Source organism: Pecten maximus, chromosome 4, assembly GCF_902652985.1.
Source record: "Pecten maximus chromosome 4, xPecMax1.1, whole genome shotgun sequence".
Taxonomy (NCBI): Eukaryota; Metazoa; Mollusca; class Bivalvia; order Pectinida; family Pectinidae; genus Pecten; species Pecten maximus.
In genome coordinates this window covers 43,798,049-43,870,137 of record NC_047018.1, presented here as the reverse complement: position 1 = coordinate 43,870,137, position 72,089 = coordinate 43,798,049, and the positions used below count along the sequence as shown (strand labels likewise).

Below are 72,089 nucleotides of genomic sequence, written 5' to 3'. Positions count from 1 at the left end.
TTTGTTTTAGTGAGAGGAATTTTAAATGTTACCACAGCAGTTGACAAAGCAAAGCTTTCTTTCAGAAAAATAACCTTAAACTTCGCGTTTGATCAACAACAATGAATTATAATAATACTGACATTACACACTGCATATATTTATCATGTTATACTCCTCTTTAATTTGTTCAGTATCTTCAGGAATGCTGGTTTCTTTACCTCCCTACATCAACTCAATCTTGATGTTGTTTTCTGTGAATTCTTCTTTTCCGAACGACACGATAATCCGTATTTCCTCCTGTACATTGTGTACTCCTTTCTAACATATCCCTACAATGTCGTCTGTGTGATACTAAATCAAAACGATTCCCTAGATATATGGTCAGAGACTGTTAGCTCAGTATCGATAATACATGCTGTATAACTTTGCACACCGATCCTCCTAGACTCCAAAACTAACAACACAAGACTTGGAAAGTTACACTAAATTAAATTCCATCTTCATGACAAGGATAAATGATTATCTCAACACTGAAAATATAGTATTACTGTAAAATACCTCATTAAAATTTCTGTTCGCGTTAGTATGAACAATTAGCAAAACGAACAAAGAAAGAAGACAGAAACCGGAAGTGTTATTTACAACAGGAAATGGGCAGTGGGACGCATGCCGGGTACTTACTGTGATCTTCTCACCATCTTCAAGCTCTTTGTCTTGTGGAAATTTCGCGCGCTGATTAAGACAACATACACACGGATTTTGGTAAATATCTATTTTATTAATGAATGTAAAACCGTACAGTAAAGGACAGGTGATAATCGTACAGGTGTTTATAAAAGTCGGTCATACTTACACATACATACCTTTCAGCTCTCTTCTCTTTGTATTTCATCCATCAAAACGAAATATTATTTCAAATGTTGAAGTGAAGTAAAGGTTTGAAATAGATAGACAACAATAACGAAATATGTACATGTGTTCTTTACAACTAATCAAACATCTTCAGGTCCGAGAGAAGAAATCATAACTTGGGAGATATACTTACCAGAATCATCAGTCATATATTCATCATTTATAATAAAAAAAAATACAAAGTTGTGCTCAAGGTTCGTATTTGCAAAATCAATTTTCCCAAAATATTGAGCATCTGGCGCTTTCTAAATTGAAACTCGTGCATCTTCAAACGTCATTGCGATAACATTGTCGTATACGAAAATAAGTAATAGATGAAAGATACAATAATGAAGTTTTCTGTCTGAAGGTGTAACTAACAGATGTACATATTTCGTTGGGCAGTGGAGACATGCAGGGAGACTCACGTAATCTTTCTTCCGTCCTGATTTCAGTATTTTCATACAGATCTGTAAATGTTAGGATATTCATTTTCGGCTAAAAATTCTCCCCTCTGCTTTGTCAATTTTTTTAAAGTAAACTACAAAATTCACTCAATTGTCTGTGTTTTTTTCTACACACAATTACACGAACCTCACATTGATAAGATGATAGCATAGAATCACCCTGTATAAGTTACAAAAGTGTAAAAAAAAAAAATATCGATGGATTTCAAAAGGAAAAGGAAATACGGGTTCCCCGATCGTACCCAAAATTCCATGACACATGACAATTTGGTTCAGTCTACCATTCACTGCCTATAGCGACAGATCATTTTATGACACTTCCTAAGATATATACCTGTTTAAAAATCGGTTTTCGTCAATTCCAAGAGACTGGTGTTGTAATAATTCGTTGAAATCCCTTTCAGTCTATACTCTTGTCTCCGAAAACAAAGATCCCATGTGAAGTCGTATCTTACTTTCTCTAACAAATTATGGGACGGTGACAGCAGGTACAAATCTTATCCCTACAATGCAAAACAAAAAACTATGTTACATTATTTTACTCTGATCCAACCATTTAACGTTAAGGACCGTGTGAGTTGTAAGTGTGGATTGTTAACCAAATCCTCCGATATCTTCATTCATTTTACTTGAGAGTCCAGATTATCCAGCTTCAACCACCGAATCAAATGTATCAGTGTTAACTTCTAAAGAAAGGATATTTTGTTTTAGTGAGAGGAATTTCAAAAGTTACCACAGCTATTGACAAAGCAAAGCTTTCTTTCAGAAAAATAACCTTAAACTTCGCGTTTGATCAACAACAATGAATTATAATAATACTGACATTGCACACTGCATATATTTTATCATGTTATACTCCTCTTTAATTTGTTCAGTATCTTCAGGAATGCTGGTTTCTTTACCTCCCTATATCAACTCAATCTTGTTGTTGTTTTCTGTGAATTCTTCTTTTCCGTATGACACGATAATCCGAATCTCCTCCTGTACATTGTGTACTTCTTTCTTACAAATCATTAGAATTTCTTCTGTGTGATACTAAATCAAAACGATTCCCTAGCCATATGGTTAGAGACTGTTAGCTCAGCATCGATAATACATGCTGTATAACTTTGCACACCGATCCTCCTAGATTCCAAAACTAACAACACAAGACTTGGAAAGTTACACTAAATCAAATTCAATCCTCATGACAAGGATAAATGATTATCTCAACACTGAAAATATAGTATGGCTGTAAAATACCTCATTAAAATTTCTGTTCGCGTTAGTATGAACACTTAGCAAAACGAACAAAGAAAGAAGACAGAAACCGGAAGTGTTATTTACAACAGGAAATGGGCAGTGGGACGCATGCCGGGTACTTACTGTGATCTTCTCACCATCTTCAAGCTCTTTGTCTTGTGGAAATTTCGCGCGCTGATTAAGACAACATACACACGGATTTTGGTAAATATTTATTTTATTAATGAATGTAAAACCGTACAGTAAAGGACAGGTGATAATCGTACAGGTGTTTATAAAAGTCGGTCATACTTACACATACATACCTTTCAGCTCTCTTCTCTTTGTATTTCATCCATCAAAACGAAATATTATTTCAAATGTTGAAGTGAAGTAAAGGTTTGAAATAGATAGACAACAATAACGAAATATGTACACGTGTTCTTTACAACTAATCAAACATCTTCAGGTCCGAGAGAAGAAATCATAACTTGGGAGATATACTTACCAGAATCATCAGTCATATATTCATCATTTATAATAAAAAAAATACAAAGTTGTGCTCAAGGTTCGTATTTGCAAAATCAATTTTCCCAAAACATTGAGCATCTGGCGCTTTCTAAATTGAAACTCGTGCATCTTCAAACGTCATTGCGATAACATTGTCGTATACGAAAATAAGTAATAGATGAAAGATACAATAATGAAATTTTCTGTCTGAAGGTGTAACTAACAGATGTACATGTTTCGTTGGGCAGTGGAGACATGCAGGGAGACTCACGTAATCTTTCTTCCGTCCTGGTTTCAGTATTTTCATACAGATCTGTAAATGTTAGGATATTCATTTTCGGCTAAAAATTCTCCCTTCTGCTTTGTCAATTTTTTTAAAGTAAACTACAAAATTCACTCAATTTTCTGTGTTTTTTTTCTACACACAATTACACGAACCTCACATTGATAAGGTGATAACATAGAATCACCCTGTATAAGTTACAAAAGTGTAAAAAAAAAATATCGATGGATTTCAAAAGGAAAAGGAAATACGGGTTCTCCGACCGTACCCAAAATACCATGACACATGACAATTTGGTTCAGTCTACCATTCACTGCCTATAGCGACAGATCATTTTATGACACTTCCTAAGATATATACCTGTTTAAAAATCGGTTTTCTTCAATTCCAAGAGACTGGTGTTGTAATAATTCGTTGAAATCCCTTTCAGTCTATACTCTTGTCTCCGGAAACAAAGATCCCATGTGAAGTCGTATCTTACTTTCTCTTACAAATTGATGGGATGGTGACAGCAGGTACAAATCTTATCCCTACAATGCAAAGCAAAGACTATGTTACCTTTACTTACTCTGATCCAACCATTTAACAGCAAGGAGCGTGTGAGTTGTAAGAGTGGATTGTTAACCAAATCCTCCGATATCTTCATTCATTTTACCTGAGAGTCCAGATTATCCATGTTCAACCACCAAATCAAATATATCAGTTTTAACTTCTAAAGAAAGGATATTTTGTTTTAGTGAGAGGAATTTCAAAAATTACCACAGCTATTGACAAATCAAAGCTTTCTTTCAGAAAAATAAACTTAAGCTTCGCGTTTGATCAACAACAATGAATTATAATAATACTGACATTACACACTGCATATATTTCATAATGTTATACTCCTCTTTAATTTGTTCAGTATCTTCAGGAATGCTGGTTTCTTTACCTCCCTACATCAACTCAATCTTGATGTTGTTTTCTGTGAATTCTTCTTTTCCGAACGACACGATAATCCGTATTTCCTCCTGTACATTGTGTACTCCTTTCTAACATATCCCTAGAATGTCGTCTGTGTGATACTAAATCAAAACGATTCCCTAGCCATATGGTTAGAGACTGTTAGCTTAGTATTGATACCACATGCGGTATAACTTTGCACACCGATTCTCCTAGATTCCAAATCTAACAACGCAAGACTTGAAAAATTACACTAAATTAAATTCCATCTTCATGACAAGGATAAATGATTATCTCGACCCTGAAAAAATAGCATGGCTGTAAAATACATCATATTAAAATTTCTGTTCGCGTTAGTATGAACAATTAACAAAACGAACAAAGGAAGAAGACAGAAACCGGAAGTGTTATTTACAACAGGAAATGGGCAGTGGGACGCATGCCGGGTACTTACTGTGATCTTCTCACCATCTTCAAGCTCTTTGTCTTGTGAAAATTTCGCGCTCCGATTAAGACACCATACACACGGATTTTGGTAAATATTTATTTCATTAATAAACGTAGAACAGTACAATGAAGGACAGGTGATAATCATACATAGGTTAATATAAATCGGCCATACTTACACATACATACCTTTCAGCTCTCTTCTCTTTGTATGTCGTCCATCAAAATGAACTATTATTTCAAAAATTGAAGAAAAGGAAAGGTTTGAAGTAGATAGACAACATTTACGAAATATGTACATGTGTTCGTTACACGTAATCAAACAAAAAAACTTGAGGTCCGAGCGAAGACGTCTTAATCTAGGACATAACAGAACCACCAGTCACATATTCTTCATAATACAAATTACAAACCTATGATCGTGGTTCGTATTCACAAAGTCGTTAACACCAAAACATTAAACATCTCGCACTTTCTAAATTGAGACTCGTGCATCTTCAAACGTCATTGGTATAAAATAAAATTGTCATATGCGAAAATAGGTAAAAGTTGAAAACTACCATAATGAAATTTTCTGTTTGAACGTGTAACTAACAGATGTAAATTTTTCGTGGGACAGTGGGGACATGCAGGGAGACTCACGTTATGTGTTCTGTCTTGATTTCAGTATCTTCATACAGATCTGTAAATGTAAGGAGATTTTTCTTTTCACGCTATAGAATACCTGACAAGAATTCTGAGCCCCTGCATGTATACACGATAAACGTTTGTAAACATATGTAAATTGCAAAATAGAAAATACCGTAAAACATTTTATTCTCAGAATTCGCCATTTTTTTTTCAAATAAAAGTACAGTACGACAGGGTGATTCTCTGTCTCCATATCTTTGTATTATTGGTATTGAATAATAAAGTGCAGCAATAAGATATGACCTTAATGTCAAGGGGATAATTTTAAATAATTTTGAATATCTTATAAGCCAGTACGCAGATGACTCAACATTTATGCTTAATGATGATGCAAAATCTTTATATCTGATCGACATCTATGGAGAATGTTCTGGTCCAAAAACAAATTTTGATAAGTCACATGCTGCATTGACTGGAGTAAAACGAGTCTGTGGAGAAGGGATTGAAACGGAGTATAATTTAGCCTGGAATCATCACGGGAAATCTAAGCTATTAGGGGTAAGATATGATTTATATAAAGATGATTGTATGAGGATAATTTTTGTAGAAAAAATAAAATCAATGGAGTCACTTCTTTCAGATTGGCCTCTTAGGCATCTGTCTATCATTAGGAAAGCGAAGATGGGGGTTTGAAAGTTTCGGATATCTTTTCTAGAGGAAAAAATGATAAGATCCAAGTTATCATGGAGATTGAAAAGAAGTTGAAAACTGATGATATAGAACATGTTGGAGGAATCTACATATGGAGTTGACCAAAACATGGACTAGAGGAAGAAGGTAACAGGTTAATTTTTGGAAAGTTTGTATGTTAAGTATGTCTTTTTGCGTGCTAAGGGTTGTTTTATATTAGGACAGGTACATGTGTACATTAAGATTTGGAGTGTAACAGGGTGGTCTGTTATGTCCACTATCGTTCAACAAGTCTTTTGGAGGTGACACACATCAAAGCCATCAATCTTGGGCAGGATTGGTAATAAAGCTCTTTATACACTTAATAATTTTAAATGGACTGAATATGGAATACATTCAAAATGCCATTTGTTCACAAAAATTAGGCTTTTTTTTTTTTACAAAAAAGCTTCAAAAATGTATTATATCGGCGGTATATTGATTGTTTTAGTGTTTTTATGCTTAGTTAATGGTTAAAACTTTCCTATTTCGTTAAAAAAAATATGGATCTGTTTGTGACAATCTGCGTTCTTAGTTTGGTAATTTAGTTGCGTAATTGGTTAATTAGACAAGTGGATCATCAATTAATTATGGTTAAATGTATAACCAACTTTGGTGGCACAAAGCAATGTATCGGTGAGTGGTCTCTAAGTGTAAAACAATCTTTAGACTGACCCCTTTAGGAAATTAATATTGCTGGAAACCTCACCTTTAGTCACTCCATTATTACGGGATAGGACAGCGGACACAAATGTATCTCTACAATGTAGAGGAACTTACTCTGATTCCAAACACTTATCAGCGAAGACTGTGTGTGTTGTTAGAGACACTTAACAACGAGATCCACCAATATCTTCGTCTTATCCAGATAATCCGCCATCTTCGATTTTGTTTTCTTTTACCGGATTATCCATGTTCCACTGCCATATAAAGAGCGAGTGTCATTGATTGCTTTAAAAAATGTGTTTATACGGTTAACCCCGCTATTGACTTTTTGAAGATTTTTTTCAGAAAAATTTAGATTTAAATATAGTGTTTGATAAACAACATTGTTTCAATTACATACCATAATAGATGCTGGTTACTGAAGACAAACATCCTTTATGTCACCTCAATCTTTATTTTCCGTAAATTCTTCTTTTCCGGATGACACGATAATCCGTATTTCTTCATGTATATTATGTACCCGTTTCTAACGAATCACAAAAATGACTCCTCTGTGATACTAAGTCGGGACTTAACATTGATAAAAAGTGTGGTTCGGTATTACTTCGCACACCGATCCTCCCGGATTTCGAAATTCTCAAACGAACGACACCAGACTTACAAGTCGAGTACTTTTCCATAAAAAATAAATTTCAAAACTTGACCACAAACGTATGCGAATGAAAAAAAGCATTATTTAAGATCATTCATTCAAACTTCAAACATTAGTAATTACAGGATTACAGGTGCAAAAAGACGGGAATTCCCCGAGGTGGGGGTTCCCCCGTCCACTGTAAATATCAGAGCCGCTGTTTTTTAAGTACTGGTGTGCACTTATATGCCATTAAATCTATCCAAGGATATGAAAACGTTAAACTTTGATTTGATAAAAAAAAATCACAACATTTAAGCTTCATATGAGCGATTGAGGGATGGAGTCACTGGAAATAACATAATACAAAATAATTAGTTGTGTGAGACCTAAGAATCAAAATAACGAACTAAGAAAGATGACAGGAACCGGAAGTGTTATTTACAACAGGAAATGGGCAGTTGGACGCATGCTGGGTACTTACTGTGATCTTCTCGGCGTCTTCATACTCTATCTCTCGTAAAAAATATCGCGCATCAATTGAAACACAACACAAACATTTCCATATATTTATTCCGTGTAATTGATACCAAACCGTACACTAAAGGACAGGTGATAATTGTACAGTATATAAATCGGCCATACTTACACATACATACCTTTCAGCAGAGACGCCATAACGTGATATATACGTATCTGCTTTCATCTATCTTCTTTTCGTCGATAAAAAATATTGTAGAAAATTAAGTAGAGGAAAGATGTGAAATTGATAGACTACAATAAAGATATGTGTACATGTGTTCGTTTCATATAATCAAACGTATTCATTTCCGGGTTGAATCATAGCTAGGAAAAAATGTTATCATAATTATCTGTCTCCTACTTAGGCCTAATACAGTATAAATTATGGTTCATAATTTTCAAATTCGTCAATGCCAAATGATGCGGTGATGAATAGTTGCTTAATTCTTAAACTCATTACAAATGATTAATTTGATGTGACTTCAAATAGGAAGCAACAGTTGAAAATATACCACAAGGTTGTTTTCAGTTAAAATTTGAACATGTAACGAAAATATGTACACAAGCCGTGGGGCAGTGGGGACATGCCGGGAGACTCACGTTGTTCCTTTTGTCTTGATTTCTGTATTTTCATATCCGTCTTTAAAAAAAAGTAAGGGAATTCTTGTTTATTTATTTTACTTTACTGCTGAGAATCAACTACAGCATTGGAAATCTTCACAAAGTATAGTGTAGAAGCCCGAAACTATTAAACTGTTGAAAATTTTAAAACTTATATATGACCTATATCCAAATAAGTACACTGTTTGTAAATTAGACTTGATATAGACACATAATGTGACCCCATTCCCCTACCCCACACTTTATACACTGACACACACACGGTAGCTTATAGGTCATCTTGACATCCCAAACAATAAGACATTATACAGTATTTAGATAGAATGCGTTTTATAACAATTTCTAAAATATTTACCTGTTCAAAAATAAATTCCTTGAAATCCGGGACATGGTTATTGTAAGAAATGTTCGCTGAGGTCTTCCTCCGTCGAGGTACGTGAACAACACGAGCAGGTGCACGTGGTGATCATGTCAGGTCGCGTGTTTGTCGACACACCTGTATACAATGTACCTGTTTACCTGACCGGCGCAAGTCGATACTCGCCCAACCGTGAACGAAATATACATTGACCAGAGCTCCAATTACGACCTTTTATGAAATGATAAATACAACATTAGGAAATTAAATAAAGGAATGTTAGTAATGATCAAATAATTCTTTAGCTTGTTGTATCTCATACACTTAACAAAATTAATGGAAACGAGGTTGATATATACACGTCTAGTTCTACCTTTGACACCCTTATATTCCGAATGCCCTTTAGTCCGAAGGGCCAATAGTCCGAAGGTCCGGTATTCCGAAAATGGGTAAATATCAATACATGTTGTGTAGTAATGTTGATAAATAGTTTCATAACAGCTGTTGAGTATGTATAGTTTTTATCCAGTTTAAAGATGACATAATTGTGTGGTCTAAGGGAGGTAACCAAACTCAAAATGCGTATGAGTTATTCCCAACCTCTCATTCAATACGCAGCATTACTCGAAATTGTTACTTAAATAATTTTTAAAGTAATCATAATATATTAATTTATTACAGATTCGATGTCAAATGGTTCAAAGCAAACTTTCTTAGATAAAGACATGGCTGGAAAAACTCAATCTTTTCCGGCATTTTATGAATGTCCAGTCTGATTAAAATACAGATGATCCTTGCTTTATAATACATCTGAAAGAACGTCAATTTTAACAGCACTGAAATATTATTGTTTCCTTGTGAGATATGACGTCAGACGTGTCCGATATTTGTTGATATGCCCAGAGTCCAGCTGTCACCATCGGTTCTCATTCTGAGGAAGTCACTTAACCCCGAACAGTGGCTTAGGAAGTCGTCAAAAAGTGGGGGGGCAAAATTTTTTTTAACCTTAGATTTTACGCACTAAACAAATCGTATGCCATCTCCGCAAAATTAGCCAATAATTATCATTTCAACATCCCATGACAATTTTGATAATTTATGTAGAACAAAATAAGTTATTTACGCAAATCAGGATATTTTATTTATGGCAAAACATGAATCACCAGGCCCGGCCAGGATTTTCGAAAGGGCGGGGGTTCCAGTAATTTAGTAATAAATTAATGCGAGCGCCCTAGGCGCGAGACGATTTTTTTTTTTTTTGCCTTTTTCTTTTTAACGAGGGGTGTGAGGGGCCGCCCAGTGGGTCCAGGGCAGCGCCCTGATAGGGGGTTCAAGGGGGTCTAAGCCTTTTTTGTATATCCTCGTACCTGTTGGTAATTAGTATCACTCGATTCACGTTAAAACCGCGCATTCTTATTCATGTTGTGTTTCTGTCTTGTTCTCATTATGAACTCAATTAACTACGCAAATTATCATCAACTTATTGAATCTATGTGATGAAGTTAAGCAAAATTTCGTATTAAGATATAAATATTGACTTACCAGGCTAGTGCAGACGACCGACACACAGGTCTGAGGATCAATCGGAACACCTCGTCTGCGAAGGGAGAAAATGACGAGGGGTTCCGATTGGTCTGAGGATTGATATACTAGTATAAAAGTCGGAATGTTCCGGATGTACAAGATAAAGTTTTTATCGTTGCCTTCAAGAAAACATAATCGGTTCGAAAATATACAGATATTTATCGAAATGAATATATAAATTCGTGTTTTTTCCCATTTTTTAGATTTTGGATGTCAAAAAGTGGGGGGGGGGGGGGGGGGCCAAAAGATAAGTTTGCCCACTATAAAAAGTGGGGGGGGGGCATTGCCCCCCCCCCCCCCCCCCCCCCCCCCCCCCCCCCCCCCGTTTCCTACGCCACTGCGGATTTGAATGACGGGTGTCGTCAATGAACAGAAGACGCTTACTCTTCCATACCACCTGGTCTTACTATCCAGCTACTTTTCAATGGTCTCCGTGCAAATCTATATTTTAGAATTTGTTGGATTTTTTGTATTTTGTGTTATTATCGATTCGCCATTTTTACACATCTGTATTGAAACTGGTGGACCATGTACATGTATACGTTATTATTATACAGTAGCTATACTGAGTTCGTTGCCATCGCCTCATTAAAATAGCACATATACATGTGCATAGTCAAAAATAAACTGAAGTCAGTACCTTATGGTACTTTCGAGCACCATATCACACGCTTGTACACTCCAGATCACACGTTTGTACACTCCAGATCACACGTTTGTACACTCTAGATCACACGTCTGTATACTCTAGATCACACGTTTGTACACTACAGTTAACAAGTAAGTACACTCCAGATCATAAGTTTGTACACTCCAGACCACATACGTGTACACTCCAGATCACACGCTTGTACACTCCAGATCACACGCCTGTACACTCCAGATCACACACCTGTACACTCAAGATCACACGCTTGTACACTCCAGTTAACACGCCTGTACATTTCAGTTAGCACGCTTGTACATTCCAGTTAACATGCATTGAAAAATTGTTTAGCACATGGCATGTTACGGAAATATTTGAAAAAAAGGCCAATATTTTTTTTATTGCCCTTTAAATTACTTAATGAACTTTTCATCGGGCCTGAAACTCCAGACCACATACGTGTACACTCCAGATCACACGCTTGTACACTCCAGATCACACGCCTGTACACTCCAGATCACACACCTGTACACTCAAGATCACACGCTTGTACACTCCAGTTAACACGCCTGTACATTTCAGTTAACACGCTTGTACATTCCAGTTAACACGTTTGTACACTCCAGTTAACACGCTTGTACATTCCAGTTAACACGTTTGTACACCCCAGTTAACACGTTTGTACACCCCAGTTAACACGTTTGTACACTCCAGTTAACACGCTTGTACATTCCAGTTAACACGCTTGTACACTCCAGTTAACACGCTTGTACATTCCAGTTAACACGTTTGTACACTCCAGTTAACACGTTTGTACACTCCAGTTAACACGTTTGTACACTCCAGTTAACACGCCTGTACATTCCAGTTAACACGCTTGTACACTCCAGTTAACATGCTTGTACATTCCAGTTAACACGTTTGTACACTCCAGTTAACACGCCTGTACATTCCAGTTAACACGCTTGTACATTTCAGTTAACACGTTTGTACACTCAAGATCACACGCTTGTACACTCCAGTTAACAAGCTTGTACACTCCAGATCACACACTTGTACACTCAAGATCACACGCTTGTACACTACAGTTAACACGCTTGTACATTCCAGTTAACACGCTTGTACACTCTAGTTAACACGCTTGTACACTCCAGTCATCACGTTTGTACACTCAAGATCACACGCTTGTACACTCCAGTTAACAAGCTTGTACACTCCAGTCAACACACTTGTACACTCCAGCTATCACTCCTTGTAAGCGTTTGATATGGGCGAGTTTCATCATTTAATTTGTTGGCCATTTTTTTACGTATATGTAAGGAAGCAACAAAAGTATAATGTGAAGCTATGATTTCTTCGTGTGTTAAGCTTGGCACAGTTCAATTACTGGTCCACGGTATTATATGGTATATGTAAATGATTAGCTTCTGTATATATTACAAAGTCAGAGTATGCACAACATCAAAATGTGTATTCAAGTTTGAATTGATTGAAAAGATTATGACATGGTATTTTAAGTTTATTTATCATGTGGCAGTTCTGCCTTTAGGTCCGATCCCTACAAATCTTTACGTAGCATATTCTTTCTTTTTTACACAAAATGCATTCAAACAGAACAGATGACCTTTTTGATGAAAAAATCATATTTATATAGCCGCGTAGTCATTATCACAACGGTAACAATGGCGCTCAGGTGTTGGCAGTTATGCTCTCATAACAGCCTCTGCACTTAGAAGGGATGTACAAGGGCATTGTCACTCCAGATCAAAATATAACAGATTCAAGAGCGACTGATGAGGTCACTTACCGCCCTGGTTGCTAAGGACATCAGGGTAATTCGTCAAACTCATCGAAGACTATTCAGTATTTTGTCTGTGAACTACTGTATAATTTTTAAATTTCACGAGGCTAATATTTCACGGTTGTACCAGTCGGACCTAGATCGAGGTAATTAAATTCCAATCACACTTTGTAAGCATTCTGAAGAAACGTAAACAATTCTATACATTTCTTCATAAATGTATAAATTATAGATAGGTATATATTTTCGTGCTATAGAAGGTTTTTAAAGATCGCGAATACAGCGAAATAAAATCTCCCTCGAATAGCACCAAAGTACCAGCTATATACTATTTAGAGTATATTTAGGCATTTATTTTGATCTTTGAACAATTCACAACAATAGCACTGATGAATCTCCTATGGCGATATGGCCATATCGTGTAGTTTTTGTGCTTTCTTTTTATCAATTTGCGATTTTTTTAAATATATATATATAAATAAATATGCTTTCTATGAGATGGTTGGCTAAAATCCGATACATGTTATAAACGTCAACTATCAAAATACAAGATGGCTGTCTGTCGGCCATTTTGTTCTTTTTCTGATCAGTCTCAAAATTGAATAGGCATAACAGGGGACAAAGGGGAAACTAAAAATGAAGTGCGAGAGAAATCTCTCCTGTAACTTCAACATCAGGGGGTCCAACGTGTTTGGTATGATGAGCGCGTATTTTGGTATGAGAAGATCAATATGGCTGACAAACACCGCTTCAGACCCCGCCGGTGAGTACAAAATCCTTGATATTTCGTTAGCATAGAATATGACAGATTAATGGAGATTGCGTTTCGGTGACAAAATGTTTGCAGTTTCCAATCATGTATGATATATTTGCTGACAGTATATGGTTTAGAAGTTATTGAGCAGTTAACGCGATATTTTGAGACAAAAATCAACACCTCACACCTATTTTCCACTAGATTGATACTTTCAAGTCGAGTTGAATATCATTGTAGCACATATAATCAACTACTATCACTATCGAACCCAAATCAAGCCAAATTTGACTCGCTATAATGCCCTATATTCCCATTACCGATCAGTTTAGTTTGGTGTACGCAATCATTGGTATGTGTCGCCATGCATGTATACGACCAGATTTGGTATGATGCGTTTTTGTATTTCGTGCATGCAATGCCCAATCTGGCTTGTTCAAAATGCTCCTTTTTATTTTCAGGCTCTTTCTGATCAGTCTCAAAATTGAATAGGCCACCTGAATGTTGTTTAGTGAGGTGGTCACCAACTACTACAAGGAGACCGAATCTCAAAATGTCCCTTGCTGTTCACGGGGCGATAAACAAGGCAAACATACAAGCTTTCAATAAATTCCAATGACAAGGATTGTAAATGGATGGACAACTGATGGATCGCATGCAGATGTAGGGTGATTTGATTAATACCAAAATAAACATCTATTATAATAATTGATATAAACTTCTGAAAAGCGACTTTTTAAGAGAGAACCTGGGATGTTTTTATAAGTTTTCATATTGATTTTGGTAAGATGGATTGGTACAAAGTGTCAACCAAAGGTTCGTATATAATTATAGGCATACATAGTATACATACATGTAAAGATATATAACATATACATAGTAACACAACTGACAAAGGAAGACAACTTCATGACTCGATCGTGACCTGACCGGGCCTCGAACTCACGATCTACGGCACCCAATCGCCTAGCTTGAAATACCCGCAGCTTATACCGCTGCGCTGCGCCACATCAGCGCTGTAAAGATAAATATATATGGAGAGTGGGTTTGGCAGTTTGTGTCCCTGTAGAATGTAGTATACATAAATAAACACTTACATTATGTATTTGATATTTAATGATAAAATCTGTACATGATATGTTTAATAGACCAACAAATTGTCTCTCTAAATATAAACAAATTGTCTTCAATACTATTTGATGTAATGGCCCCGACATGAAAGAAGTTCTATAACAATACGTCAATAGCATATATATATACATGTATATAGTAAAATATTGTTTGAATCCTTCGAATAAACACTCTGAAGAACTGCCAAGATGTGACTAAAGTTCTAAAGATGTGTTGTCAAGTTTTTCTTTTTTTTTTCTTTTGCTTTTTGTTTATATAATATAAAGATATACATATAATTATTTTATTACATTTTTACCAATGAAATATCAAAAATTATTCATTCCATAAAAGTTATATTTTTCTCTAGTGAAAATATGTTATACATGTATGACGTCATAATGCAGGATCGAATATATATAACGTCACGATTTAGCCTACATTTGTGAGCTATTGACAAGGACCACAATGAATTCTGGGAGATTTTGAGTTGCCTTGGCATATTTTGCTATAATATGTAATAAACAGAATAACTAATAGTATCTTCAGTAATACCAAATATATTTCACTTGTGTGCCTATATATTTTGATATTTTTCACTTGTGCTACGTACTCGTGAAAAAAATATCAAAATATTAGCCACACTCGTGAAATATATTTGGTATTACTGAAGACACTGTTAGATATCCTCTATATACAAATGTATATAGTTGTTAAGTATAATCTCTCAGAAAAGAAAAAGAAAAAACTTGACAACATGCCTTCAGTACTTTCGTTGCATTTTGGCGATTCTTCAGACTTAATATAAACTGTCAAAACAGGAATTCAATAAACAATAATAATTATGCATAATGTGTATTCTATCAGGTTTCTTAATCCAGATCTGATATTAAGATCAGGATAACAATAAACAAATTTACGTTTCTTTCTTCTTTTTTGTAGAATCAAAAATAAATAGCAAAAAAACATCACCAACATTGAGTTTGTGTCAAACAAAATCTGTTATCACTGTAAAAATGTACACAATTTAAATTAGATATTTGTGCAAATTGAGGCTTGAGCAGAATACATCTCTATATTGTAGTTACACAGTATAAATGATAACAAAAAAAAAAAAAGTTAACATATTTCAATAACAAAAAACATTACTATTGTATATCAAAAACAGTGTAGATACTATTGTCAAAAACCGATTGTAAGTGCATCATAAGCATTTATGCATACATTTATTTCACGAAGTACAGTTTTGGTCTCTGTTTGTTCTTATGGGAATAATTTGTGACAACTGCCTGGTAAAATTAATAGGTTATCAAATATTGTACTGTGAGAAGTGAAATCTTTGCCATCTAGTTTTTGCCCTGTTTGCCCTCATGTGGGCCACAAATGATTAAAACCAAATTAAAGTAAGAAGAGGATTGCCCTGTTAGGGACATACCAGTTAGACATTTACACACTGAGTGGTTTGACAAAGTTTGTAAAATGAAAATGCAAAACTTCACGAATAAAATTATGGTATGGTGTAGCCAAATGACTCCCCACCCCCTCCCTGCAATTTAAAAAAAATATATAATCTGTTCTCATATTGTAATACAAACAGATAGGCAATTATTCCTACAAAAATTTGCAAAATTTTCATAAGATCGAACACTGTCTAAAAAATAATATTAAAGAGCTTCTGTAAATAGAGAAAATATACTAAATCTCAACCAGGTGAAGCTTGCATAAAACTGATGAAGAGCAATAACTACTACAAAAATTGTTGGAATGTGTTCATTTGATAATACCGCAGTATTAATCTCGTCAAAGGGCAGTAACTCACACAAAATTGGCAGACTGGACTCAAAATTTAACTACCATGATTGTGTATGGAAGAACACTCTTAACACCAGAAAGTAAGTATTGCATAAAAATGCCAAAGGGCAATAACTCTCACAAAAATTGTCCAATGTGTCCGAAATCGAACTCAATCTGGAAAATCTAATTACAAGACTAATTTACAAAAACATAAATTGGTCGTCAATCTGACAAAACATACAAACAGAAGGATGTACGCATGCACACATGGTTGGACAGGCGGACAGCCGCCCTTTTCCTTGTTTGAGCAACATTAAAACTTACACAGAATACAAGATCAAACAAATAATGACCTAGGAGATTTTCGAAGTTTTAAATACATGTATTGAAAAATTGTTTAGCACATGGCATGATACGGAAATATTTGAAAAAAAAGGCCAATATTTTTTGTATTGCCCTTTAAATTACTTAATGAACTTTTCATCGGGCCTGAAACTCTTCTGTAAACAAAATGAAATCAAAACACAATGATAACAGTCAAATTGTTTTCTTTAAATTAATAAAAATGTTCATGATTTTTTTCACAACAGTATATATTAAAAAGTCGAATTATTACCATTTAAATACTTATATAAAAAATGTTTATGATTTTTTTCACAATAGTATATAATTTGATAAACATCACAACATTTTGAGATATGGAATTTGTATAATGGGTATAAATATATTTAGTGCAGGTGATGTGAGTTCTAGGCCCTGACTGGACAGAAATCGCCAAATGTTAATTCTCACCTTTTAATTGTATTTTCATGTAATATAGAATTACACCGGATTAGCTTTATACCAGATTAGCTATGTATGAAATAATATTATTCTAGTTTAAATGTTAATCATGATATATAAATACATATATAAATACAGTGAAACCTGACTTAACCGACACACTGTCTTTCCGACCATATCCTTCAGAACGGTGTCCTATATACTCTACTGCCATTGCCAACACTGTCTTTACCGACACACTGTCTTACATGACCATATCCATCGGAAACAGTGACCTGTACTTTACTGTCATTGCCAACACTGTCTTTACCGACACACTGTCTTTTCCGACCATATGCATTGGAACAGTGACCTACATGTATACTCTACTGTCATTGGCAACACTGTCTTAACCGACCCACTGTATTATCTGACAAAATGGCTTTGTCCCACAGTGTGATGGTAATGTCAGGTTTCACTGTATTATAATACTGTGTATTGCAAAATAGTTCAGTTTAGTTGGATTACAGCTTCAGAATTTCTAACAAGTAATTTGCTTTAAATGTTATCTAAAAGTGTTTTTATACATATACAGTGAACATGAGTTGATATATAAATGATCTTCACCAAATAACATCACAGTTGGTTATACATATACTGTATGTACAAAAGTCTTCTTTTTTTTTTAGCATTTTGAAAAATAATGCACTCATATCACCTTGGATATATGTATTGTACATCAACATTATTTTCTTCACAGAAGCCGTAGCCAAGCACGATACATTTGTACTTATCAAATTGATGGCACTAAGATAGTGCAATAATAGAATAATTATTTCAGGCCAGAAAAATTATCAAGTTAACATTGATATTATTAACTTAGCTAGATGGATCATGAAAAATACTAAGTATTTCAATCAAATTTTACTTGAGAGAAAGGGTAAAGAAATGTCTTACAAATACCCTGATCTAGCTATTACATTTTATTACTAACACTATTTAACAAAGGAATAAAAGTAGTAGTTCTGACACATCACCCTGGAGAACAACACCGTTAATGCTGATATACATACAAATATATTACATTTTAGCACATTTTGTTATTTATCACAAGTGCATAATGAGGAGATATCCCAAACATTTTATATAGAAAATGAAAACTAATTTTATTAATTGCTGGGATTTAAATTACCATAAGGGGAAAAAAGATTACAATAATCCCAGCAATGCTTTTTGTTAATTCCAATTGCATGTAAATGTGGACATTTTCATCAATAATTTTTTTTTTTTTTAAATAAATATTAAATAAAAAAAAAGTTCTAGGAATTTAGCAGCAAGAATCATTGATAAATTATACATATTATATTATAATAATATAATATATAATATTGATTAAAAAAAGGAAGCTTCAATCACAACACACCAGCGTCACCAGTGTCACCAGAGAGAAGTGATCTGCCCTCATACCGGGAAGAGACGTCAGCTCTACATAGTTTACGATGTTGATGGTTTAGCAATTTCCAAGTTGGTGGGAGAACGTCAAGGTAAATCATCTTAAACAAATATGGCATTGGAATGGTTTCAATCAAATGCGATTTAATAAAATAAATTTTCTACTTTTCATTACCGATAATTAATAATATTAAAAACTGATATGCATTTATAAACAACTTACAGTGTATAAAAATTATATATTTGTAACATGTTTCCAAATATAGTAAGCATAGCAACAACTAATAATATATAAATGTATGGCTGACAATTTATATATGTACAAGTATAAAAATTACTGTTTTTAATATTTACAAAACACCACACATATTGCACCAAAAAGCATTCTTCAGAGAACTTGTAATAAATGGATCGTACAATCAAACCATGAATTGTAGTATTAAACTTATTTCAAGAAAGAAGAAGTTATAGATGCATTACTTCAAAGTTCAACGATCCCTTTCTTCCTAAAAAATTCTCCGATTTGTCAGCAGGCTTAAAGCGACTATAACTGTAAATTCTAAACTCATGAAACAATGATGCCTTCTTATAAATAGTGAGATAGGTTTAAGATATATAGCGATACACAAGGCTATACTGCATGTTAAATATGATCTGTCAATATATATTTTGGGGTTGTAAAGCACTGTTAACCCCAGTTTTCTTACGGTAATTTTTACAGTTATAGTCGCTTTAAGGTAAGAGCTTACAACGCTTATGTACAATGTAGCCATTACGTATATCTTGCTCATTAACAAAGCAGGAAGCTTTTTTACAAGTCAGGGGAAGCTGATCACATACATGAGCACTGATATTGTAGGAGGATTAAATTTAATCGAAATGATTAATTTATTCATTTATGATTATTACGATTACAGTAAATAACAACAATGTGCAATAACATATTTCTTTAAAAATTATAGGATCTACAATATTCACGGGAAAAATTTTAGGTGAACTTTTCAAGAAAACAACTCTCAAATCAAATAAATAAATTTAAAATACCTTACACTGTTTTGTTTCCACTGTAATAATTGTAATAACGGAGATATTGACAATTTTTTTCTGCCAATTAACTCATTATCATCATACCAAAAATAGTTAACAATCTAATCAAAAACAGATGTTCAATGTCCTTTCTGTAAACTCCGTATGAACATACTGAGTTTACAGAGTGGATAATGAACATCTAATTGTTATCATATATAGTTACCTACCAATTTTCAACATTCAAAAAGATGCATCTCTTGTGAAATATTCAAGAAGTTTCATACATTTTTTCATGACACAATATATAGTTACACCAATTAAAACAGAATTTTTTATCACAAGGAAGTATCATTGATCCTATAACAATCAAATGAAAATAAATAATGAGGAATAGCATAATTCTATCAATATTCTTTACGCTTTAATTTTATTCTCAGAATATAACTTCACTTAATCTGTTTGATCAAATAAAATAATTTAAAAATTGAATGTATAATTGATCATGATCAATGATGTAAAATTATTTCGGAGGGATTTATGTTACAATATACACAACTACAAGCATATATGTATACAATAACGATAAGGCATAAGATCAATTGCATTCAAATTATTGAAATTAATTTTTATATTAAATATCATTTAAAATGTTTGATACAAAGAACAGCTACTTCATAAAAAGTATTGCTAATAGGGCTTAGGGAAGGGTTTTTTTCAAACTGGGATATTTTCAGAAAATTATCTTGGCAAACAATTGCATATTTTTAAAAAGAGCAAGCACAAACAAAAGAGATTAAAAATATTCCATCGTTAAGTGAATCATAAGTTTATAACTGCACATGCTATTCCGATGGAAACTAAGAATTTATAAAAAAATATTTAAGCGAAATGTTTAAACTTCCTTCCATATTTGGGGAATTTCAAGTTAAGAAAGTTATACAAACAAAAGTTAGAAAGCTCTTTTAAGATTTGGATAAAAGTTCAATAAAAATTCTGTGAAAAAGATCTAAACATCAATCAAGCATTGCTGGATAAGGCATATGAGGCATACAATGATTGTGACCTGGAGTTATCCAGTTAGGACACAGCGATGATATTTTGGGAACTGTTGTTTGAAACTGTAGATTCTGAGGAAGTCTGCATACTGAGGCGGTCGTCGTGGCGAGCAGATTTAAAGAGGGGTAAGTCTGTGTCAGGTCTGTCATTAGGACCCCCAGGTTTACAGCACGTTACATCCGTGAATAAGTCACTCACACAAAACACCTGGCAACAGAAAATATTTTCTATTTGAAGACAGATAACTTCTTCGTGATCTTTACTATGAGAAGGTATGTAAATTTCTCTATGAATCGCTGCTTAAAGACAAATATACATTTATTTATCAGTATACTTCCAGTTTTAAATATGAGCCAATAAAATACAAATAAGTGTAATTTCCATATAACACACCATTAAAAGACAAATGAATATAATTTCAATATGACTCACCATTAAAAGACAAATGAGTATACTTTATGCATGAGTCACCATTAAAATTTAAATAAGCACAATTTTAGTATCACTCATCATTAAAAAAACAAATAAGTATCATTTCAGTATGACTTGCCATTAAAAGATAAATGAGTATGATTTCAGTATGAGTCACTATCAAAAGACAAATAAGTATACTTTAGAGTATGACTTACCATTAAAAGACAAATGAGTATATTTTCAGTATGACTCGCCATTAAAAGACAAATAAGTATAATCACAGTATGAATTGCCATTATAAGACAAATAAATATGCTTAGAGTTTCAGTATGTCTTGCCACTAGGAGACACACCAGCAAACTCTCAGTATGACTTGTTTAGAGTAGGCAACAAAAGATCAGTATAATTTCAGCATAACTCACCACCAGAGCACACACAACAAGTCCCACCACAGCTCCCCCTAGAACGTCGCTCCAGTGATGCATGTAATCAGAGATGCGTGACAAAGAAGTGTAATAAGCCATGTAGAACAGCAGGACTTGGATGAATGGTCGGAGTAACCAACACTTTCTCCATTTAAATCTCACTTGGAGGTAAATCTGAAAAATATCAGTGTCTTTATCAATTTACTCCCCAGATATGTCTCCATGTAAAAGTCCCTGTTGTTGAAAGACTCAACTTAATGCTTAAATTAAATTCTATTTTTCTTCCAAGATGTCTTCAAAAGATGTTAAAATGGAATTCTCATAATACAGACTTTTGCTAGTGTAAGTATTTCAACAATTTTGACATCTATAGGTCAAGGTCACATCTGTTCCTCAAACTTTAATTGGTGGGGCTTCGATCATCACATGAACCAACCAGCTCATTGCCTTAATTCCAGGGCTATTGGTTACTGGACCCCTGTGACCTTGAATATAGGTCATGGTCATTTGTTTTTACAAACTTTGTTGGAGTTTATCCAAGGAATGTATCAGCCAGATATTTTCTATCTAGGACTTTTGATTATTATGAAGAATCTGTTTAGGTGATTCAACAAATTTGACACCAATGACCTTGGATATTGGTCAAGGTCATTTCTTTTTCGAATGTATGTTGGGGTGCATGCATCCAAGAAATATATCAACAAAACATCTTGATTCTAGGACTTTTCATTACTTAGAATAAAATGTTAATGTTTTGCAACAAATTTGATCTGTGACATTGAATATGTGTCAAGGTCATTTGTATTCGCAAATGTTATTGAGCTTCATGCCCAAGAACATATCAGCCAAATATCTTGATTTCAACGACTTTTAGTTATTGATCTTAAGAGCTGTTTAAAAAAATTCAACAAGTTTCAAACTTATTTTCATATGGATGATATTCTTATTTAATGATGTTGGGTACCATAAAGATCAATTTAGTACATAATGAAGCAAAAACATTTTGTATTTTTAAAAAAATCAACAGAAGTAAGTAATATTCCAAAAATATCTTACCATCATATACACAAAACAGTACATAGTGATGGATGTATGTCCTGATGGAAAGGAAAGTCTGAAAATAAACAAATCAATAACAAATCATTAAGTATTATTAACGATCATGTATGTAATGGGAAATATCAAAAAATAAGTTTACTGCAGGACATTATATATAGTTAGGCAATAGACAATAGGGTTGGACTGGCAATAGACAAAGATATATAGGGTTGGACTGGCAATAGATAAAGAGATATAGGTTGGACTGGCAATAGACAAAGAGATATAGGGTTGGACTGGCAATAGACAAAGAGATAAAGGGTTGGACTGGCAATAGACAAAGAGATATAGGGTTGGACTGGCAATAGACAAAGATATATAGGGTTGGACTGGCAATAGACAAAGATATATAGGGTTGGACTGGCAATAGACAAAGAGATAAAGGGTTGGACTGGCAATAGACAAAGAGATATAGGGTTGGACTGGCAATAGACAAAGAGATATAGGGTTGGACTGGCAATAGATAAAGAGATATAAGGGTTGGACTGGCAATAGACAAAGATATATAGGGTTGGACTGGCAATAGATAAAGAGATATAGGGTTGGACTGGCAATAGACAAAGAGATATAGGGTTGGACTGGCAATAGACAAAGATATATAGGGTTGGACTGGCAATAGACAAATGATATATAGGGTTGGACTGGCAATAGACAAAGAGATATAGGGTTGGACTCGCAATGGAATATGAGATATAGGGTTGGACTCGCAATGGAATATGAGATATAGGGTTGGACTGACAATAGACAAAGAGATAAAGGGTTGGACTGGCAATAGACAAAGAGATATAGGGTTGGACTGGCAATAGACAAAGATATATAGGGTTGGACTGGCAATAGACAAAGAGATAAAGGGTTGGACTGGCAATAGACAAAGATATATAGGGTTGGACTGGCAATAGACAAAGAGATAAAGGGTTGGACTGGCAATAGACAAAGAGATATAGGGTTGGACTCGCAATGGAATATGAGATATAGGGTTGGACTGGCAATGGAATATGAGATATAGGGTTGGACTGGCAATAGACAAAGATATAAAGGGTTGGACTGGCAATAGACAAAGAGATAAAGGGTTGGACTGGCAATAGACAAAGATATATAGGGTTGGACTGGCAATAGACAAAGAGATATAGGGTTGGACTGGCAATAGACAATGACATAAAGTGTTGGACTGGAAATAGACAAAGAGATAAAGGGTTGGACTGGCAATAGACAAAGAGATAAAGGGTTGGACTGGTAGTAGACAAAGATATATAGGGTTGGACTGGCAATAGACAAAGAGATATAGGGTTGGACTCGCAATGGAATATGAGATATAGGGTTGGACTGACAATAGACGAAGTTTGGTTTGTTTTTGTTTAATGTCCTATTAACAGTGAGGGTCATTTAAGGACGTGCCAGGTTTTGGAGGTGGAGGAAAGCCGGAGTACCCGGAGAAAAACCACCGGCCTACGTCAGTGCCTGGCAACTGGCCCACGTAGGTTTCAAACTCGCAACCCAGTGGTGGAGGGCTAGTGATAAAGTGTCGGTACACCTTAACCACTCGGCCACCGCGGCCCCTCAATAGACGAAGAGATAACCACCACACAATATAACATAAAAACAAACAGAGAAATTCCTCATAATTTTCTTAGTATCTTACAGTCCCAGAATAACTATATTGAATGACAACTAATAAAATATCTTGCTGAGACTTTTCTTTGTCTGTCTTTACTTTACCTGGCCTCCTGGATTGCTGCCAGATCTGTACCAGTGCACACTGATGTCTCAATGTATCCCGTCATCGCTGAGCAGTTTTTTATATCAGGTTTACACACGGTCAGGAAATGAGGCCGAAGTCTTCCGAGGCTATATTTAGCAATGTCTGTGGTCAATTGGGTCACTGCTGCTCCGAATAAAAATGCACCAAGACATTTATAAAGGACCTCAATGTAACGTTTCTGTAGTGCCCCACAATGGCAGCTCCTTTTAAACACAGATATACGCAGGCCTTCAGTTATTGTCATCTGTAAACAAATAAAAAAATTAATGATATTGTGACACAGTAAAACCACAGCAGCTTGCCATGTATGTTCCTATGACCCAGAATGGAAAATTAATCAAGCATGACCCATCCTTCTCAATCACTTAATAAGTGATCTAAGAGGCATGGCTTCTAGGTGATCTAGGGGCCGGCCCCGGTCGGGCCTCTAAGTGATCTAGGGGGTCGGGCCTGCAAGTGATCTAGAGAGTTGGGCCTCTAAGTGATCTAGAGAGTTGAGCCTCTAAGTGATCTGGAGGGTTGGGCCTCTAAGTGATCTAGAAAGTTGGGTCTCTAAGTGATCTGGAGGGTTGGGCCTCTAAGTGATCTAGAAAGTTGGGCCCCTAAGTGATCTAGAATGTTGGGTCTCTAAGTGATCTAGAGATTTGGGTCTCTAAGCGATCTAGAGAGTTGGGCCTCTGAGTGATCAAGAGAGTTGGGCCTCTAAGTTGGGCCTCTAAGTGATCTAGAGAGTTGGGTCTCTAAGTGATCTAGAGAGTTGGGCCTCTAAGTGATCTAGAGAGTTGGGTCTCTAAGTGATCTAGAGAGTTGGGTCTCTAAGTGATCTAGAGAGTTGGGCCTCTAAGTGATCTAGAGAGTTGGGCCTCTAAGTGATCTAGAGAGTTGGGCCTCTAAGTGATCTGGAGGGTTGGGCCTCTAAGTGATCTAGGGGGTTGGGCTTCTTAGTGATCTAGAGAGTTGGGCCTCTAAGTGATCTGGTGGGTTGGGCCTCTAAGTGATCTAGGGGGTCGGGCCTCTAAGTGATCTGGTGGGTTGGGCATCTAAGTGATCTGGAGGGTTGGGCCTCTAAGTGATCTGGTGGGTTGGGCCTCTAAGTGATCTAGAGAATTAGGCCTCTAAGTGATCTAGAAAGTTGGGCCTCTAAGTGATCTAAAGAGTCGGGCCTCTAAGTGATCTGGAGGGTTGGGCCTCTAAGTGATCTAAGGGGTCGGGCCTCTAAATGATCTAGAGAATTGGGCCTCTAAGTAATCTTGAGGGACGCCGGGCCTCTAAGTGATCTAGGGTGTTACTTTTTCATTCTGGGTCATAGAAACGTGTCAAGCTCCTGTGAGTAAAACCAGACAACTTTTCATTCTGGGTCATTGATCATCGGAACGTGTCAAGCCCCTGTGAGTAAAACCCCACTTACTCAAACCCATATCACACAAATACCACCTATTTGTTGAACTGTTTGTTTGGTCCCAACTGTGTCCTTACAGATGTATTCTTGAATTTAGCATATAATACATAACTTGTAAACCAACCTTGAATAACACTAACCAGTATCTGTCGAAATAAATTTTTGATACTGTTATTTTGAAACATTAGACTCTATATCCTATCTTATAATCCCTCAATATAATACCATCCATCAGGGATCACCACAATTTCAAAATGATGGATTCCATGTTATGATATTTCAAAATTTTCTTGACAAATGGTGACAGTTTCACTACAGAATGATGAATACTCACACAGATGATCGGGATACCGAAGGCAGCGAGGGAGGCTGCCCAGGTTGGAATGGTGTCAGGTTTGTGTGGGTGCATGAGACTCTCATCATCACAGTAGAATCCACGATGGAACGGCTCCACAACAAGTTTTAATATCAGGATTGGCACTGACACTAGAAATAAAATACAAATTAATCAAGATGTGAATATAATTCTATTTAAATTTACACTTTCTTTCATATCACTGGGATTTGCAGCCTTCTAAAAGTAATTAGGAAATAACACCTGAATGCCATCCTTTGGGGACAGATCAATGTTTCTTAATTGTCATGATTCATGATCAATTGTCAAAAATCAAAAGATCAGATTATACAAACACGTTGACTGGACAAGGCAGAAACATGTTCATGATGAATCCGGCAATCCTTCGTGTTTCGCAGATACTCCTCGGTTAATTCTGCGGGATATGTTTACTGTAAGCGTACATATTTTAGCGGTAATCCTATTTTTGCGCTTTTCCCTTTTGTAGCATTTGTGCTAATTAAATTATATTTGAGCTAATTGAGCTAATTAAATTATATTTGAGCTAATTGAATTATATATATATACATGTATATAATTATGTGATTTTCCAACAGAAAATCATGAGAGGAAATGCCAGAACCAAATATCAAGGTCGGTATAAGACTGAGATCCAGATTTGACAGGGGCCGGTTTACTCCAACAATATTAGAGCCTAATAGAGGATAACACTGCGAGAAACTTATGACAGGCGTCATGTAACGTCGGTTGAATTGGCGTCAGAACAAAAAAATAGCCAGAGACCTCGATCTAGCTAGCTGAAGTAGGGCTGGTTAAGCCAGATTGTGTTTACCGGTGTATGACTTTTGGGATGCTTGTAGCAACTTGGATTTATGAATGAATACACAAATTTACACTTAGTGTGTATATACGTCTATATATAAGTATAATGCCTAAAGCATGACAACATGATAGGAACATCCATACACACATACGTTACGGTTGAGTAAACATACTGTACCAGATCCTCAACAGGGAAATAGGATATGGTTATATACCTATACCTGTTTGACCGCCGGGTATTACTGATTTAAGGTCTGCACCTTGGACTTAAATGGTGCCACATGACTGATCGAATATGGTGTAGGGACAATTAATATTCAGAGTAAATCTTCCCATGATTTAGAAAATAACACAAAAATTACAATGGTTCAATACTATACTTTATACCATTTCATGTATACGTGTTATTACACAATTAAAGGTAATTTTGTAGTTTTACCAGTATCAGAATTAAAAAACACAACTTGAAAAATCAGCGCCTGTGCACGTGGCTGTTAAGAATTTTGTATCAGATGTACAATTTATGTTTGAATCCAATGAAAGTTTTAGTTTATGATCATTCCAGGGATAATAAGATGAATGTAAAAAACGTTTGAAATTCCAATTTGTAGTGTATTTTCTATGATGAAATATTAAAATTAACATTACAGCCAACATGAGAAAAAAGTAATTAATATTCAGAGTAAATCTTCCCATGATTTAGAAAATAACACAAAAATTACAATGGTTCAATACTATACTTTATACCATTTCATGTATACGTGTTATTACACAATTAAAGGTAATTTTGTAGTTTTACCTGTATCAGAATTAAAAAACACAACTTGAAAAATCAGCGCCTGTGCACGTGGCTGTTAAGAATTTTGTATCAGATGTACAATTTATGTTTGAATCCAATGAAAGTTTTAGTTTATGATCATTCCAGGGATAATAAGATGAATGTAAAAAAACGTTTGAAATTCCAATTTGTAGTGTATTTTCTATGATGAAATATTAAAATTAACATTACAGCCAACATGAGAAAAAAGTCTGAAATCAGATTTTTATCTGAAAAAATTCTCATGCATGCCATTCATAAATATTAAATAATTTACTTTGAATTTTTTTTATATTATTTTGAATTTAAACCTTTGAAAAAAAAATGTATAAATTGCTTTATATTTATATATATATACTGGCAGCCCAACATATAGATAAGGTACCTAGACATACATGTATATAAATATCATTCTAATCTCAAGTGTGTAGGCTCTATTTGATTTAGAGACTGCCTGTTGACCGTTTCAGGATTGTCCAGTTTTACCTCGAGGGCCTGGTACAGGACTTGCTAGGCATCCGTTAATCCTATGACCACTTGTATATGTACAGAGAACACCTTCCTTGTTTGTAAACTCAGAGCTCAGCTTCTAAAAAGCTTTGTCAGCTTAATGATTTTTTTTTTAATAAAAAAATATTTTCAAATCCAATGTAGTGTGTATTTATTTTCTAGGGATGTACATTTATAATACATGTCCCTGATCTACATGTACATACTGTACATACTGTACATGTATATATGTAGACAAATGTTTTCAAATTTTGTCTTTAAACAAGCTTTAGAGGAACATGTACTGTACATACATTGTATGTATATATGTAACTTTAACAGGGGAGGAAAAATGCAACGACCACACCCAGACTTTAACTGGGCACCTCCCCGGCCGAGTTTTCAGGCCTTGGCCAGAGGAAACTCTGGCTAGGGATCTCTGAACTCTAGACGGACTCTCTTACCATTTGAGCTACCTGGCCACAGGCATGCCAGTTCAGTTACACTACATTACAATACGGTTTTTTCTATAATTTTTAATCATCATCAATTCTGTAATTAATGTTGCTGTAGCATATACATCTGTGAATAGATTAATAAGACTCCAGGAAAATTTAGATGTCAGTTACATAAGTTACAGATCATATAGCTGTGATGCTGTAGCCTTACTGAAAGAAGTTTTGTGTTGTAAGCCTCAAAATGAAGGAGACATGGTAATTAAGATTACATGAGTATATATATCTGATGATAGGAGTTTGACCTTCTAACAATAAGAATATATAATAATTTATACAAAATACCAATGAAAAATCATTTCTAAAGTATATTTTTATATGGATTTTTAATCCATATGAAAATACACTGCATACTTTTTTAAAAAAACCCACATTTTTATAGTACGCAGGAAATTTTTATACATCGATAAGAAAATAACCCCGATTTTTTATACGGTTTTACAATGTATATGAATACTTATATTATTGTGTTGCTAACTGATGTCATATGTTACTCAAAATCCCGAAACCGTAACGCGTGCCCCAGTGTGCTAAAGCTGACTGTGCTTTTACCACCCGGATCATAGAGACTTCCGCTGTCATGATTTACCGGAGTTGTGTACAGTAAGATTTATGTAGGAACTTACATTGAAGCAGAGTGGTATTACTTCTAGTTGAAAACATCGCGATCACTGTGGTTAGTGTATGTACACGTTACTAAAATAAAATGATTCCATTGCAAAACCGTGAATAAAAAAAATGTCATTTACCCATGTCGACATAGTTAACTAATACGAACCTGCTGCCAAACAAGAGAGATCAATGATGATCTTGAGAACCGCAGAGCCATCCATCTGCATGGTAAAGTCATAATAACGTGACCGTATGTGTATATTGTACACAGGTGTCACCCCGTTACAAATCGCCCACAGGTTTGATAACCGGAAGTAAAGAATTATGGACATTCGATATTTTCTTGACTTATCCACTCCAATAGTGTATCTTCTGATTGACGGAACTTTTCTGGGATTTTCCTAACATCAATCATATCGTGAAAATGACGGATTCCTCGGGTAATAATAAATGTATATTTTGTAAGATAGCAAGAGGACAGGACAAAGCAACCGATATTTTATACGAGGTACGTACAAGAACTGTCCATGTTTTCACATGACAACTTAGATTACCAACTTCCAACTGACACTTTCTGGTAAATGCATGATGCTAACGTAACTGTAAACATTAGCTACTACCGTCTACTGATCATGAGTACGAGCACTGTCACTAAATTATATCTGGTAGGCCTCTGGGTAGGCTAATTGATTCTCCGATTTCAAATTGGATTTTATCTATTTTATTTTTCTATCATCTATTGATCATTATATACAAGTGTTCGCGGCTTTAGCTAGAATCTAGTACATTTTGTGTTTACAACATGGACTGGTATGCAGTGTCATTGAATTATCGATGCCATGTAGGCCTATGTACAAAGCGTAAAGTCCAGGGTACATGTACCCCTCCCTGCGGGATGCACAACGAAACTAACAATGCCTACCCTACACACTCCCTCTCTGATCCTGATCCATTAAGTGCCATCTTGTCGTTACTAATCCGTACTCACACAGGGATTTGGTACAATTTACCACCCATGCTCCAATTATACACGTGACAGAATAGGGAAAAACAAGTCCATGCCGAGTGCCCCGACTGGAATCGAACCCGGGTCTCTGGCATGATGATCCCCGGATCTAACCCATGAGCCAAAGAAGCATGCTCCGTCAGCTGAGTGATAGGGACTGTACATTTCATTTCCATATATGAGTCGGAAATTCGTACCAAGTTCCTGTGCTTCCAAGCTATGTCAAAGTACTGAAGGCATTGTAGAACTCAGAGACGTGTACATTTGTATATCACACGTCTCTGTAGAACTTAAACTGTTCACTTACACACTTGATATCAAACTAATATATTAAGATTTGATGAAAGAAATTGTGACAATTGTAAGTCTAATCACAGGCGTCTGCTTCTGGTTAGTATTAACAGAAACAAATAGGCCATACTCATATTATATCAACACGTACGTACTGTAAGGTGTAACACTTGAAGTACTACGATACATCGACTGTTGACTGGACTTTATTGGTCGACAATTATAGTTAATATTGTTTATAGAGTTGTCGACCAATTAAAGACACACAAGGTTTGTGAAATGTAGTTTCTGTTGCAAAATCTGGAGAGAACTTTTAATGAAATCCCATTTCATAACAGATCGTCTGACATGCTTAATTCTAAAATTATAAATATAGGTACATATATGTATGCTACAGTTCAAGTTGAATAAATTCCATATGAATCGATAAGGAAAGGAATGCTAAGTTATATTAATTTCATACAGTACCGTAAGTTATATTAATTTCATACAGTACCGTAAGTTATATTAATTTCATACAGTACCGTAAGTTATATTAATTTCATACAGTACCGTTAGCTATATTAATTTCATACAGTACCGTTAGCTATATTAATTTCGTACAGTACCGTAAGTTATATTAATTTCGTACAGTACCGTAAGTTATATTAATTTCATACAGTACCGTTAGCTATATTAATTTCATACAGTACCGTAAGTTATATTAATTTCATACAGTACCGTAAGTTATATTAATTTCATACAGTACCGTATGTTATATTAATCTCATACATGTACAGTAGTGTAAGTTATTTATGTCTTTAAACATTCGTGAAAATAGCATTTTATCACCTTTTTCTAAGGTGATGTTACAACTCATCTGACGTCACAAAGCTATGTCATCACACAAAACCTACCTGTTCAACCATTCAGCCATATGACCCTAGCTGTTGGTGTCTCCCTGACACCCGTCCTCATGAGACCCTGGCTGTTGGTGTGACCTTGACACCTGACCTCATATGACACTGTCTGTTGCGAGGGCGTTAAACCCCTAAAAAGAGAGAGAAAAATATTCACAGCTTGCAGTTCCTATTATTCTTTCAGTTTTTAATCGACACCAGAACCATGTAAAAAAAACGATAAAACGTCAAAATAATTTGGACCACCAACTCTGTGTGGTGTTAGAACACCATAATTTAGATGCTAATAGCAGAAAAGGGTGACAATAAGAACATAATTAATAGTTAGATTAATTAATGTAAACAATCTTTAAAATCGATGACCTTATTTGGATGGCTGCAGTTTATTTCATACTGAAACAATACTCACATTAAGACAATGTCTTCCATATTCAAATATTTCATTGTTTAGTCCTAATGGTTCAGAAACAGACATTGTTTTATGGTGTAAAGTCGTCACATGTAATGACCAGATCAAATGTTAACCTTGTTTATAAAACAACAAATTTTTCTCCATGGTTACTCCATATTTTACTTCCTGTTTGCGTCCGGTCTGCATGATCACACATCAAACGACACAAGTAATTGGTCTTTATTCGTATGTTTCCAATGATGATAACGGTCCTCGGAAAAAAACCCGTTTATTACCGAGAAGGCAATGCATATATAGAGATATACGGTCCTTCTACTCCAGGAATGTATTGGAAGATGTGCACAAAGTGACATATGTTCATAAGAATCCATGACGGTTCATGGATAGAACCAAATCTGAATTGTGTCCCAAGTCCTGGAGCAACTTCAAGAGTCCCAGCGATGGTGACAGTTCCTTGTCTTGCGACAACATTTGGATCACAGGTTTTCCGGTCATAATTTATATTCCTGTCGATTGTCTCATTTACTACCTGTGTGTATCAGTTACAAAGAATAGGAAAATGCACTGTGAACATTGTGGTTTGGAATACTGTTGGGATATTCTTGATCAATAATTAGTAATTGATAAAATTGAAATGCATTATTCAAACACGCATGCACGCTTGTTATCTGTTCAGCGTAGCGTGAAGGGATGTTTAGGGAATATCATTTTGGGAGACGATGGCAAGGTATATTTGCAGCAGATATTCCTATGACAGAGAATTAAATATTCCTTTTGAAAGACATGTTTGCCTTGATAAAAATTAAAAATTAAAACAAAAACAAAAAAACGTGAGACGTAAAGATAAATATGCAAAACGAAGATAGGACTTATATTACGTGTACGTATCGATTCATACATCACATGCACGTGTTACATATACGGACAGGTAGGTTAGGAATTAGTACCAAATCGATCCATGTTGGTTTCTTGCATGTAAAACCCAAATCTTTTCCTGTTTCAAAACAATATAATTTTTAAAAAAAATAAATACACACACACACACACACACACACACACATAGCTGATCAATCTGTACTTGTAGTACACCGTGATTGACAACCATACTTTACATATACGTGCATTCTTTGGCTTGAGATACAGTACAACAAATAATAAAATTCACTTTATTGTATGCATCAAAGCTATCATCTATCCGGGATTCTAAAATTGATTTCCTATAGAGTTCAGGCAATCTGATTAAAATCATATCTTGATCTGCGATCCCGTTCCGTAATCTGCACTCCGCTCCGTAGCGGAGCTAAGTTTCCGGAACGGGAGCGCAGATCAAGATATGATGTTAATCAGATTGGATTTCCTGTAAACAATAATAAAATTAGGGAAGTTAGAAAAAATAACATCCCGGCATTTCAATTGCGACAAACTACCTTTCTTTGGTATAATATATGGTGGCATGGATCTGCCATCACATAGCGAGATAATTTTGTCAACATAGCGAGATAAATATACCATATAGCGAGATAATAAAACGACATAGCGAGATAAAACAACCGAGATAAAATATACCATATAGCGAGATAATAAAACGACATAGCGAGATAAAACAACCGACATAGCGAGATAATTTAATGCGTTTACGAAGTCGCTATCTCGACATCTCGCCGCATTAGACGCTACTACTGACATGTATTTTTTCTTGTCAACGTCACGTGACCCCCATTCGGAAGTTCAGCGCGCCAGTGCAAACGATGCTTGGACAGGGAAGCTGAACGGCCCAATACCTACAACAAACAGGTAACCTAAGCATGTTAGAACTTCCGAATGGGGGGTCACGTGACGTTGACAAGAAAAAAATTCCATGTCAGTAGTAGCGTCTAATGCGGCGAGATGTCGAGATAGCGACTTCGTAAACGCATTAAATTATCTCGCTATGTCGGTTGTTTTATCTCGCTATGTCGGTTGTTTTATCTCGCTATATGGTATATTTATCTCGCTATGTTGACAAAATTATCTCGCTATGTGATGGCAGATCCATGCCACCATAATAATACAAACTTGAGGAGAAGAAAACCCTGGCTCCCACTTGACTCGTCTATCACGCTTCACATGCAGAACGATGAAGCAGACATTTTGTATACACGCATAATCATTCCTGATGTCTTCAAAGTCCCCAAACCGGAGGACATCGAGAAACCATAGAAACCAGACATAATTCAAAACCCGTCCAAACCACAGGGGCTTGGCATATATATGTATTATAGTGTCAATATGTATATGGACCATCATTTGAAAAATCGTGCCAAGCCCCTGTGGTCCAAACCTAGTCGCCTCCTTCAATATGGAGTCACAGGCACCTGATACGTTCCTATGACGAGTGCCAAGCCCCTGTGTATGGAGTGGGATGTATGTGTATCGTATGGAGGCCAAGTTAGCAATGAAAATATGTAAATTTTATATGATTATAAACGGCGGCTTCTTTACAGAATGAAGAGCTTGTAATATTCAAAGACATCAAACCCGCCACCCGCCATCATTACCTCGTGGTCCCCAAACATCATATAAAGAACCCCAAGAGCCTGGACAACAGTCATCTGTCGCTAGGTATGGAAAACAGAAACAAATTTCATTTTAAATCTACCACTATAGCATTTTATATGTATATTAATACCTAGCCCGAAATTTCTCTGGCCCTGACACCATGTACATTTTTTGTATGTGTCCCTACACGAGTCATGGTCTCAGTGCCAGAGAAAACGCGGGCTAATTTATACCACAATATTTACATTTGGTGTGGCAATGCCCTTATATATTACTAGTAAATCCCTACCAAAAGCAGCTTCATCTATGAGAGTATAACTGAAGTTGCCCTGTAAACAAAGATGGCCGCCATACATTGTAAAGTCACATTGACATGAGATTTTAATATTAATATTTTAGATTCATTAATAGAACGTAAATATAAGCGATAAACTGCCTAGATGCGGCAAACCTACTGGTATAACTGCCACATGTGTCACAGACAAACAATCAAAAAAAAGGGCCATTATTCATTTTTATGTCGAAAAACCTATTGGCATATTATATTTCTTGAAGATAGCAGCTATTCTCATTAATTGGTTTTAATTTATTTATTTAACGGGTTTTACATCCGTCTTTCATCTGACAAGTCAATGTTCACTGTTTATTACATAATCAACAACAAGGATGTTATTGTTTATCCGCTGTTAATCTAGTCCCGTAAAACGTATTAAATATATAGGCCAGCATGAACTGTAACAAATTATCAGGCCCCTGTGGTCCCTATTGTATTATTCTATTCGTCCGACAGGTCTTCAGGTTTCCCATTTTAATTGTAATGAAATATGGAAAGGCCTAAATCAAAATTCAATTTTGGCTATTCATAACAACGGCCTGGCAACTGAAATGGAAATTTACGGTATAAGGGAGATAACTCTGTGTAACGGGAAACGACGTCGACCCGCTCTTTGATCAGATTTGATTATTTTCAGTGGACAGACTAGTAGAGGTGGGAAGAGACTTCCTCAAACAGCAAAGTGCGGATGTTGATGAAGCAAGGTATAGTTCTATTATTCTTAAATGTATAGTTTGATAGATTTTCCTGATAAATTTTAGAAGTTAAGTTTAGTTACAGAATACCACTCCCATATAGGTTTAATCAGGTACTTTTGACATTTTTTTTTTCGAAATTGAAACTATAATTATTATGGCATTATTTTGAAGATTATGTGTTAAATATTAGTTTAATTATATCTTTTCCAAAAATTAAAACATCAATTATTAAAGCAACAGTTTTCAAAATATTTAATCTATTCTTGTATTTGAGTAAGACACTTCTGGTAAGTATATGCAATGGGGCATTTTTCTTATATTTTTTCCAGTAGAATTTACTTAACTGTCTGCAACACTAGTAGAACTATTCAAAGACTCGGAGAGCCTTTCTTGAAACCGTTTCTCTCTCTTGGTCAGAAAATTTGTCAACTTTATATCTTTGTTACTATTTACAGATTTGGTTTCCACTGGCCACCATTTACAAGTGTCAGCCACCTCCATTTACACGTGTTAAGTCCCACATCAGATATGGGATTTATAGCTCGATGTATATTTAGACCAAATTCTTTCTGGTTTGTCACAGTAAGTATGTTATACAAATACTCCCTTCTCATTTCATAGTTAAAATGTTCTTTCGAATTGGTTCAATCTAATTAAAATCAGATGTACCATTGCACTATGCTACTCTCTGTATGAACAGAGAGTAGCATACCGTAGTGCAAATGTACATCTGATTTTAATTAAATTGGGTTTGGTTGATGATGTAATTTTGTTACTTTGGCCTAGTACAGTATTATCCGCGGTCAACCCTACGGTCAACCCCAGCCCTAGTACAGTATGATCCACGGTCAACCACAGCCCTAGTACTGTATGACCACGGTCAACCCTACGGTCAACCCCAGCCCTAGTACTGTATGATCCGCGGTCAACCCTACGGTCAACCCCAGCCCTTGTACTGTATGATCCACGGTCAACCCTACGGTCAACACCAGCCCTAGTACTGTATGATCCACGCTCAACCACAGCCCTAGTACAGTACGATCCACGGTCAACCCCACGGTCAACCCCAGCCCTAGTACTGTATGATCCGCGGTCAACCCCACGGTCACCCCCACGGTCAACCCCAGCCCTAGTACAGTATGATCCACGGTCAACCCCAGCCCTAGTACAGTGTGATCCGCGGTCAACCCCACGGTCAACCCCACGGTCACCCCCACGGTCAACCCCAGCCCTAGTACTGTATGATCCGCGGTCAACCCCACGGTCACCCCCACGGTCAACCCCAGCCCTAGTACAGTATGATCCACGGTCAACCCCAGCCCTAGTACAGTATGATCCGCGGTCAACCCCACGGTCAACCCCAGCCCTAGTACAGTATGATCCGCGGTCAACCCCACGGTCAACCACAGCCCTAGTACAGTATGACCACGATCAACCCCAGCCCTAGTACAGTATGATCCGCGGTCAACCCCACAGTCAACCCCAGCCCTAGTACAGTATGATCCGCGGTCAACCCCACGGTCAACCCAAACCCTAGTACAGTATGATCCACGGTCAACCCCAGCCCTAGTACAGTATGATCCGCGGTCAACCCCAGCCCTAGTACTGTATGATCCGCGGTCAACCCCACGGTCAACCCCAGCCCTTGTACAGTATGACCACGATCAACCCCAGCTCTAGTACTGTATGACCACGGTCAACCCCACGGTCAACCCCAGCCCTAGTACAGTATGATCCACGGTCAACCCTACGGTCAACCCCAGCCCTAGTACAGTATGATCCACGGTCAACCCTACGGTCAACCCCAGCCCTAGTACAGTATGATCCACGGTCAACCATACGGTCAACCCCAGCCCTAGTACAGTATGATCCACGGTCAACCCCACGGTCAACCCCAGCCCTAGTACAGTATGATCCACGGTCAACCAAACGGTCAACCCCAGCCCTAGTACAGTATGATCCACGGTCAACCCCACGGTCAACCCCAGCCCTAGTACAGTATGATCCACGGTCAACCCCACGGTCAACCCCAGCCCTAGTACAGTATGATCCACGGTCAACCCCACGGTCAACCCCAGCCCTAGTACAGTATGATCCACGGTCAACCAAACGGTCAATCCAGCCCTAGTACAGTATGATCCACGGTCAACCAAACGGTCAACCCCAGCCCTAGTACTGTATGATCCACGGTCAACCCCAGCCCTAGTACTGTATGATCCGCGGTCAACCCTAGCCCTAGTACAGTATGATCCGCGGTCAACCCCACGGTCAACCCCAGCCCTAGTACAGTATGATCCGCGGTCAACCCCACGGTCAACCACAGCCCTAGTACAGTATGACCACGATCAACCCCAGCCCTAGTACAGTATGATCCGCGGTCAACCCCACAGTCAACCCCAGCCCTAGTACAGTATGATCCGCGGTCAACCCCACGGTCAACCCAAACCCTAGTACAGTATGATCCACGGTCAACCCCAGCCCTAGTACAGTATGATCCGCGGTCAACCCCAGCCCTAGTACTGTATGATCCGCGGTCAACCCCACGGTCAACCCCAGCCCTTGTACAGTATGACCACGATCAACCCCAGCTCTAGTACTGTATGACCACGGTCAACCCCACGGTCAACCCCAGCCCTAGTACAGTATGATCCACGGTCAACCCCACGGTCAACCCCAGCCCTAGTACAGTATGATCCACGGTCAACCCCACGGTCAACCCCAGCCCTAGTACAGTATGATCCACGGTCAACCATACGGTCAACCCCAGCCCTAGTACAGTATGATCCACGGTCAACCCTACGGTCAACCCCAGCCCTAGTACAGTATGATCCACGGTCAACCATACGGTCAACCCCAGCCCTAGTACAGTATGATCCACGGTCAACCCCACGGTCAACCCAAGCCCTAGTACAGTATGATCCACGGTCAACCCCACGGTCAACCCCAGCCCTAGTACAGTATGATCCACGGTCAACCCCACGGTCAACCCCAGCCCTAGTACAGTATGATCCACGGTCAACCAAACGGTCAATCCAGCCCTAGTACAGTATGATCCACGGTCAACCAAACGGTCAACCCCAGCCCTAGTACTGTATGATCCACGGTCAACCCCAGCCCTAGTACTGTATGATCCGCGGTCAACCCTACGGTCAACCCCAGCCCTAGTACTGTATGATCCACGGTCAACCACAGCCCTTGTACAGTATGATCCACGCTCAACCACAGCCCTAGTACAGTATGATCCACGGTCAACCCCACGGTCAACCCAAACCCTAGTACAGTATGATCCACGGTCAACCCCAGCCCTAGTACAGTATGATCCACGGTCAACCCCACGGTCAACCCCAGCCCTAGTACTGTATGATCCGCGGTCAACACCACGGTCAACCCCAGCCCTAGTACTGTATGATCCACGGTCAACCCCACGGTCAACCCCAGCCCTAGTACTGTATGAACCGCGGTCAACCCCAGCCCTAGTACAGTATGATCCACGGTCAACCCAAGCATAAGGGCCAACTTGGCTTTCGTAGGGCGAAAAACCGAAAAGGGGCCTACCTTGGTTATTAATTAGCGAGTTGCTTATTTTGCTTTTTCCGTGGGACGTCGTTTTTTAGTTTTTTTAACCGGATAAGCATAAAAAAATAGATAAAATTAAACTGTCCCTTTTTCAGAGCGAAATAGTGGCAAAGTACGGTTTGATTTTTTGAAATGGCACTTTTTCGCCTCCGAAAATCAAGCACCATTTGTACCACGAAAGAGCAAAATGAGCAACTCCTAATTACCGACTGAATTTTTCTCCTTTCGGACCGAAAAAGCGCCGTTTTTTGCGGCTTTTCTCGGTTCGATAAAGCGAAAAAGCTAATGGTTCTCATCAGCCGCGATAGAAATGTACACCATTATCTACTAGGCCTACAAGACCGTTTAATATAAATTTCACGACTGTTTTCAGCTAAATAAGATTATATATTGTTGTGATTACTGCAGGGGAAAGTATGATTAATACTTTCATCTGAACATAGTTAGTCTGTCTGTTCATCGTGTTGAAATAAAACGCATATCTGTTAAATGTTAGAGGATTAGTCGGCGAGAAACTGACCTAAGAGTCTGTACAATTATGTGATTGTCGGATCTTATGTTAAAGGAGTAACCGATTTAGCTCCTAAACGAACATCAAATATAAAATATTTCAAGAATCTTTTCCCTCAATTTTAACAAAGGACTATCCATAAAGCTTTTATAACTAACATAAATATAAGACTGCTGCGTATTTTATGCAGTGGATATTTCGTATCAATTAAAAATAGAATTATCTCCCTTTAGCCGTATCCGTTGGCCGATAGGCAGCAGAGGCCTTTCCAATTCTGTTTCATCTATGGGTATATAGACGACTTGCTATCTTGAAATAACAAAAACTTCATTGACCTTGTCGACCGAATATACCCTGTAGAATTTGAAATCAAGGATTACACACTCTTCAACATCAGACACTTACCGTGATCTTTACTTACAATTACAACTAACTAGTATGAACGGTCTGACGATTTCAATTTTCGATTTCTAATTTTCCATTTCTAGATAGTAGCATCATTGCTTCCCTACCTTCGGTGTTTACATGGCCCAGTTAATTTTTATGAGTTCCGTATCTATATTGATACAAATGAGATAATTAATTCACAATACTGACGTCCATCCTGTTTTACCATGTATCATTGTTATCCATTTGTTAATGTTCATATTCTCGGCACTGTACTGTTTACAAGAATAAACAATTGTCATTGTCATTGAGACAGGTGTCGATTACTGACTGAGAAATTAGCAAAACAAGGATTCTCGAGATACAGGTTGATGAAGACAATGGGAAAATTCTATGGTCGATGGCATGCTCTCATTTGGAAATAGTCCATTTCTTTATGCGATATGTAGTCTGATGTATTCGATGATTGTTGATATGCGGACTGGTTATGTTACCACTACCCTAGTTCTCCTTTTGAGAACGTTACTTAACCCTGACTTGACCTAGGCGGGTGTCGTCCATAATACAGAAGACGCTTACTCTTCCGGAGAACATGGTCTTATTATAACTATAAACATATATACAGTCCATGGGTTGGTTGGGAATTCGTGCCAAGTTCCTATATTATACACGTGTCATATTTTGTACCGTAAAATACACCACGATATGACAGGATTAGATTTACGTCCCTAATACATTGGCTTATGTCAAACTCTGCCTTGAATGTGTAAGTCTTGAGGCTGATATGCTGTCGTGGTTTTGTCTTAGGGCTAGAAATGTTTCCCTTATTGCTCTAGGTGGCATGTGAATGGCCTCCCGTTTGTTGTTCAGGAAGGTAGTCACCGACTACTACATGGAGACCCTGCCTAAAATGACCCTAGCTGTTCCCGGGGGATAAACCCAGCAAGCAAACAAACATATAAGACGTTCACTAACTTTTTATTGGTATGTCTTCTTCCGGCTATGGTGTAGATATTTCCATGTTTGATCCTTCTAAAGAACAAAAAATAAAGCTTAGCGAGCTTAAGAATACATGCACTTCGTGTAGCCATTATCGTTTTCTTTTGTGTCATGCAGCTGTGATTTCACTCTCGAAGACAAGGGAGATATTGTTTACATTTTCAACAATGCGTCAACAAAACGCTTTGACTTCAACAAGAAAACCATTTCAGCAAAAACTCTGTCATCTAATTCAACCGATTATTTTTTTTGTATATATATATGTTTTTTTTTTTTTTTTTTTTCATAATTTCAATGATGTAATGTAATATGAAAATAAACAATTAAAATGGACCCGAATTAAATTGAAATATGCATGACTATGTTCCCGAAGAGTAAACCATTTCCTGAGCCTGAAGGTAGAGTGAAACAGTTTATCACGAAGTGATATCTAAATGACTTGATTTAACGAGTACCAAGTTAGCTGTTTTATGATACGGTACCAAATCGTTACGATAAAGTGATGATAGGTCCGTCTCCATGGCTTTAAACACGTAACGCCTGTCGCGGGCGAGAGTTGGAAATGGACATAGCCAAATGGATGTACAACTTGCCTGAATCAACATTGTGCCTTTTTGCGCGAATATCTCTGAAATACACATACAATCAGATCCCAGGGCAAGTATATGTGGTATGTTAGAAAGGGAATATCGGTGACTAATTGGCCGTTAGGCAAGTGCAAAATTTCGCAATTTTCACCTATTCCTATGGGAAATTTATGGTGTTTCCAATTCAGTTTAATTGTGCCACTATTGTACCTTATTTTGGCAAGTGCATCATTGTACTTTTGACTCGACCTTGTCCGAAAGACCAGTGATGCAGAGTTTTTTCCTGTCCTGAAATACTCGCTGTTTTGCTTGAAGGAAACAAACAAAAAGTTCTGAAAATCAATGAAATGTCATAACTACATTATTTACATGGCGTCAGTGATACCTGATCTACTGATAACGAAGAACCCGACCAATGTCTATCGCCACCCACATCACACCTGTTTGCGTAATTGCATGATACGGGAATGACAACTAGCTTTTTACGTCACCATGTAATGAAATAAATGACAGAGAAAACTTCCCAAGTTGAAACTAGTTGCATAAACAGGTTATGTACATATTTTGAGGCAAATACCCCTTCAGAATAACCTTTCTATTCAATCGTTCCCAACCAGACTCTTTTATTTCTGCCTTTTACTTGTTAGCATATGCGTCAAACGCAAATGTGACCCTATGTAAGTTTACTCCTACCCCGTCTAGCGTCGGAATTTATTTATGTATAAAACGACAACAAATAAATCAAAATAAAATAACAACCTCACCAAGTATAGGCAGATTATGTATTTCTGTTTGTGAAGGAATGAAATCTGCATAAAAACATGTACGGATAAGTGTTGTTTGAAGTTTCATTCTTCGAGGCGGTCAAAATGGCGAATGTGTGAAAAGTATAGGTAACTATTATATTTCAGAGAGGAATTATTCGAAAACTGCCGTATTTCATCTTGCATCATCCCTGTACATGCTGGTTTTATCGCTCAGTGCCTAGGCAGGTTCATTTTGAGGCGGATACTCCTTGTAGTAGTTGGTGGCTACTCCCGCTGAACAATATACGAGAGGCCCGTCGTATGACAGACAGATCACTTCAGATAAAATGTTTTCTTGTCTAATTAAAAAAAAAAGTCTTGTCAAAGGACACAACCACAAGACAGTCCCCAGAATCAGCTTTAATGTGAAATACAAAACGTTGTAAGCGTGCCATGTCAGTGTCAGCACGTGTGAAACAAACTCGCCCGACTGCGCAAATGGCCGTAAAAATATGCTGACATTGCGGGAATAACAAATATTGATAAACGTATGTGTTTGCTCCCTATAAGCAATTTGCTGTTTTGGCAGTTTTTTAACATTGGTAAACAAAATTGATATTGTTATTCATTAAGTAGTAGTTTTCATCATAGGGTTTGTTTGATACACAGCTCGGCACTGTTGATTAAAATCAGACTACAAAAACACAGGGTTATTTTTTTCTTTATGATATCGCTCTCATCGTTATATCGCAGATTGCTGTATGATAAAATTATCCATTACGCGTGTAAAACTGCCCATTATACACCGCTAATCGATTTGGGCGAAAACAAGACGTATAATGACTGACCCAAACTAGGCTCTGTCTGAGTAAATGTGTCTTAGGTGTGAAATAAAGAAGCAATCAATATTATTTTCTATATTTGACGAATATTTTTTGTAGAACTAATTACAATTATACCAGTAAAACTTAGTATGGTAGCTTTAAAACGCGAGTCGGATTAGTCTGTGCGATGTCGAGCGAGATTAGGTGACGCTCGTGATCGTCGCCGCTTTTCTGCTGAGGATATCGCGGTATGGGTGTAAAAACTGGACATAAACGAGGCCCACGCAATGACCATTTCACAACATACGTAATTATACTGTACGTCTATAATAGGCCCCCCGATGCGTATCGTCCGAGGGTGTGACGATTTGCCTTCATTCCAATCGGTGATTTTATCATTTTACTCTCCAAAACACATTATCGTTATGACAGCTGTTCGTAATTATGGCCAGTTGTATCGACATTCGACATTTAGAATCATAGACAGGATTAATTTTGTTTTCTGGTTTTTCTTTCAGAATCAGAGAGATGATAGATAGAGTAATTAAATTTAAATGATATAAGTGTGTTTTCACTCCAAAATGTCTGAAATACTTACACACACACACACCCACACACACGCTCACACACATATATAATATCGGTCGTTGTTGGGCTGGCGTTCTGATATGTACATGTACTTTGGGCTGGCGTTCTGATATGTACATGTACTTTTCAGTCTAGATTTCTAGCGAAATTGAGCGTGTCAATAGAAAGTGCACGAAAATGTAAATGGAAGTTAATTGCAGTTAGTTTGTGTGCGAAATTTAACCTGATTGATTTTCTACAAATCAGCTGTGAAAATATTCCATTTTATAAAACAGATACCTGAAATTAAGATTGATTTTTGATGTACGATCGTGTATCGATAACTTTTAAACCTGTTTCACTATTTCTATGTAGAAATCAGCAGTCGCTTTAAACATTAAATTTTAATCTTCTTACCATAATCGAATTCCAAAAAAAAATCGTGTTTAACCCCTGTACAGCTAACACTTTCGGATCATACTGGTTGAACATGACGTCACAGCAATGAAAGCTCTTTTAAGCAGTAGATCGAAAGTCGCAAATCACGCACTTCGACGACCTTGGGCGAGATATTTTTGACACGGGGAAATTGTTCTTGTGGTGAAATTATGTCCAAATTTTGGTTTATTTTGTTTAACGTCCTATTAACAGCCACGGTCATTTAAGGATGTGCCATGGTTTTGGAGGAGACCTTTACCACTCGACATCCGCGGCCCCAATTGTCCAAACACAAAGAACACCGACCTGGAACACTGTTCCCGGAACAAGTGATCCTGACCATGGCCGTTAATACATCTTTTGTACGTTTGACCAGTAGGACCAGAGTTGTTGGTTAATGAAATATTTTAATGATTTTATGTTGCTTTCAAACGAGCCTTGACAAAGACTTCAAAGACCTGTATTTACATCTACAGGTCCGTCAATGCTGGTGGTTATAGTGTAAATCTGCTGGTGAAATAAATTAACGAACGCGTTTCAGCACTGATAACAAAATTAGATGAATATAATTTTATTACTGTGTCGTTTGGATAGATACATTCTCTTATTCAGATTGCATTCAATCTTAACTTTGTTTCGTTTTTAACTGCATATCTGCATTTTGCATTTATCACTTCATTGACCAATCACATACTTCATCTTGACCAGTAACGCCACCTGTCGCGTCATATCCGGGGCCAAAAGAATATTATACGGCTATGCCGAAAAACCGACGAACCAGTACTAGTTTGTCTCTATAAACTAACTCCCCGCATGGTGACCTCCATCTTGTTCTCGGTCGTGTTCTCGTCGTTTGGGCGAGATTTAACGAGAACGTGTTCTTGCAATACTATAGGGTTAACTTCACAATCGCGCCCAAGGACACCCCCGGGATCGAATTCTTATTGTATAACCATTTTTGTCCAGTGCACACCTTAAACACTATATTAAATGTTTATTGGGTAGAGTTATTTGAGAATTTCGAGATTGACAAGGAATTAAAGCAATAAATATACTAGATTTAGGCAAAATAAGTGATCAGTTTTTGTTTATATATTTCTGTAACAAGAAACTTGAAAACAATATTGGTAATAATATACGATGTGGTGTGTATGAGGGAGATTATGAGGTTAATATCTGGTGTGGAGGATTGGGATGTAAAGGAGGGAGACTGGTGTGGAGGATTGTGGTGTATATGAGGGAGACTGGTGTGTAGTTCTGGTGTGGAGGATTGGGGTGTATATGAGGGAGACTGGTGTGTAGTTCTGGTGTGGAGGATTGGGGTGTATATGAGGGAGACTCTGGTGTGGAGGATTGGGATGTATATGAGGGAGACTCTGGTGTGTATTTCTGGTGTGGAGGATTAGGGTGTATAGGAGGGAGAATCTGGTGTGTATTTCTAGTGTGGAGGGTTGGGGTGTATATGAGGGAGACTCTGGTGTGGAGGGTTGGGGTGTATATGAGGGAGAATCTGGTGTGTATTTCTGGTGTGGAGGATTGGGGTGTATAGGAGGGAGAATCTGGTGTGTATTTCTGGTGTGGAGGATTGGGGTGTATATGAGGGAGACTCTGCTGTGGAGGATTGGGGTGTATATGAGGGAGACTCTGCTGTGGAGGATTGGGGTGTATATGAGGGAGACTCTGGTGTGGAGGATTGGGGTGTATATGAGGGAGACTGGTGTGTATTTCTGGTGTGGAGGATTGGGGTGTATATGAGGGAGACTGGTGTGGAGGATTGGGGTGTATATGAGGGAGACTGGTGTGTAGTTCTGGTGTGGAGGATTGGGGTGTATATGGGGGGAACTCTGGTGTGGAGGATTGGGGTGTATATAAGGGAGAATCTGGTGTGTATTTCTGGTGTGGAGGATTGGGGTGTATATGAGGGAGACTCTGGTGTGTATTTCTGGTGTGGAGGATTGGGGTGTATATGAGGGAGACTGGTGTGGAGGATTGGGATGTATAGGAGGGAGACTGGTGTGGAGGATTGGGGTGTATATGAGGGAGACTCTGGTGTGTATTTCTGGTGTGGAGGATTGGGATGTATAGGAGGGAGACTGGTGTGGAGGATTGGGATGTATAGGAGGGAGACTGGTGTGGAGGATTGGGGTGTATATGAGGGAGACTCTGGTGTGTATTTCTGGTGTGGAGGATTGGGGTGTATATGAGGGAGACTCTGGTGTGGAGGATTGGGATGTATAGGAGGGAGACTGGTGTGGAGGATTGGGGTGTATATGAGGGAGACTGGTGTGGAGGATTGGGGTGTATATGAGGGAGACTGGTGTGGAGGATTGGGGTGTATATGAGGGAGACTCTGGTGTGTATTTCTGGTGTGGAGGGTTGGGGTGTATATGAGGGAGACTCTGGTGTGTATTTCTGGTGTGGAGGATTGGGGTGTATATGAGGGAAAATCTGGTGTGTATTTCTGGTGTGGAGGGTTGGGGTGTATATGAGGGAGACTCTGGTGTGTATTTCTGGTGTGGAGGATTGGGGTGTATAAGAGGGAGACTCTGGTGTGGAGGATTGGGGTGTATATGAGGGAGACTCTGGTGTGGAGGATTGGGGTGTATAAGAGGGAGACTCTGGTGTGGATGTTTGGGGTGTATATGAGGGAGACTCTAGTGTGTATTTCTGGTGTGGAGGATTGGGGTGTATATGAGGGAGACTCTGGTGTGGAGGATTGGGGTGTATAAGAGGGAGACTCTGGTGTGGATGTTTGGGGTGTATATGAGGGAGACTCTGGTGTGTATTTCTGGTGTGGAGGATTGGGGTGTATATGAGGGAGACTCTGGTGTGGAGGATTGGGGTGTATATGAGGGAGACTGGTGTGTAGTTCTGGTGTGGAGGATTGGGATGTATATGAGGGAGACTCTGGTGTGTATTTCTGGTGTGGATGTTTGGGGTGTATATGAGGGAGACTCTGGTGTGTATTTCTGGTGTGGAGGATTGGGATGTATATGAGGGAGAATCTGGTGTGAAGGATTGGGGTGTATATGAGATAGATTCTGCTATGGACTTAACCGCTTTGCCTTAAACCCGTTGACTTAAATTAAAATTGAATATAAGAATTTTGATCGGCAATGCCTGCCATCCTTTTAGTGTTTCAAAATCACCAATATTCCCTGCAATGCCGCTGTACTTACGTCTCATTTATCGATTGTCTTTGGTCTTCATATAACATTGGTTTTATATCTATTGCAGGCAGAGTGGCTCATAAGCAGATTGAAAGGAATGGATACCAAGTCTTAGGAGCGATCATATATGCAGATGAAAGGCCATTTGGACGAACTGTGATACCATTTGCGGGGGTGCTGTCGAAATATCCATAAAACACATTGTCATTAAACGGACTAAATTGCTCATTTTAACATCAGCGCCTGCAATCATTTTAGTGACTGTGAATAAAGACAGAATCAACGGTGCGTTTTACACTGACGGGTGAATTGACGAAATGGTCTTCTTCATTGACGTTGGGTGTGTATAAGGAGCTTGGAAATATGGGGAAGTATCTCATCAACGCCCCCTAGTGTTCGGATTTGATGCCAATGTATATAAGCGTCCGACACACTTTGGAAGTTATCGACGGCATGAATCAAGTCTTTCACGATACTTGGCCAGGAAAGAATGGCTGCTTGGGAGATTTCTTTTTAGAAAGCTTTTAATTAACTACTTTTGATAATGTTTTCATGTAATTCATTATTATCGATTATTGTTTGATTTGATCTATAAGTACGTAATGTACGTATGCTATGGTGTGTGTGGCCGACCTCTCTGGGAGGTAGAGGTTAGTGTGGGTGGAATTTGACAGCTAGTAAACATAAATGAACTGGTTTTAAGCGTCTGTATAACATGGACACATTATTTGAATGATGAATTTAAAACAAACATTGTGACATTGTGATGATATGCAATTTCATCATTGTATTGGCACCATGCATTTCTGCTGATTCATACCGTGATTTGTTTGGAACATTTTTAACTGTATTCTTTTGAATCATTCTGTGTTAATATGGCCGTTTCATGTGTCGTTTAATCTGTATATGAATGCATTGACGAAATAGGAATCATAAAGCTGGCATTTATCGCGTTATTTTATGGATGTTTTATTCATTCGTTTTTGAAAATAGAAATTTTTGGTTGGGTTAACATAAGTTGCTATATTTGCTGATTAACGGCGAAAGGGCGTTGGTTACTTTAAGCAACAACATATATGATCTAGATTTTTTCGGCATAGCCGTATAATATTCTTTAATTCGGCCCCGGATATGACGCGACAGGTGGCGTAACTGTTCAAGATGAAGTATGTGATGGTCAATGTAGCGGTAAATGCAAAATACAGATATGCAGTTAAAAACGAAACAAAGTTAAGATTGAATGCACGCTGAATAAGTAGATGTATCTTTTCAAATGACACATGAATAAAATAATATTCCTGATTCTAATGCAGTCTTATTATCACCAAAAATGATTCAAACTGATATAGTTTTGTTATCCGTGCTGAAACGCATTAGTTCGTTAATTTTGTTCACCAGCAGTTTTACATTATAACCACCAGCATTAAAACTATGCCGTTTATCTTAAATATATTTCTTGTTATATTTCAATTAAAATTGCTGTTAACACCTATTACATGAGTGTGTCTTCTATATGAAACATTATTCCGGAACTTGTGCAAGGCTATGATGCAATATTTAATCCGTCAAAGAATGCTCGATGCGAAAGACACAATTAAACAGAATGAAAACGAGAATATGCTCTTTTTAAATTTGTTATTTTTTGCATATTTCAATATACATGTAAAAGAGTCAAAAGTTTTCTGCAATCACGGCGGATTGATACTTGATAAATGGTGTGAAATCAGGTACATATTCATACGCACTGAGCATGCTGACGTTGTAAATGTCCCATTTGAGAAAAGGAATATTTGAATACAGTATGGACTGTGCGTTCGTGACTTGTAGTCTGGCTATTTTAGGTCACAGACAACACGTTGTCGTGGCACAGGGACATGATTTCTGATGCAATATCGTGATGTAGTAGGTGGAATTCATGCGTCAAAATCTAAGTCATCGAAACAGTGTTTGAAATATAAAGCTTCAACAAAGCAATTTTTGTCACGAATATTTATGTCTTTTTAATTGTAATTAGCTGACAACATATTATTTCTATTTACAATAATTCATGTTGTATAATTATTCAGATTCGTTGTTTTTCGGAGAACACAAAAACGGTGATATTGTTAACATTACATTGCATATATTAAAATTTAAACTTTATTAATTTTACAACAATTGCAAAACAAAATATATTATCTCATATTAATCACGCCTGTTGGCCCGGATTGAAGAGCGCGAGGGTATGACTGTTTGAGGAAGCCGGAATACCCGGAGAAAACCCACGTGGTCGGGCCGATGACCCAATACCTTTTCACGTCCGACCGGGAAATCGAACCCCGGTCGCCTAGGTGAAAGGTGTTACCACTGTGCCACCTGACCACATGCATAAATTCGATTTCAACGACATGGAGACGAGTGGGTTTTTTTCCAACATGACTAAGACCCTGTCCGCAAATCCTATTTGAATGAATCAAGAGACAAAATATTGTTCTCCACAAGTAATATCATTTTACATAGACTATTTATTCTAAATGATTAAAGAAATCAATCGAAATAACAACGAAATTTACATGTGAAAAGTAAAACTGTTATAATTTCATGTAAATATTTTCTTTGAATTTTATTTTAGATATTTGCATCCGCACATTTCTAAAACTGTGACGTATGTTTTAAACGGAGGGCTTTCATTCCCAAAAATAACTTGTATTGATAACAACATCTAGATTTAAAGCATCATAGATGTACCATTATACATTTTTTAGACTCTGGGGTAAATATCGGAGACACTTACACATATTTCCTGAAATACAATCAGACCCATGTTTTAGAAAATAATTCAATTTAGATAAATCCCTTTAGTTTGTTCATAGGAAAACATAACTTGATGTAAAAAAAAGAAAGGAGATCGGAAGAATTCCTTTAATTCTGTAAATTCCCATAGAAGAAACAAGTTAAGAAATTAAATGAACATTTCTAGTTAATCTAAAAACTTAATAAAAAAGAATGACACAGACAGACATGGCATTGTGCTGCAAAGCTCTGGCATTCATAACGACTATACACATCAAAGGAAAGATAGTTTGAACAGGTGTTCCGGAAGAATAAGCGTCTTCTGTTGTTTCATTGACGTCGCCCGCCATGTATATCTTGGTTTGATTCACCTGATATCTCGTTCTCAAATGAAGAAGCTGATGACAATAGAGCCAAGAGGTAAATAACAAATGTAACAACACTCGAAGTCGTCAATAATGCTATCAAAGACGGAAATATATTTCACAATGAGGTCATGATGTCGGCCTTACAACCTATTGTGATAAACCTATTGTCATAAACCTATTTTCATAAACCTATTGTCATAAACCTATTTTCATAAACCTATTGTTATAAATATAATGTCATAAACCTATTGTCATAAACCTATTGTCATAAACCTATTGTCATAAACCTAATGTCATAAACCTATTGTCATAAACCTAATGTCATAAACCTATTGTCATAAACCTAATGTCATAAACCCATTGTCGATTACCTATTGTCATAAACCTATTGTCATAAATATAATGTCATAAACCTATTGTCATTTACCTATTGTCATAAACCTAATGTCATAAACCTATTGTCATAAACCTATTGTCATAAACCTATTTTCATAAACCTATTGTCATTTACCTATTGTCATAAACCTATTGTCATAAACCTATTATACCACGATTTTCTGTTTCTGACTTTTAAGGATGATGTATTGGTATCATCATAACTTGATATTCGGGAAACTTGATTAATTTATGGCGAAGAAATTCATATAGTTGATCGACCAACCAGCCACCGATTAGACAACATGGCAGCGCAATGTTTTCGAATTCGTAATGGCGACACGGTTATGAAGTACATACAAGAAAGTTGCTCTGTTCTTAAAATAGAACGTTTAAAGATGAATTTCTTCTTGTATCCAAATTAGGGATTACATACCATACATATTACAAAATTGCATTCTCTACGACGTTTTCGATGGAGCCATTCCTCGTTCAACATTTGGGTGCATTTGAGTATTGTAGTGGAAATCCTCATACTACACGAGACATTCTTAAGATATTTCTGTCGGATTACAATAATTCCAGAAATACCGGGTTGTAAACAAGCACCGAAAACAATTTTCGACATAGCTATTCCATTGTGTCAGAAAACGACAGAATAAATACAAATGTTCATATAAACTTTAACACATCTCTTCCTCGAGGTTCAATTACAGATAGTTCTATTATTGACCAGCCTCCTACATTCTATCTCCACCAGATGCCCCGCATTAACGCATTTGTTGATAAATTACAAATGTATACGGTACATGGCCTCGCATTGTTGGCATATCGTCTAACTGAGCAGAAAGGTTAGGAAATGACTGTATACCGAGTACATTTTCATGGGATGCACAAGAGGTTTCGAGTGAAGGTTTTATTTTTTGTTTTGACTTTGTAGTGGTCTTTTTTAACTGTGCAACATAAATATATATGCAACTGAGCATTAAGCATAAGAGTATGAACGACCATGAGCGACGCATAAGCTACAATAGCATGAATTAATCCATGATTGGTATTAGACGAAATCAGTATGATTCAGTGAAGATGCGTGAATGCACTGAAGTTTGGTACGTGTACATATTTTCAGAATTTAGTATATAGTGATAACTATATTGCATTCTCGATATTCTACGGATTTAATGTGCATATAATGATCAGTTATAAAACCTCCGTCAATATCGGTGTTTCAGCCCTGTACACACCTGTAAATAAATACGAGAAACATTCTATGCGAGATCTGCCGGTGATGTAACGCTTGCAGGCTCTTAATGAGTAAGGTGCAATTTCAAATACCTAGCACGTGCCAAGAATGAGTTTACAACAATAGTCGTAATAGACTAATATTTTTAGATCTCTAAGTACATACTTTCAGTTTTAATGAATTCTCCTTCCTCACAAATTTGCTTTCTGTATCTTCCGCCAGTCTATCTCCAATTAAGCAAACCACTTGCCCATTTTGTCAACATACCAATGTCTCGAAATAGCCAGAGCGTGCCCTAACGTTTACTCTGACGGTGAAATACGTACGCCCTGCTCAAAACCAGGACGTGTTTGTAAACAATATCAAAGGTCCTTCGCTCGACGCTCTTGTTGGATTGGGATGGGATTTAGAAATCGGTTTCGTACGTAGAGTTGATTAAGAAAATCTTTGTAAAATGTAAGTAGGTTATGCTTCCGTCAATTATCCAGAGAGAATTACATTAGTTACGCTTAAATACATTATAAAACGTGCTGGCTCGTCGATATCATTTTAACCTAAAATCCACCTAATATCTAGATAGCTAGAACTTTCGTGTAACACTGTTTGTGTCAGTGATACATCTAAAGGACTTCATTGCATATTGTTATCATTTTAGTTGTCTCTATACACCTTTGGTATGCTCTACAACACTATTTTTAAAATATGAGTAAATTATGCTCTATTGACCATGTTACTTAACAACTCATCACGACTTGTCTGCCGGCTGGTGGTACCGATGAGTTCGTCTTCTGTTCAGGATTTTCGATCTTATACCTTGATTTTATATCGATTTATGACGTAATTTGTCTACATATATAGTCTTGTAAATATTTGGCAAAGGCGGTGTTTACGTCGCGTCAGACTTCATGATAAAATTTTCAACAAGTGAACATAACACTTTTTCCCCTCAACAGTGCTTCAACGATATGGTTAAATTCCTTTCTCATTCCTTGTCGTTTTCTGTACTTACATCAGACCTCCAATTGTAATTCCTGTGGTTTTTCAGTTTTTATAATTAGCATAGTTAATGCATTACTTACCAATTAGGTCGTCTCTTTTTCTTCTGACGCTGGGAATATTTATCAAAAATATAGGGAAATGGCATCAGAAAGTTTAAGAAATATGCTACCACCTCCTCGATTTGCAAAGCGCCATTTACCGCTATCTTCTATCACTCACATTTCTACGCAGTTTCAATATCGTCTTCAAAATTTTTAGTTATTACAGAACATAATTATCAAATTATAAGTACTAATTAAGATATATCAAGGGTTGAACTGCGCTTTTATTGCATTTACGGCGGTATGAATGCAATGGATAAAGACATATTCGCTGGTGCTTCGTTTAGAATATGCCTGGACCCCATTCGGTTTATACCACTGTAAACGCTATTGAATCACTAAATAATGTGCGAATATATCAATTATATATCACGTGATAATAGCATGACGTCATTTTGGCACCATGTTGACCTACGTTACGTTAGCGCTTTGCACAACACATATGGTACATTGTACCTTTGTATCAACCATGTTGATGAGTATGATTCTCAGGAAATTCCTAGAAATTAAATAAACATACAACAAAATCTATCATTACTCTATAAAATGGACAAAAACAAATTCAAAATATTCTCCAATATGTAAATAGATATATTCAAAATGTATACACATATTGTCAAAGCGAATGTAAAGTGTAACATGAAGCACAGATAATCAATCACTTTCACTTTCGTAATTGAAATATATTGGTATAAATCGATATCACTGTCATTTAATGAGCCAATCAGTTAAAAAATGCTCATTTTTACAATTTTGAAATATTGCTATAACTAATATTGTTCAATACCTCTACCATTTTAATTTCAACCGCACTATGCGTCATACTAGTCATTTATATTAACTTTATTATGTATGATTATTATATATGAACTATTTGTAAAATATGTAATGCCGAATGTTATGTGTTGATCGATGTTATCATTAACACTTACAACAGGCACCTGAACACAGCGTGTCGATTTCAATAATATGGTCAACAAGAAAATCAATCATCATCATTATTTATTTATTTTTTATTTATTTTTTTATATAAAATATATTTTGATGTCTGACATTTGTTTACGCATTCATGGCATACTTTTAGCAAATTGGAGATCACATAAAATTATCTTATTGCCATTATGTCAGATAGAAGAATGTTCAATAAGAAAACACAGACCGCCCTATCAAATACAGTCAAGATCTTAATCTAACAAAGGATTAGGCACATTTACATTGACATTTGCCCATAGAAGAGAATTGACGTCATAGACATTTGCCCATAGAAGAGAATTGACGTCATAGACATTTGTCCATAGAAGACTAGTAACACAAAAAAAACATATTTCTACAATAATAAATCATCAAAATCGGTTGCTGGGTTTAATGAATGTTCTCTCATATCTAAATACATTTGAATTCAGATTCACGGTAAGATGCATGTATCCAAACAAATTGTTCCCAATTGAATTCAACATTTAAAGAATAAACTTTTTGGATAAGGATATCCTTTCGTTTAAGACAACATTCTATAAAATGATTAGAGACATTCTCAAGTACAAGCTTCATTATTTACGAGGTTTGGCCGAAAAGATCATAATCAAGGAACTACATTCGCGTCTTATCCTTGAATGCAAACTATTCCTATAATTACGATCACTGTCCCCAAAATATATAGACGGGAGAGACTGTAAATCTGACTTAAATGAAGATATTAACAAATCTAATAAAAGAAGTGAACGCACCATACACATAGCCTTATCGGTGTTTGTAATATAAAAAGTATGTTGTGCTGTCATATTGGCACCCAAGCCAAATGAAGAGTACGCCATGCTAGGAGAGACATTGTACTCGGCGAAGAGAGACATTGTACTAAGCGAAGAGCAACAATTCGCCATGCAAAGAGTGACATTATACCAGGCGAAGAGAGACATTGTACCAGGCGAAGAACAACAGTTCGACATGCGAAATGGCGGCAGTGCACCATGCGAAGAGCGGCAGTGCGCCATGCGAAGAGCGGCAGTGCGCCATGTGAAGAGCGGCAGTGCGCCATCCGAAGAGCGGCAGTGCGTCATGTGACGAGCGGCAGTGCGCCATCCGAAGAGCGGCAGTGCGTCATGTGAAGAGCGGCAGTGCGTCATGCGATAAATGAACGCGCTATGCGACAAAATTATGCGACAGTGCCACAAAAATTCTGTCGCCCTTTTGTATCGGGGGGGGGGGGGGGGGGGGGGGGGCTATAATTTGTCGCATGAGGCATTGTCGCCGTGTCGGCGTTCACATGGCGGGGACGCCGATGCGACATGGCCGAAATCATTCCCGTTTTCTCAACGTTCATGAACTGTACACCGAAAAAAAGTTATAGGAATACTCTGTGGTGTTCAACAAAATGTCCAAGAGTACTAAGCAGATTCAGACGCCTGTGGATAATATAGATATTCCTATTGTCATCTAAAAATCCACATGTGGTTGTCTTATTTGTACCCCCTAACGAAAGGTTAACTTCGTTCCAACCTCGTCTCATAATTTGAGCTCTAGAACAAAAACAAAAGGTAAGGGAGTTATAAGGCTTACTGATTAAGAATTGTTACATTATTGTATCAGTAAAAATTTCTCTAACACTAATAAGCCAATAAAAAAAGACATTGTATGCTTACATTGTGTATATGTAGGTATAATGTAGGCACAATGAATGCTCCCTCCTTAGCATTATGTTGGATTGTAAAATGGTCGAGGTGTTTCTCAGTTGTCTTGGTTCTGGTGACATTGGAAAGCCAAAACTAAGGCCCGTTGTATCTCACTGCATGATGATCGTAAAACGCAACTAAAAGTTGCCTCCATTTCTGCCTCCATTCATGCCTTCATTTATCATTTTGGATCTTAAACCTTTCCTTTGTTTCCTCACTGCTCTGTCGCTCTGTGTTTTGTTTTCTTACTCAAGATGTGACCTTGACACTCGTCCTCAAATGACCTTGGCTGTTGATGGGACCTTGACACTAGTCCTCAAATGACCTTTACTCCAGGTGTCATCTTGACACTCGTCCTCAAATGACCTTGGCTGTTGATGTGACCTTGACACTCGTCCTCAAATGACCTTTACTCTAGGTGTCACCTTGGCACTCGTCCTCAAGTGACCTTTACTCCAGGTTTCACCTTGGCACTCGTCCTCAAATGACCTTAACTCCAGGTGTCACCTTGGCACTCGTCCTCAAATGACCTTTACTCCAGGTGTCACCTTGACACTCGTCCTCAAATGACCCTGGCTGTTGGTGTGACCTTGGCACTCGTCCTCAAATGACCCTGGCTGTTGGTGTGACCTTGGCACTCGTCCTCAAATGACCTTGGCTGTTGATGTGACCTTGACACTCGTCCTCAAATGACCTTTACTCTAGGTGTCACCTTGGCACTCGTCCTCAAGTGACTTTTACTCCAGGTTTCACCTTGGCACTCGTCCTCAAATGACCTTAACTCCAGGTGTCACCTTGGCACTCGTCCTCAAATGACCTTTACTCCAGGTGTCACCTTGACACTCGTCCTCAAATGACCCTGGCTGTTGGTGTCACCTTGGCACTCGTCCTCAAATGACCCTGGCTGTTGGTGTGACCTTGGCACTCGTCCTCAAATGACCTTGGCTGTTACGAGGACGTTCAACCCGTCAAACAAACAAACAAACAGATGGGATAATATGAATTATCAAATAAAAACCGATATTTCTCTTTTTGTTAAAATGCATTCCGCTCTGTGAAATAACCAAAGAAGTGCTCACATGCAAAAGTGATATAATGAATTCAAAGTTGCCTTTTTAATTCATTGTTCAATTAAAAGCTGACGGGATTATGGAAATATATGCATGGTAAAGTTTATGAAATTGGGTGAAGAAACTCAACAGCTTTGCCTTTATCTGAAATGATAAAAAGGAGTTGTATCATATAATTGATATTTTAATGAATATTCAGCAATTCTAACACTGTTAATTTGACAGACAGATATCAAAGCAGTGCTATTATTGTAGACTGTTGAACTCAAGCTTTCAAACCTCAATAATAGGGTAAAATATGGTTCGCACTAAAATGTCAAAAAAAATAATGTAAACAATAAAAAAATTAAAATAATTCCATTTGTTTATGAAATTCTTTATTTTTAATTTATTTGAACAGACTAACCAGACATATGAGGAATGGTTTGTCAGCTGTCGTAACGATGACGGATGAATTCATGAATCCGTCACACAAACCACGGACTAACGTAATAACGTGTGCGGTTTCAGTGTTCGACGTAAAGTAACAAACTTTAAATATGTAGCTAATATCCCTGTGGGGTCGGGGTATAAGTTTATACTATCCATCTCCTGTTAAATATAGCTCTTCTACCTCTTTCCAAACCTCAAATATCAAGTTGATTAATGAAATGCGGTGTGAACAGCGTAATAATACATAATTACATCAAACGAATACGTAGGTGTTTTTGATTGACAGGTAAATGACGTTAGCAAAGGAATGTGATTATGATTAGCATAAACCACAGATGTATTCATTAAAAGGATGATTTAACCAATATTTCCAGTGTACTAACAAGACAATGTGTTTATTTTTGTGTTAAAGATATATCATTAATTAATTGATATAGAGAGCATCTTCAGGATTCTGTTGTGTATATGTGATATTTCTGTTGACAAACAAGCTCTTTCGGTGAACAATTTGGGGAAAGTTTGAAGCACTGTATTGTATAATTATGTCGTAATTAACGAAGTTAGCATATTGCACTGAATTCACAACGTCCGTCCGTCCGTCCGTCCGTCCGTGCTCAATTCAGCCTTTGATGACGGACAAAAAAAATCGTCACTTGTGAAATGTCTGTATGTATTTGGTCTGTATTATCATTTTTTTTTGTCACTGGCATGATTATGTTACATCATCTGCCAGAGCAGGAACACAGTCGAACAATCGCCTTGTTATTTTTAGATACACACAATTTCATATGTATATAAGGTAAGTAAAAGTGGACTCGTTTAGTGGATAAAACTCCACTGGCTGAATTAACAAGGGCAGACACATAAGGAATTTATCCCCACAAGTAGCGTTGGAACGGACGGCTGTCCATCCATCCATCCATCCATCCATCAATACGTTACTGTATGGAATCAGAACTTATTAAGAAGATAGTCTCTGTAGCTCGGGGTTAAGGGGTCAATTTTAAGACAGTCGTTGCAGGTGAAGTAGACTAATGGCGGCAGTCAGACAAACGTTAGCCGGAAACAGGTAACAATCACTTATCACGGGAGACTAAGAACAGACATGAAAAACACATCGCGTGGTTGCCTGCGTTATTAATGCTAATTTCTAGGAAAATGTACCAAAATTATGAATATTATCAATTCCTTTATTAATATTTTCGCGGGAAAGATATTCATGGTGTCATTACATAAGGTTCATATACAATACATTGGTAATTATTGAGATGGTATATAAAAGTCTTTACAATTTTTTTCATATTTTTTTTTCATTTATGACATGATGTCATTAATGTTCGAAACATTTTCAAAAAATCGACATCACATTTTATCTCCGGCTTGCAGAGTTTGGTTATATCCGATAAATCACTCTTACGAAAGCGTTGTTCTTCTCTATCTATCGCAAATTCCAACCATCATTGGCTGTCGATAAACGTGATCTCCAGTACGCTGGCAATATAATGCTGACGTGATTATTGTTACAGCCAGGGTCTTATACGGACGGGTGTCAAGGAGAGAGAGACTATAAATGTAGACGGAAGCACATAAAGACAGAACAGACAGGGAAAAATAAAACACAGGAAAGGAAGGGAAAAAAAATAATGATTCCAAAAGAGTGAAGTCAATCGTAAGCTCCAGACCACTCTCACCTATAACATTGGTTCGAGAAACACTGACAAGTACTCTACTATGTATATAATTTATTGGTATCGCATATTTGTTTTACATGCGAGTTGATTTGACATTTAAATACACTACGATAATAACGAAAAAATGTCACAGTGGGTTGTCGGTGATGGAAACATCGGCGTCCGTGTTCGATATATTCAAGGACTTGTTCACATGATCACGATTTCCGTCACAGATATCGACTACTAAGGGAAAATCAGCAAAACATAGTTCCGAGGGATGCAGATGATGAAGATCATGGGAAAGTGTTTTCGGACTGACATCATGATTTCATTTAGGAATATTTTTATTTCCTTGTGCGATATGAAGTCAGACTTGTTTGATGCTTGTTGATATGTCCAGTGGTTCCGTTATCACCAACCTAGCTTGCTTTTTTGAGAATGTGACGTAGCCGTGATTTGACCTAGTTTTGTATGGCGGGTGTCGTCGTGACCTAGTTTTGTATGGCAGGTGTCGTCGTGACCTAGTTTTGTATGGCAGGGTGTCGTCGTGACCTAGTTTTGTATGGCGGGTGTCGTTGTGACCTAGTTTTGTATGACAGGTGTCGTCGTGACCTAGTTTTGTATGACGGGTGTCGTCGTGACCTAGCTTTGTATGGCGGGTGTCGTCGTGACCTAGTTTGGTATGGCGGGTGTCGTCGTGACCTAGTTTGGTATGGCGGGTGTCGTCGTGACCTAGTTTTGCATGGCGATAGCGTCGATGAAGCAGAAGGCGCTTATTCTTCCTGAACACCTGGTCATATTCTCTACTTTTACATGTTATCCATATCTATACTTTCTATTCATTTATTGCCCTTTTTATCAATTTTGAGTTAGAATTACGGTTTCATTATTATGTCCTTTTGCCTTTTTTTTACTGCAAGTTATTGCTTAGATTCACTGCGTTCACAGTAGTCTACCAATCTAAAGATATATCCCGTCAACTTCACCAAGGTCGAACAAAATACACGATAGATAACAATCGTATAATAGCAAGATCTAAGATAATAAATCTTCAAATCGTCTGTATTTTCACTCTTATTGATACTTTATATGTTATCATAGCATTATGAATGCCGTTAAAACGTAACATTGGTAAATTAACCTTGGGCACATCAATTCATTAAATACAAAAATGCATGCCATCTCGCGTTGCTCTCTGAACTGGCGAGACGGCACGTACGGGCGTTCCTATTTCTCGATTAAGGGTTAGGTAACAAATATATATTTCAGTAATTTTTAATATAAAAATTACCGTAGTGATTTTCCATCATGTGTACTTAAGAAATACTTGTGTGGGCATTGTTACGTTAGTACCGCCTTCCGCGAAACACTTAAGAGCTTTATAAACCACATTAGACACGGCTGCTGTATGCTTTTACTCACATCACTTCCGTCACGTCCCCGGAAGTAATATTGCATTCCATATTTCACAAGGAGTAATATATGGGTCAACAACCTGACGGGGTCACTTCCACGTTCGGCGTTACATGTACAAGATATATTCTGGACTAACATAGAAATCCTTTTATACCAGATTTCCGTAAAGAAGGATAAACTATAGTTTTCGTGACAGTAAAAATGATAAGTTTTCGTAACAGTGAAAAAAGATATTTTTCTTTTATACTGAAAAGACTCGTATTAATTTTTATAATTTTCTAATTAATCTATCTAAACTTTATTTTGCTTCGATTTCATAGGGCGATTCATTTGGTTATTTAGGTATCGTTGAAGCAATATTCTAACCCTATTGATCAATTGCTGCTGTTTTTATAGAAAAAAATATTTCTTTATATAGCAGTTTTAGTATACAAAACAAACAAAATGAATAAATAAATGTCAATAAATGAATCAATAGAAATAAAAAAATTAATAAACATTTGTTTGAAATTTATTTGCCAACATTTTAAAATTTTGATGAATACACTGTAAAAACCTGGATTAATATTGGTTGAGTGATATAAAGAGAAATAACTTTCAACGTATAAACAAAGTGAATCTGATCAGATCCAGTGAAACAGTGCTAGTTCCAAATTTGAGAAGAATTTGTTTAAATCATATTCAAACCAACCGTTTGTAATCGTAAATCCTTCAAAATAAAGAAGATTTGGTTTTGTTCAGCAAGGGTCATTCTTTGATTGCGTCATGGATGTTCATGCCAAATATTCACCATTTAATGATAGTTGTGATGATTTAATGGTAGTTGAAGTTGTTTTCAATTTTTATAGATTACTTTGCATGGTATGAACTGTGTTCTCCCTAAATCTAATTTCATTCTGCCAAATAAACAATACTGTACTGTAAGCCCTGAAGGTTTGCCGTCCCTGCTTGTCACACTTAAAATCTAACGAATAGCGGTAGGGAATAAAACCATTTTAACAATCATTTAAAATTGATCAATAAAGAAATATAATATATATATATATATAATATAAGTGATTCGCCTTTTTTAATTTGTGTTTCGACTAATCTTGATTTTTCCTTTTCGCCCTTCTGGAATTCCACTTTTTGTCACTGATGAGTGCTGGAGGACTAAAACCGTTTATATATCACTAAATCCTTATTAAAATGTGCCACTGACTTATGTTTTTTTGTACTATAAAGCTCCTTCAAGGATAAGAAAGTTGCTTTCGATGTCTGTAATCGCTGGTAATATAACGCGCATAGGTCCTTCATCTCAACCAATGATTACATGCGCAATTTCAGGTATAACGTTCAAAGGTTCATTAAACGAACCAATGCTTAAATGTGCAATATCAGGTATAACGTTCAAAGGTTCATCAAACGAACCAATGTTTAAATGTGCAATATCAGGTATATCGCTCAAAGGTTCATTAAAAGAACTACTTCTTAAATGTGCAATTTCAGGTTCTTCTTTCAAACATAATTGAAGCCCGATGAAGTTCCATGATATTTACTTGAATCATGAATTGATTCTTATTCATGCTCCATTTCAGAAACGAACGTTTTAAGATCAACAACACTTTTTTTTACAAAAATGGTAATCTGAACTGCTTATTATAAGAACGATGCCAATGTACTGAAGTTAGAAAAGTTAGAATCAGCGATTGTTCCAGTTTGCGGATATTAAATTTCGCACAGCACCGAATTGTAAAGATTATTTCTACCACAATAGGTGGTGTTATTCAACTCCTAAGGCATGACATAATCATTGAAACTGTTGAATAACAAACCTGTGACCTGAACTATTTCCCAATCACGTGGTTCGACGGGTTTTGATTTGCTAACATTCGAAGGCCGCTGCACGGAAATGATGACATGCAAAAAGTAGTCCGCATCGGTTTTTTGTAATACGTCATTTTTTTATATAGATTGATGTCAAATTATTGCTTTGGAAAATAATGAACTGTTAATTATTTGTTTTGATTAATAATAAATTGTGATATCTGTACACATAAGTGTCGGTTTTTGCATATATTAGCGGCATTTCACTTCAGTTGGTATCCTTACACGAAACAGGTCTATTCATTATCAGAATAGCTATTCTATTGTGGTAGAAACAGGTGATAGACACATATTGCGTATGTAGTAAATGATGGAAGTAAATTAGAAAGTGTAGATTTAGATTAAAATCACAAAATTTAAACAGATAGAGCGACCGATGGCAATTGCGATAGCAGTACATATATTCCCTTTCTAACTAACTGTGTGCTAACAAGGTGTCGCTCAAAAACCGCAAATGGCCGTATTCTATCTGTGATCATACTACCAAGTAGTTCTTAACCAATACGCACCATTTTAAACATTTCTTGAACCCCTTTATGAAGTGACACTTACAAAAAGGGTGCCACATGGCTCCGAGTCGGGCGTATGGTTTTCAATATTCTGATGACAAATGTTTTATAACAACAGGCGTTGTTTTGTTTTTGTTTTTGTTGTTTTTTTTTTGGGGGGGGGGGGGGGGGAGGAGGGGGTTTGAAGAATTATTGTTCTTTGCTTTCTTTTGTCTTTTTACCTTGAGCAAATTTCTTCCGACTTTGTTTTAAATAAATCTCTATTAACCCTGATTTTTAATAATGCCATCTAGTGTTAGTCGAATGATTCTTCTTCTTACGTTGCAATATCTTACGTTTTTAACCTTTAAGAAGCTATGCCACTATGGTTTCGAATTGGTGTATTATGTACCAAACGAAGTAATGTTGTTGTGAAACTACTAAGAACCCTATCTATCTGGGACCAGTTTAAACAATCTTCCTTAACGTAAGACAATATCTTAACTTAATTTTCCCATAGGACGCTGAATTTAACGAAACTTCCTTAACTAAGGTTTTCCCGTAAATTCCGTAATCCTTTCCTAAATAAAATTTTAGGAACATAGGGAAGGTTCCTTAGCAAAGATGTTTTTCTTACTATAATGCTTTTCTATCGAAATTTCAAGTTGCAACTGGAACAAGGCCAGGTTTCATCAACATTCCTTAACTTTAGGAAATGTCTTAACTTAAAATTGTCCATTGGAAACCATTACTAGATTTTAAAAAATAATCTTAGTCCAGGAACTTTCCTGAAATTCTGTTATAATATCTTTTGGAAGGTTCCAGAAAATATATGAAATTGGGCCCAGGTTTATTGTTGTATTACACACAATGCAGTCATTCTTTAACCATTGTTCTAATAACACTGCAGACTAGCTACGTCAGGTCACTTAAGCTAAAAGACTCTGCGATAGTCTACGATAAACTATGTATCATATACATTATATTCTTTTAATCAAACTATCCATCAGAATTATTAGCACATAAATGTACTTAAGTATAAGTTGAACAGATATCATTTAACATTTCGTTAGGTTAATGCTGTGGTGCAGTGACGTAAATGAAAGAATGCAGAATATTTATTCAGAGCATGCATCTCGTAAATCCACTCACAAAGATATGGGAATAAAATCTGATGTAATCTAGGGTTATAAAGAGTGTGGTCAACTTAGGATGACCTTTGTGCTGTGACATTGAACCAGTGGGCGCTGATAATGGACCTGTTCCTTTCTTGTGTGACATTTAACACGTATCGCCGCAGTAATTAGGTAGTCCCTCACTGACTGAACTTATCGCCTCCAACCAACGATTACATCTTGAGTGGCCTATGCTGATGTTTTACACCTCGCCGGCCGAACATTATGATAGGCCATGATATATTAGTTTTTAGTCATATTTCTTATTTAAATCAACAAAAGGGGTGAGCATTTTCTGCTTCATCGATGACAACCGTGTTAATACCAATGTCAAATCCAGGTAAAGTCACATGCCGAGCTTGTTAGAGCCTCCGCACGTTGAGCAGTAGTTTGAAATAGTTTCTACTTCAAACAATCTTAGTTTAAAAAAAAAAGGATAATAATTATCATAATAATAAGGTACAATGAAAAATAACAATACATTGAAATTTTAATAAACAAGGAAAAATAAACAAAATGGCAAGTCTGATAAGAAGACTCAGTATAACACAATCAAGTATAGAACAGCTTCGAAAAATAGAAAGTGAAACTGATGGAAAATATCATTTTGGCGTCAAAAGTCTCACAGAGAGTCAAACATACAGAGAAAGAGAGAGATATGTGGATTCAGGATAGTTAATAAGCAATATGTTTTAAGTTTATGATTGTTCTTGTAATATGTTTTGTGAAAAAAATGTATTAAAAAATAGAATGACTGAAAACATTTAGGATTAGAAATCCTTTTCCTACCTACATTATGTATATCCTCATATCTAATTTTCAAATATTGTGAGGTGTATTTTCAATGAATTTATTGATCACTTGTGCGTTAAAACTGAACATAAATTCAAAAATTAAACGAATTTCAACAGATTGGTTATTTTTCATTTTTTGATTATTGTTTCTTTTGAACGAAATTTTATTTTTTCTAACTTCCCTTTACAAAGAAAGAGTTTTAAATGCATTTGATTACAGATATGATTTTGATGACAGTTTACAACCAGTCCTTCGTTATTTGTCCTCCTTGTAAGTTATAAATCAATCTAGAATAGTGAAACAATATCTTTTCACTTTTGGGACGTCATGTGGCAGTGGTAACGCACAAACATTAAACATAGGTGAAGAAGTTTATATAAAGTAAAAGTTTATATTAATTGTTCGCAATTGTTGGGAAATAACTACAGTTTGCATTGTTTTCATATTTTACCATTAAATTTAATTCTTCATTATTTATATCGCATCGATATATTCATATATATGTACGGTGTATATGCATTAAATGTGTTCATGTTTCACACAGGGTATTTATGTATATTCAGCACAGAGCAATAAATGTCAATTAGAATAATTCTAGAGCTTGAGGACGAAACACAGATAATGTTTTAACTTTGGCCTTAACCAGTACGATGCAGTGAAAGTGTAAATGTCGCGAGGTATAGACTATGCCCATGTAACTGCCAAAATCTGACAGGACCGATAACATCTCTTTATGGGTTACTGCAATCAATTATATAAGTATCTGAAATTAACAAATTCATAAATTAATAACTCCATACCTAAAGACTACAGCGAAAACTATATAAATGCAGTGCAGGTCTCCTTGTCGATAAGAGACTGTCTACGCGTCAGAGGTCTCGTCTCGCTGCCATATAGTTAATTCCAATGTGAGAAGAAATTTTAAAATTCTCCCATGAATGTCTATTGCTAATTGATAATTGGTTAATTTGAAGAGGTGATGTGAATTAGACACACTTTCAGAAAGTTAATCAAAACCTGTTACCAGGAATCAATTAGATTCTTATACATTTTAATTGTAGTAAAGATAGGAATCTGACAATTTGTAACCTTCAGGAGTGCTTTAATGTAGGATAATATGTATTTGTAGAAAACTTTATATACAACAGGTTTCCTAGTCGTAACTCACTGTTATACTGTGATGAAAAGACAGTACTGAAGAGCCATTTTATCTTTTGTAATATAACAAAGAATACCGACATAATAACACAGATTATTTCAACTAAAAATCAATAAAATGAGGAAAAAAATAACAGCAAAAAAATATATGGAGACCATTGAAAAAGTTAAAGAAAAATACGAACAGGAGTTCCAGTGAAGTAAGCGTCTTTCCAATTCATTTACAACACTCGCCATTCAAATCTATGTCAAACCTGGGTCAAGTCACATTCTCATAATGAGAACTAGGGTGGTTACGATGGAACCACTGAGCATATCAACAAGTATTAAACACCTGACTTAATATTATATTTGAACATAAAATATTTTCCAAATGATATCCTGATATCGACTATAAAACTCCCACATCATCTTCATCAACCTGCAGCTCTAGAAAAGTTGAGCTGTTAATTTCTCCGTCACTATGTGACGACTGTCAGGAAAACTGTCATAAAAAATGAATCAATTTCTCCCCATTAGATTTACCTTAATTAATGATAACTTTAGGATTGATACAAAAGACATACCTATCGATAACAATATGGTTTGATGTTAAACTGTTCCTTTTACATGTCATTACTAAATACTAGGTCATGAAGCTAGTTGGTTCCCATAACATATGTGGTAGATAGGCTTTATATCTGCATTGTGTCGAAGGAGTATGAAAGACATTCGAATGGCCTGCCTTAAACCTTACATGCTCTGCGTAGTTTAAACGAATTAATGTATTAAATATACTTTCCTCTGAAGAATCTTGGAGAATAATTTGTGATTTTCTATAAATGGCTATTAATAAGTATTTAATTTGCTTTTGCACATCCTTTGATTGAATATATTAAATGGTTTTCCGTGGAATATCATATAAATTTTGATCAGAATATAGAAAATTATCAAATGTTTTCACAGGAGAACAATACAAATACCAAGGTAAACAATTAGAAAACAATACCAAAGAAATGTCAATGATATTGAAAAGGGCGTCATTTATATAACAAAAATAAATAAATAAAAAATAAATAAATACAATTTTTAAAAGAAAATCTAGATTTCTAATGAACGTTTAATATAACGATGTCTATTGCATATGTGTAGCTTTTGCAATGTGACGTCATGAAATCTTCAGTAATGAAGATGCTAAAATGTTACATATTCACAGAAGAGGAAATATCGTTTTGATATTATTAAAATATATCTATACCGTTGGTAAAATCAATAAGGTTTATGCATGTATATACTCAATTTTTCCCATAATCTAACAAGTGACATGTACTTAATCCTTGGGCTGTTTTAAATTGGCCAGCAGAGTTTATATGTATCACATTGGAATCTCAGAAAAGTACACGAAGCTATTCTCTGAACTTTTTTTTTATCATTTTGATTTGGTTTTGATTGGTAGTGTGTTTTGAGTGCAAGTTTCTTTAAATATTGCGAAATATGTATTTCAGATAGATGGTAAGATATGATTTTATCGGTCTGAATATTATTACTGCTTGCATGTACGATCTTATGTTTTTGATAGACATAGAAGTTAGGGCATTTCTTTTAATGTTGTACATTTCCGACATTGTAATAAATCATCTGATGTCTTTTGTGTACATAAATCAACGTCTATCATTGTCTTCGTCTGATTGTTTCTGTCAATCTCAAATATCAAATTGATTGAGGTTCTAATTTTTTAATTGTTATCAGTCAAAATTAAAAACATAATTTGACAACACTATAACTGGTTTTTTTCTGAAATACTAATTTTTCATTATGCTTCATTATTATTATACAACCTTATTTGATGAAAAACTGATTTAATAAATGGCATTTTTATATACAAGTGCCCCTCTGTACCTTCTCGCCATTACCAAACAATGATATATGTATATATAAATTACAAAAATGACATGGACACAATATTCCATGTCGCCAATCTTCTAGAACTAAAGTTCGATCGAATTCTTGCAACTTCGAATTCAAAAAACGGAAAAGACAGTTGCCAGAAATTCCTTATTTTATCTGATGGCACTGTTCTACAGACTGACTGAATTAGGTGCCAAGTGGAACAAGTAATTATTTTTAGCTAGACGTACGTGATTCTTAATTCCAAATAAAGCCTATTGGTTCGTTATATACGTACGTACGCGCTCTACGTTTTAGTGATGATATCAATACATTGCTATCGACCTTATCTCCGGCAATAAAACGCTTAAATACGTTGATATAATTATCAATTAGCAGCGACCTGTTATCTTTTATTACAGGTTAATTACGATTAAGATTGATCTCTGACATCGAGTGCATATCAATCAATAATTAATTGATTTGTCAGTCAGATAAATCTCTTTGATCTCTAGCACGTTATGTGACCACTTTCTACGAACTCGCGCACCCGTTTGTTTTGCGATAGGTAAATGCACATTAAGACAATGTACCTTGCATGTATGTTGATCAACGGGAGGTTTCGGACCACTTTTTGTTCTATTATCAAATAGCGTCATGATTTAGGACATAGATTTTTTTCCCCTTTAAGTTAGAAATGTCGGAGTCAATCTAAATCAAACTTTGGCCTCACTTATGGAAAAATGCTTATGTCTTCCACCCGATATCCTCTATATAACAGCTAATAACTAAACAGTACATTACGTACACCACTATAAGGTAGCCATTTGGAACAGCATGGCTCCGTTATAGACCGTTTTACTTCTAATATACTTGAGGAGGTGTATGCGTTCTTATTCAAACAAATATATACCCTGATTATTTTAGCCTATCTAGTGGTACATCCGGAACAAAATATGAGATATCAGTGTCCTTCCATGGGGTTCGTACTAATCAGAATCTCTGATTGTATTAACAATCCACTAGATAAAGTGAAAGGTGAAATATCAGAATAGTTGGACCTGAAACAAATGTACTCTTTCGCCTTTGACTGCTTGATTTCAACAAAATGATCAGTATTGGTAAAATACGACCTTCTAAACTAAAGGAGTGAATTAACTACTTTAAAATTGAAAGTTTAAGATATAACCCTTTAAAAATTTTCAAAAATGAAAATAAATTGGTCTATTTTTTAAACACCGAATGGAAATCGGTAAAATAATGTATTACTACATTTTATATAACCTTTATTGCTGGTGCCCGGATTTCAAGGTCAACTTCAATCAAAGTATGTACCTTGCTTTTAAATGGGATTTCATCTAATATCAAATTTGAAGAAATGAATCTTAATTTTTGTAAATTTGCGAGTTTTAGTGGGCTGAAATTGAAATTCCAAGACAGAAGACGTGTTTCATTAAATCTCATTCAAAAAGAATGAATATAAATGTAAGATAGTTTTTATCACCTCAGTCAGAGAACTTGCATGTGCTCAAGATTTTAAAGTCAAAAAGTCACACTTTGGATGACAAAGAAAATAGAAGAGCCATTTGGATGCATCACTTTAAATTCATGACGTAACGTCTTGTCAATATTATGACGTCACAATCGATTTCTGACTTCGATAACAGGTCGATTAAGTGATAAGTACTGTACCGCGAATATACTACAGCCAAGGGTGAGTATTTCGTTCCGGATTAACGAATTGTACGTAGATGATGTTCTAGTATCTGAACTACCAATATTTTCCAGAAGGGATAAAGAATTATTAATATTGATCCGATAATCTCAGCCAATTGAAAGCGAACGCTTTTACCTATCGCAATAACTTTATATTCATATATATCCATATAATTTTATAACGATCTTATTGGGGTTTTTGAGACGCTTTATTGAAATATATAATTTTCAATGAATTAACTATTTTTAATTCTCCCACGGTATTTGGCAATCTAATTAAAATCTAGATGGTCATTATCACTACGTTACATGAATATCTAACAACATCCCATAAGGGGTCACGTTTCTGATGACCTCTCAGATGTGTGTATTTCACGGTCAGGGCGAATTGGCATTTTGTCGATATCATCGAAGCAAGACATTTCGTCACAGCATGCATCTGAAGCAAACCATTTCGGCACATTATATCTATATACTTTACGGGACGAAATGACTTGAAAGAAATTGACAGATTATACAAGCTATGCACTCTAGTCATGCTAATTCGGACATATAGAATTCACTTCCAAGTTTCTGGAAGTAGTCATTTGATTGGCTAATCCAAAAGGTCACCCTGCCGTGACCCCTTATGGGATGTTGTTAGATGTTCATGTAACGTAGTGATAATGACCATCTAGATTTTAATTAGATTGGGTATTTGGCATAATATAATATAAAGAACTGAATGTGAGTGTAATTAAGTAAATCAATTTATTACATTTTTACCAGTGAAATATCAAAAATTAGTGAAAAATGTCACTTTTGCTGATTTGACCAATCAAATTAATGATTAGAAAATACCAAAATAATTGACCAATCAGAAAGCCCGACATATATGTCAGCACCTGGACAGGGGGAACTGCTATAAACGTATGCAAACTTTCGCTGTAGGCCTAGTTAGCATACGGGGTAGGTTTTTCGTTGATAAAAATGTAATAAACAGAATATCTAACAGTATCTCCCGTAATACCAAATATATTTCACTCGTGTGGCTAATATTTTGATATTTTTCACTCGTGTTGCGCACTCGTGAAAAGTATCAAAATATTAGCCCCACTCGTGAAATATATTTGGTATTACTGGAGATACCGTTAGATATCCTCTGTATACTTGAATCGTGCGAATGTGTAGTATGCCATATTTCAAGGTCGCAAAAAGCACAAAAAAAATCTTCTTTTTTCCAATCTTAATAAAACATAATATGCTGTATTCTGTTTATAATTAAACGAATTACCTGCAATTTAGATAAGTATATTTTATTCTTGTTGTTTTTTACGCAAATACTCTGTGCATTTAAGCATGTATTATCATTTCCGTCTAGGCACATCTGTTGTGTTTACATGTTTATGTTTAGCTGACCTATGTAAGGAGAGTTATGAGGTGACGGTGTTACAAGGTTTAAATACTAGACCAGGGTTACTTCGGTGCAGTAATGAAAATTGTAATCACCGGGAACAACAGCTATAACATATACTCGCCTGGGCAAATACATCCGTATATGCGTGACTGTTTTCACTACATAATCTTTTAAACCCATGCCTTTTGATATGAGGAAAGTTTGAAAATACATACTGATTATACTCATGAATTTATGACATAAAATATAATATTCTTGCAGCTAAGGTTTCTTCTGAACAGATTTCAATATACGCTCTACTCCACGCTTTGTTAATGACCGTACTTTCTTATTTTTATTTTTTTTTTTTTCATTTTTTTTTTTACTATTTACCTTTTAGCTAGGTGCAAAACTATTTGATGCCCAAAAATACTTTAACGTAATCTGAAACTACAAATGAAATACAAAAAATGTAAAACATGATCGGAAAAATTACCGCCATGCGTATAGTTTACATATCGAAATCGCGAAATTAACAAACACACACACCCCTCCCGCGAAAAATAACCACGTTTACAGTTTTACAGTAGGATAATTGGCAGTTCGTAAGTTGATATTTGATATTTGCGGAGAGAAACGGCTTATAAAGTATTTGATTTGAAGATACAATAAACGAGACTTTCTCTATAATAAAAACTGTTGGAATAAGATAGGAGGAAATCATATTGATGTTCTGCCGACTATTGAGTTAACAAAAGTTGTAATGTTTGAGACAATGGCATTAAGTGTTCATTGTAATGCTGCATGTGCACATCTACATTATGGTAGAGCATAGTATTGATTTACGGCCTAGTGACAATTTCAGTCATTAGGGGTAACAACACAAGATTAAAAGGACACCCACAGAAAGAAAACACATCACACTTGAACTAAAAGGTTAAAAGGTGAATGAGAAGCTAACT

At 36.4% G+C, this 72,089-nt stretch overlaps 2 protein-coding genes across 2 annotated transcripts; one reads left to right on the top strand and one right to left on the bottom strand.

The window, feature by feature from the left end:
• Positions 1-14,780: 14,780 nt before the first annotated feature.
• On the bottom strand, positions 14,781-29,943 carry LOC117326176 (phospholipid phosphatase 1-like). The gene is made up of 6 exons (XM_033882815.1): positions 29,757-29,943; positions 26,315-26,466; positions 24,539-24,825; positions 22,781-22,838; positions 21,722-21,898; positions 14,781-21,092 (listed from the first exon to the last, which is right to left on the bottom strand). Exons 1-6 carry the CDS (start codon positions 29,920-29,922, stop codon positions 20,907-20,909), a joined length of 1,026 nt encoding a protein of 341 aa, XP_033738706.1. The 5' UTR covers positions 29,923-29,943; the 3' UTR covers positions 14,781-20,906.
• A 7-nt stretch (positions 29,944-29,950) lies between these two features.
• On the top strand, positions 29,951-48,924 carry LOC117326177 (histidine triad nucleotide-binding protein 3-like). Its single transcript, XM_033882816.1, has 5 exons — positions 29,951-30,098; positions 34,682-34,799; positions 35,708-35,774; positions 36,224-36,350; positions 47,641-48,924. Exons 1-5 carry the CDS (start codon positions 30,015-30,017, stop codon positions 47,686-47,688), a joined length of 444 nt encoding a protein of 147 aa, XP_033738707.1. The 5' UTR covers positions 29,951-30,014; the 3' UTR covers positions 47,689-48,924.
• Positions 48,925-72,089: the final 23,165 nt, after the last annotated feature.

What these genes read in the sequence shown, in the direction of transcription:
- LOC117326177 (XM_033882816.1), top strand. Translation starts at nt 30,015, where the DNA reads ATGACGGATTCCTCGGGTAATAATAAATGTATATTTTGTAAGATAGCA. An exon ending in CAACAGTCATCTGTCGCTAG is followed by an intron (nt 34,800 to 35,707) that starts GTATGGAAAACA and finishes GATTATTTTCAG; the next exon opens with TGGACAGACTAGTAGAGGTG. An exon ending in GCGGATGTTGATGAAGCAAG is followed by an intron (nt 35,775 to 36,223) that starts GTATAGTTCTAT and finishes TACTATTTACAG; the next exon opens with ATTTGGTTTCCACTGGCCAC.
- LOC117326176 (XM_033882815.1), bottom strand. Translation starts at nt 29,922, where the DNA reads ATGTCCATAATTCTTTACTTCCGGTTATCAAACCTGTGGGCGATTTGT. An exon ending in GCAGCAATCCAGGAGGCCAG is followed by an intron (nt 22,839 to 24,538) that starts GTAAAGTAAAGA and finishes GTTTATTTTCAG; the next exon opens with ACTTTCCTTTCCATCAGGAC. An exon ending in TTGTTGTGTGTGCTCTGGTG is followed by an intron (nt 21,093 to 21,721) that starts GTGAGTTATGCT and finishes TTCTGTTGCCAG; the next exon opens with GTGTTTTGTGTGAGTGACTT.